The 71,842-nt window shown below is 36.9% G+C and overlaps 3 protein-coding genes and 1 non-coding gene across 4 annotated transcripts; 2 read left to right on the top strand and 2 right to left on the bottom strand.

Annotated features, from left to right (window-relative positions):
- The first annotated feature begins 5,261 nt into the window (after window positions 1-5,261).
- Window positions 5,262-9,946, top strand: LOC145776161 (carbohydrate sulfotransferase 11-like). Its single transcript, XM_082587562.1, has 3 exons — window positions 5,262-5,363; window positions 7,200-7,394; window positions 9,370-9,946. Exons 1-3 carry the CDS (start codon window positions 5,262-5,264, stop codon window positions 9,886-9,888), a joined length of 816 nt encoding a protein of 271 aa, XP_082443688.1. The 3' UTR covers window positions 9,889-9,946.
- A 13,534-nt stretch (window positions 9,947-23,480) lies between these two features.
- On the bottom strand, window positions 23,481-45,736 carry LOC145775916 (uncharacterized). Its single transcript, XM_082587322.1, has 16 exons — window positions 45,499-45,736; window positions 44,021-44,151; window positions 43,179-43,362; window positions 42,504-42,695; window positions 37,291-37,408; window positions 36,677-36,783; window positions 36,352-36,491; window positions 31,663-31,798; window positions 31,238-31,449; window positions 29,875-30,032; window positions 28,987-29,099; window positions 27,212-27,350; window positions 26,360-26,485; window positions 25,157-25,352; window positions 24,956-25,070; window positions 23,481-23,857 (listed from the first exon to the last, which is right to left on the bottom strand). Exons 1-16 carry the CDS (start codon window positions 45,569-45,571, stop codon window positions 23,661-23,663), a joined length of 2,337 nt encoding a protein of 778 aa, XP_082443448.1. The 5' UTR covers window positions 45,572-45,736; the 3' UTR covers window positions 23,481-23,660.
- LOC145776455 (U12 minor spliceosomal RNA) lies at window positions 28,383-28,532 on the bottom strand. Its single transcript, XR_014290245.1, has one exon. It is a non-coding gene; the product is annotated as a U12 minor spliceosomal RNA (small nuclear RNA).
- A 10,462-nt stretch (window positions 45,737-56,198) lies between the features above and the next one.
- LOC145775306 (5'-AMP-activated protein kinase catalytic subunit alpha-2-like) lies at window positions 56,199-64,624 on the top strand. Its single transcript, XM_082586573.1, has 10 exons — window positions 56,199-56,595; window positions 57,303-57,485; window positions 58,138-58,328; window positions 58,599-58,733; window positions 59,126-59,233; window positions 59,411-59,546; window positions 60,472-60,590; window positions 61,035-61,148; window positions 62,706-62,859; window positions 63,193-64,624. The coding sequence occupies exons 1-10, from the start codon at window positions 56,490-56,492 to the stop codon at window positions 63,333-63,335; spliced, it is 1,389 nt and encodes a 462-aa protein (XP_082442699.1). The 5' UTR covers window positions 56,199-56,489; the 3' UTR covers window positions 63,336-64,624.
- The last annotated feature ends 7,218 nt before the right edge of the window (window positions 64,625-71,842 follow it).

The following is a 71,842-nucleotide window of genomic DNA, read 5'->3' as shown; positions in this document are numbered from 1 at the left end:
TTCAAACAATCTCAGAAGAAATTGCTGACAATTGGACACCCCCTGCAATAGCAAATATACATTGGGATGGTAAGCTGATGGATGCATCAGATGGAGTAACAAAAGTTGAAAGATTACCTGTTCTTTTATCTGGTGTTGGAGGTACAAAACTGTTGGGTGTACCAGCCATTCCTCATAAGTCCTCCGATTCTGCAGGTACCCTCATTGCCAACGCATCTCTAAATCTGGTCAAAATATAGGACTGTCGCAACAGTTGTCTGGAATGGTATTTGATATCACTAGTTATAACACCGGAGCTCAAACGGCGGCATGCGTGGCCTTGCAAAATGCCATTTCAAAGCCTTTACTTTGGTTCGCATGTTGTCATCATGTAGGTGAAATAATTTTGAGCCGTGTTTGGGATATTCTACTAATTGAAGTATCGAAAAGCCCTGAAATATCTCTATTCAATAGATTCAAGAAATTCTTTCCTGCTAATCTTTCCTCAACCATAGCTCTCGAGTATATTAATATTCCAAAAATTTAGCTACAAGACGAGAAGAAATTATCAACCTGTGTTACAATTATCTGCAACAGCCATGCAGTAGGGGGGACTACAAAGAGTTGGTCATGTTAACCTTGCTCTATCTTGGAGATACCTCAACAAAAGCAAAATTTAAATCTTTCAATAGACCTGGTGCCTTACACAAGGCACGCTGGATGTCAAAACTGTTATATTCAGTCAAAATGGACTTGCTCGGATCCAGTATTAGCAACAACTTAAAAGGTATGTTTGTGAGAGGGAAACATAATACTTCAAATCGTTAATTACCAACCGGTGTGTTAAGAAAGGTTCCATCCTAAAGGTATGAAAACTAGTCTATTATGCTGTAACAAATTTTAAGTCCTACTTTTGCTTATACAACTGCTATGCATAGTCAACAACTTCACATAATTAAAATTTGTTTTTATGAAAAATTTTTGGCAAGATCAATTGGAGAAGCTTCAACGTTTTGTGAAATTTGTTGTGTTTTGCTACATTCCATGGTGGCTTACTGCTCCTATACCATCCAGTGCTCCTAAAAACGATCTACTACTCCTTCATTCATTCCTAGAATACAAAAGCATGAATAAAGTAATCGCAAATGAAGCTCTTCGACGATTTGGGAAGCACATGTGGTATCTGATCGAAGAACTTGTCCCATTGACCTTCTTCAGCATCAATATTATAGATTCTACCAAGCAAACAATGGCCAATAAATTGCTTTCTAAAGAAAATGATGGTGTGTGTAAGAACAGATTTGGTTCTGGATTTGGAAAACCGAAGTTTCCACATTTAACGAAGGACACTTTTTCAGATTTAGAATTATACATTGGCGTGGGTTCTTGGGTATTTTTCAATGTTATAAGAATTGATACATCGTTTTTAAAACAACCTGTTAAAACATGGAACAGCAACCAAGCCTACACAAATGCAAAACATGTTGTGGACAACATCAGAGTAGTCAATGATGCAGCAGAGCGAGGTGTTAAACTGGCATAAGACTTCCATGGAGCTGCACAAAAAGAGGATAGCTACCAAAACATACTACAAGTCGTGGAAAATTCCAGAAAACTTCTACTTAATCAAAGAAATCAGAACACTAAATCTTCATCGTGGTTTCTGTGCCTATAAATTGTTCAACCAGAATTGTTTTTTCAGCTTGCATACTAATTTGTGTTTTATTGTTTGACTGTACTTTAACCATATTTAAAACTTATTAACTTTCAAAAAAGTGTCTTGTATTATATTAAAGACTTCTGTAGTGTCATCTAGTGTCCTAAATGTGCATAACAAACAGCAAAAATGGATTCTCCGCCCTCGAAAATGGGGTCTAGATACCAATTTTATCTTTTTTGGATAAGAACTTCAGCAGATATCCTGAATTCAATTTTCGCCACTAGATGTCGTACTGCAGTGTTCTGACTAAAATAAAACATCAATTTACCCATTTTTCGACGACCCCTTGACTGATTTAAAAATTTTTTTTTTAATATGATGAGGAAATTGAAGGGCCATCTTTTAAAAGTAACCCCATGCGTGTAGCATAAACATAGCACCACCTAGTGGCAAAAACGTTGAAAAAATGACATCGGAGTGCAAAATTAAGGGCCGGGTGGGGGGGGGTCTAAACTTTGTTCAATCGGGGTGAAATTTTGTACAAGTCATTTTTTTAGCTAACCTCACATTTAATAAAACGTTAGGCTCATTTATCAAAAATTTTTGGCAAATGATGCACCCTAATATGCGTCATGCATGATTGCTTTAAGTCCTTAGCAAAGGGGTAGAATATAAGTTACTTTAAAGAGCCTACCACGAAACACAAGGTAGGCTAAGTTACAAACTTAAAGGGCAAGTTCTCACAAGAATTAAAAGTTTATGGGTACGTTTCCAATATTATACGTGTCGGTAGGACATTTACTGAAATGTTTTTACTCTAAGTGCTGCATTGAGCAATTTATTTGAAACTGTTGCACTTTTTTCCTGAAATAACTTTATATTTTTTGCTGGTGAAAGAACAAAAGTGTGATTGTCATGAAATCTTCACGTGATAGCAAAATTCTGATTTTACATTTGAGCTCAGCACAAATTGTTGACCACTGTTTAGTGTTATCAAATAGAAAAGTGCAAATAAAAGTATGAACTTGGATAAAACTGTAGCTTAAGCAATTTTAATTGGAGTTGAAAATGCATAAATTTCGATGCTCTTATTTAGCCTACAGTATGATGTATACTGGTATGTATGTATAACCTGACCAATGAATATTTATGCACTTTATGTTTCAGTATGAAAGATTACACAAGCCTGACGGTTCACACAGCACATTAATTTATAAAACCAACTTTTAGCTAACTATAGGAAATTATAATGAAGTCAAACTTTGTCCTTTTCTTTTGTGGAATAACAGTGGGATGCGTTTTTTCGTTTGTCAATGATATTGCATCGTTTGTCCTGCAGGTAGCTTATGTCTGCACTTACCATATGTGATTTATCCAGTAAGAAGCAGCTAGGTTCTAAACCTACCACAAACGTACTTATTGCTATGTGATGTTTTGTTTGTAACGTTATACCGTACTTCCTCATTTTACTGTGTACATTTGATTTATAGTTGCTAATGCTCTTGATGGCACACGAATAGCCTACTTTTGCTATCCCCACAGCTTCAATGCTGATGATGTGGCTTTGGAGCAAACTTGAATATATTTCATTTAACAAGTTCAAAGACATCCGTTACTGGGGATGCTCTAATCTTACGAAGGACTGTATTTTCAGGACCAATCACCAATCTTACCACAGAGTGCGGTGTCATATGAACCGAATTTCAATGCGCTTATGGAGGCTATTCAAAAAGAGAGGTTGTACAATATAAAAAAAACATGTCGTCATCCGATCCGAGCAGAAAAGCACGTACTCTTTGAGAATTATGCGCTTCCAGCCCACAACTTTTATACAAAAACTTATAATGTAAGTGACAAATATAGGCCTATGATGAGAAATATTGTAACTATTGTGAGTAGGGTGAACCCACTAACAGGGCGACAGCCAGAGGCCAAACACTTCCAATACTCAGTGGCAAAAACAAATTAAAAATACACATTTAACTTTTAAGGCATCATTATACTGCATTGGAATTAGGGCTATTTTTTAACGTCACAGAATGTGTATTTCTGAGTTTCATTTGTTAATGTTTTATATTTTTGTGTTGTTACTCCACTGTCCAGATTATATTTACATCATAAAAAGCCGTTAAAAGTTATCATAGGATAGCTTACATTTGCTCCTGCAGAATTGTCTAGTGACAACGAAACTTGCAAAAAAGAGGTTAGTGTCCCTTATGTAGAAGTCCATTTTGAACCCCAACTATAGCTCCTCAAAACCCGCAAGAGCATATCATGCTTACGATTTAGAAATGGAATTGTAATTTGGACCAAATATTGTAAAATTACAATTACACTTATACAGCAACAAAAGACTCAATTGCAGTTACAATTACATGAAAATGTGTAATTAATTACATTCAGTTAAGCCTACATAATTTTAATTGATCTAACTCGGGCAAGCACACGTTTAAAATATGAAAACATAACGCATTGCCTTACAATAGATTTTCATTGATGTTAGCCTCCTGAAGGTAATCACATTGGATAGAAAATAGAATGGAGAAATATGAGTAGACTGATTGCTTCAAGCAATTTTCATGATTTATTTTCCAAGAAAAAAAAACAAACGTAAGGTAAATGTTAAAACTAAAATTACTTTGAGGAGGGAGAAGGAACAATTGTTGTAACTCCAAAATCCTCGTCTTTTGTATGCCACTGTGCATAAACAAAGTAAAATGGCCTGATAAATATTATTAAGCCTATGTATGATAGATAGATAGATGTTCATTGGCTGCTGCGAAAAAGATGTACGATAAATCAAAACACAATGTATACAGTAAAACTGTTGAAAAGATTGCAATTAAAGAAAGAAAATAAATATAGCATCACAGCAGCGGGGGGGGGGGGGGGGGGGGGGGGCTGCAAAGTGAGCATTCAAGCTCTTCAAGTGAAGCAGCCACCCCTAAACTCATCAATGATAATTTTAATATTATAATCGGTTAATTGAGACAAATAAATAAAAATAAATAATTAACAGTGAAGTGCTGTCCAAGATGACAACAAATTAAAAATTTGGGTAGGCCAACGTAGCCTATGCTACAATTACAAGTCTGATAAGTAGCCTATTTTTAGCATTTGCCTAATATGTGTCAATAATTTTCTTTTTGTACATTCTTTTAAAAGTTGCGAAGGAGGATTTGCGTATTTCAATTGGTATATTATTCCAAATTTTTGCGCCAGAGTATTTTATAGAGCGTTGTAGTTTAGTGGTTGTGTATCGATAATAATTGTAATCTAGGTTGGTCGAGTAGCCTAGTAGCCTATATAAGGTTGTAAATTTCGTTGCATTTTTTAAAGCAGTTTTGAAAAGAGCTGGGTAATGAGTAAAACTAAACTGGTATATGAATTTAGCAATTTCAAAGTTGTACAGATCTTTTAATTTTAAGATATTGAGTTGTTTATAAAAGGGTGTGACATGGTCAGCCCATGTTCCTTTCGCAACAGCATTGACTGCCTTGTTTTGCAAAACACCAAGCTTTCCTATATGTGTTTTGTATGATGACCCCCAAATTGTCGGTCCATATATTAGTTGATGCACGAGAGAATAGTACAACTGAAGCATAGCTTTGGTTGATGAACAATGTTTCAATTTAGAGAGTTTGCCAACACGTTTGGAGAGTTTGGAAGATACAGAATCAACTTGAGTAACAATAGAAAGATTCTTGTCAATGCAGATACCAAGGTACGGTATTTAGCAGTGCCAACTTTGTTTAGTTGGGAGTTGCCGTAAAATACTTCAACATTAAATTATATTTGGTTAGTCTTGGGTGTAATTCTTAAAAATTTAGACTTGGAAGCATTTATCGTGAGTGAATTAGCAGTGATCCAACGTTTGATTCTTTTCAGTTCAAGATTAATTGAACTTTGAAAACTTAATAAATTAATTATCCGCTGACAAGACAAGTGTCGTCAGCAAATAATCTAGGAACACAAGAAACACAGTTAGATATGTCATTTGTGTATAGCAAAAAGAGAAGTGGTCCTAATATGTGTTGTAAATTTACGTTTATTTTACGTTTGTTTCTACGTTATGGTTTCTCTGCTCGGCGCGCTTTACGTTGATTGTTTTCTCTGTTCGCGCCTCTAGGCTCACTCAATCTCTGCAAGCCCGTTTTCGTAAGAGCTTTTGTTGCAGTGTTCAGTTAATGGGACTTTTGTTGCTTTGAGTTCTGATCGTGTGAGACTGACATACTTGTTCGTTTTATATATATGGCTTGTGTTTTGCAGATGTACTTCGTTTCTTAGTTCATTAAAAAAAAGAAATGGTCGTTTCAATATGGACCCTTGAGGGACACCAAATTCTATTGTTTTTACTGTAGAATTTTCTTGTCCAACACACACAAATTGTTTACGGTTTTTCAAGTAGGAAGTAAGTAAAACATTGGCAACTCCTCGAATGCCATAATGATCGAGTTTTTACAAGAGTTTTCATGATGAACTGTGTCAAAGGCTTTTTTAAGATCTAGTAAAAACAAGTTAAGTCAATTCTTTGTTCTGCGTTTGCTCATATGAAGAAATAATAATGTCTAGAGCAGCATGACTTGTTGAATATACAGTAATTGGCACCAAAGCCATATTAAGTAGGCGTTAAGATCGAATGCTTATTTATAAACGATGTCAATCGTTTGAGAATTAACTTTTCTAGAATCTTTGAAAAGCATGACAGAAGAGAAATTGGTCTATAATTATTTGTTTCAAGTTTGCTTCCAGATTTGTAAATTGGAATGACTTTAGAAATTTTGAGAACATCTAGAAATATGCCATTTGAAAATGAATGATCGAAAAGGGTGGATTGAGGCAAGGCTATGATACTGGGAGATTCGAAGAAAATAAGGCGAGATACCATCACTACCTGCTGATTTATTTAATTTTGAAAGGTGTATTTCTTCTGTTATTTCGTACACGTCTGGTGCTTCAAGGAAAATAGAAGAGGAAATACGGTTCTTGATACCAGCATCAGAGCCGAAGGCTATAACCACTTGGCCATTGATCTGGTCTAAATGACGAATAATGATAATAGGAATGTTATGGCTGTATTTCTTCAATTTTTTGTCGCTCTACAGCAGCAGCTAAGGTCTTTTAACAACAGGGCTCATTTTCTAATTTAGATCAGGTTTACGATGTCATCACAGTATTACCCGACTTATTCTCACTGCGTTATGAAAGAAAGAACACAATCGGTACCGTTTTTAAGGTCTTTGGTTCGACCCTACCTGAAATCGATATCAGATTTACTGGTACCAGAGCTGAAGGCTACAACCACTCGGCCACTGAGCTGGTGAAATGACGAGTGGTTATGAAGTCAGTGTGTCATTGTTTGCTAACGTTCGTTTCTTCGGATTGAGGCTGCTGTCTTGACTACTGTCTGTTGAGTTTGTGTGTTGTCATGCTTGTAAGGCGTAATTACTGTACGTTTTGTCGAATCAGTTGATTAATACTGTAGATTGGGTGTAGTCCTTCCAAGCTCTCCTTGGAAATTAAAATGCTTCAAGCTTGTTATATTAATTTTGTTTTTCAGTTTTCTGTATGCTTTGTGCAAAAATGCGGCTACTCCAGTTGGTTTAAGGCGTTCTTAACTATGGAAAACCTCATCTCCGTGGATGCTGTGGTGAATAAATCGTTCGACAAAGAAGCAGCCATGGAGTTAGCAAGCAAAAACACCTCTTTACATCCAACACAATTAGACATAGCAAAGTGGTCAAAGTCATTCAAGGTAGGCTTGCGATAGCCTATAATATAAGCTATGGTAGGCTACGTATTATAATGTTTTGTTTATAAGCTATTTTTTATCAAAAACATATAGCCTAGTTCAGAGGTTTTTAACCAAGAGTACATACCCCCCCCCCCCACCGGGATATGAAGTACTGAAGGGTCTTCAAGAAACTGCGTCAGACTAAATGCTACTTAGGCATATCTATGAAGAAACAAATTGCCAATAAATCCTAATCCATTATGACTAGTTACTGTTTACAAATGTTGTGAACTTCATAACCAAATGATTCATAATTTTAGTAATGCATGCATTAAACACATATGTAACTACAAATGGAAAAATTACCACGCTGAATTATGTAATAAGTGATAAGGCGTTCAAGTCTAGTGTAAGTTTACGGCAATGATGAGATCTTAGGGTCAAAACAGTGACAACCTGTTTGCAATTTATACAAGAAATGTAAAAGTACTCCCAACTATTGCCGCACTTAAAGCTTTGGTTTTCAAAGCGCTCTGCATGCTGCCACATAATGTTATTGTTTCTAAGATTCTTTGATTAATAGTTTAAGTGTTCACACAAATAGAGTCACTCAAGAGCGATGTAGGCAAAGGCATTTAAATGTTTGAACTGAATTGAAATTATATACTCACAAAGTGTGAATGCTGTCGATTTCTCGTTCTCTCAAACAACCGTCAGGAGAACAGTCGCGCTGTTGTCAATACGAACAAAACATTGAATTATATCAGTATAAGAAACGCAGTCAAACGGAAAGTTTTACTCAATTTATTTTACAACTTTTTTATATCGCAATAAGGTGTTAAAAAGTTCATGGTGAAATTGGGATGAAATGATGGAAGACTGTCTTCCTTCCCATCATCAAAATCTTTTATTCCTTTCTATTTCCATTCTTGAAATTTTCTGTCTTCAAAACCAGAATCTGCGTCCCATTCTATTCCATTCCATCTCACATTCCATTCCATTCCCTGCTAAAAACACATGATTACTATACCACTAGTTAGGTCAATGAAATGTGATTGAGCGTGTAAAGCGAGCGAGAAAGTTTGAAAAAACGGAAAAAGATTAGATGTTTATTTCGATTTTGAAGGCACATGACCAAGTGCCCCTAGATCCGCTTCTGTTTGTACGATCAGTTTGAACAACAGCACTGCAAGAAATAAAATTGAAATGAGCCTAGCCCCAAAAGAGAACATTAGAAAAGCCATAGAATCTTGCCTACATCAGCAAAATGCCAAAACAAAGAAGCAAAAGTGATTCATCGATTAAACTGAACAAATAAAGCCAAATATTTGCCCGACCAACACAGAATTGCCCCGGGTCGGCAGAAAACAACCACTAATCTATAAAATTATCACATTCCGCCTACATTATTCTTTATAGACACATACTCGACTCAATAGCGGTCCGTTATCTTGACTGCCTAAAAGATTAGCGATCTAGAAGTTGCATGCTTGAAAAAATAAGAAATAGTCTCAACCACTGTTTTTGGTTGGCTTGCAATTAATGCCAGATTTGTTTGGCTTCAACATTTACTTATAAAAATGATTTAAATGATGTTTTATGTTGGTTACAATCGAATCCTAATGATTTGTTTCAAAGATGAAAAGTTCTTATCAAAAATTAAACCAGGTCTACTGTGCTTTTATACGGTGAGATGGCGTAGCGGATAAGGCGCTCGCTGTCCACACAATCATGCAATCCTAGTTCGACTCTCGGCTTCAGCTGGTAGTTAAAAAAAGCTCTCACCCCTACCCAGGTGTAATAAATTGGGTGAACGTAGTTGCTGAAGAGAAGGTTGCCAAAAAAATGGACTAGCCATCTTACTCTCGGGAGTGCCAAAGGCTATATGAAAGCTTTATATTTTTATCCCCCGATGCTTAAATCAAGTATGGAACTCACCTTTAACCTGCTATGATTAAGATTTAGAAAATTGATTAAAAGCTACTTTATTTTGTAGATAATGCTTGTGCGGCAACCATTTGATCGTCTTGTTTCTGCATACTACGATAAAATGTTGACCACTTCGGAAGGATTTACATATTACTACGAACCGATGTCAAGAAGCATTAATCGACAATACAAATCAAAGCGACACAAGGCTGAAGATAAAAGAAGACAAGACGATGGAACTGCGACGTTTGAAGATTTTGTCAATTTCCTTTTGTATAATAGAACTGACTTCACTGAGGATTTTCATTGGCAAATGTTTAACCACACTTGTGAACCATGCCGCTTCAACTACGATTATATCGCCAAGTTTGAAACACTTCATGATGATATGAAATATTTAAAAGACAAGTTCGGCATATCAAACTATCATAGAAGAACATTTTTTCCTCCAAGTTCTTATAAAACTGATCAAGAAAAAACAAAACAAGAATTTGAAAAAATTCCTTCACATTTGACAAAAAAGTTGTACAAAAAATATGCTTATGATTTTGAATTATTTGGATACGAACGCCCAACATGGGTATAGCAGAATTGTTTTAACCTTTCACTAATCATAATAAATACATGTCGATGCCCTATTTAATCAAGAGGTGAATAAAGTTTTACATAATAAGCATTAATTTACTGTTTCGTTTTCAGCTGCGACTCTACGAAAACTACTGGCTGAAGAGCCACTTCAAAAAGCATAAATTAACCCTACGGCTCGTGAGCTCACATTGCCAGCAAGCCAAAATAGATAACTCTTTGTTTATTTCGTAATAGCCTAGCCTATCGGTACTTTCCTTCTAAACATAACTTACTGTTTCTCTATTCTTTGCAAGCACATTTCAGAAGCAGGCTTAATTGAAATGATTGCAATTTTTTTTATAAAATCATCGTAAAATTGTACTGTAGTGTAAATCTTCATTTGTCGTTGTGTAAATCTTCAAAACCAGGGTTGTGAAGTCGGAGGGATTTTGGCGTGTCCGAGTCGTTGAAAAGATGTCAACCCGACTCCGCCTTGATACAAAATGATAAACAATAAATTGTTTACTTAGCCTACAATCTTTTTTCAAAATTTGTTTTTTTGTTCTCTGTAATGCGCTCTAAAGGTTCACCAGAAAATAGAAGTGTTTGTTTTTGTGAATATTACTTCAATCAATTTAAAAAAAAAATGAAATAGGCTACAACAAAATTTTAAAAAATCTGACCACCCTCAAAAATTTGATCACACTGTATTTAAAAAAAAAAAGAAATAGGCTACGACAAAATTTTAAAAAATCTGACAACCCTCAAAAATTTGATAACACTGTAGTCGGAGTCGACCAGTTATAAACCCAAAAGTTCGAATCGTATAATTTGGCCCGACTCCACCGCCTTGGTTAGAATTACTGTATCAGTCCTGGTAGGCTTCTCATATGATAACTTGACGGCTTACAACAGAATTGCGAGAATTCGACCTGGAATGAAAAAAGGGTTTATAATGGTTGTTGTAGGACTAGATGTACTGTGACATATGTACCATATTTTTAACTTACAAATTCAAATTATTAGAACATTTGACCGAAACCTATGAAAACTGCAATTTGCAAATGCACTTCAACTGTGCAAATTCAAAACCTAAATTCTGCTCTCACGGAATTTAGCCCACCACATCCGTATTTCTGAATCGACATATCTGTGTAACCGTTGCGCTATCATAATTTCCATAGCCCAGTTGCTGAACTTCAAAAAATAGTCAAACCCGGAAAAAACAATATTAAGCTGAAACTTTGCCAGGTGGTTCTATTGATGATGTGAAGTCACCAAAAAAGTCCCATGATTTGGGAATAGTGAGTTTTGGCCATTTTTCCATAATGGCAGCAGCTCCCATAGGTTAAAAATTCGAAATCTCCTAAAATTGATGTTTTTATACCTCATTAGAAAGATAATTTTATGCTGAATCACTTTCACAAATGAACTGTGGTCCAAAAGTGCCCACTTTTGATGTTCTAAAGTAGTTGAAAACAACCAAAGCATAGCATTTCTTGATGTGAAGGTCACCAGACAAACCAACGGTACATTAGCCACAGAGAGTTACAAAAAACCGACACACACCAACAGGTACATGCAATACACATCACATCACCCACTTCAACACAAATTATCTATTCCCAAAACACTTTACAAGTTACAACCGCGCCAACAACTTGGTCACCTCTGCAAAGAACAAGAAAAACGAAAACAAACAAATTTATAACACTTTAAAACTTAATGGATTTCCCAAGAAAATGGCAGAACGGCACACTCATTTCTCGACCAAACGTCAGGTCAAACAAAGCAACAGCAAAACTTATATAACAGTTTCACCACCATTCCATACATACAGGGAGTTTTTGAGTCGATAAGACGAGCATTGAATCGTGCCGGAGTTAAAGTCGCTATGAAACCATTTCGAACCATCGGCAATATTTTATCACTACCAAAAGACCCTACCCCTTTTCACAATAAATGTGGTGTTGTTTATGAAATTCCTTGTAATGATTGTGACGCAGTTTATATTGGCCAAACTGAACGTAGTATAAATTCCCGGGTCAAAGAACATCGCAGAGCTATCAAAAATATGGAACATGAAAAGTCAGCCCTTTGTTCACTTTGCTAGAAGAGGATCACAAAATTAACGGGCTGAAACAAAAAATTTGAAAAATGAAAGTAATTATTATCAACGCACCACCTCAAAAGGTTGCTTTATCAACATCACATCCAAACATTGCAATGTACTCAACCGGAACGACGGAAACCTTTAACCAAACCTTATAAATCATTATGGTCTCGACATGCAGGCTTCAAGCCTACTTAAACACAGTTGGAAACGTTATTGCAATCTAATTTTATCTCGAATTTTCTAGTGGTCTTCAGTGCTTTGAATTTATGTTTATTGTTGGAAGTTTTTTATGTAATTTAACGTCGAAAGTAATCACACATCATTAGCCAATCTTTAAAACATTGTGTTCTATTTTTCTTGCCTTTAATCGCACTTTTTTTTCTGATAGTCGTCACTGCTTCGAATTTTTATGTTTATTGTTGGAAGTGTTTTTACGTAATTTAACGTGGAAAGTAACCGCTCACACATCATTGGCCAATTTTTTAAAATATTGCGTGTTTTATTTTTTCTTGCCTTAAATCGCACTGCAGTATATAACCTGGTGAAATTTTATTTTGTATGTTATTCGCTCTGAGGATGCGCATTGTTATGGTGCGCGAAACGTCAGTGAAGCAATACACCATCTTGTTTGTTGTTAATTTTACTTTCAATTTCATCAGATGAACGTTGCAACTAGTGCTAGAAACGATAATTGTCCTGATAAACACCCAAACTTTTCAGTATTTAGTTTGAAGAAAGATGGTCAGCAAGTAACTAGCTGTGATGGTGATGCTGACACTGAAATTGTGGAAACAGCGATCAATCTTTCTGCAAGCAGGCGAAATCCTATTGTTGTAGCCGACGACACAGACATCATTGTTATATTACTCTATCATTGGAGAGAAGATTTTCAGGATGTTGTATTTTTCCAAAAAAGGACTCAGAAGGGAAGAGCATGAAAACTGTTTCGCCACCACTGAAGACAATTAGAGAGCATCTTCCATTTAGCCTATTCATGCAAGGTCCGGCTGTGATACTGTTTCGGCTTCATTTGGAAAAGGAAAAGTAAAATTTCTCAACCTTGTGAAAAAATCTGGTGAACTGAAATATTTATTCACAGAAATGAGCGATGTTTGGGCAGACCAAGCTGAAATTGCAATGTTAGCAGAACCAATCTTTGTAGCAATGTAAGGTGGAAAGATATTTGACACCTTAACGAAACTCGGGTTAGTTTTAAAAGTATTGGCTAAGTCAGTTAGGGTACTGTATGCATGTATATTTCTCACTGAAGATCACTCTATATTACCCACACAAGTACAGAAAATTAACGACCCACATGTATTAACAGATCAGCAATTTAGCACGAATAGCTCAATTGGTTAGCGCGTCACTTCTGGAACGAAGAAGCTTCAAGATCAAGCGGCGCTGGTTCGACTCTGGGGGTGTGCGTTTGAGCAAAGCACGTTAAGGACTGCTCTCCATTCAGCGGCATCTAATGGATGGAATAGTTCCCCGGCAACAAGACTTCAACAATCGGAAACTTCACTCTGTCAATCTCGGTGACCGGGCCTGCGTCAGTGATTCAAAGCCTCTACAAGTATGCGAAACTGCCAGGATTAAGCTCTGCAAGAAGCTTTCCCAGTCCGAGGATAAAGATTCAATCATGGCTTACTATATTACAGGCCTTCCAGACGCGCAGTGCCAGCTAAAAACTGGAGGCGAGTGTTTTAAAATCACATTTAACGTGTAATTGGTACAGACCAATCATTTTACCGTTTTGCAATCATTTTTACATTTCTGACTGTCAAACCTACTACATCTGCACAGAATAAATGTTGCTAGATATTGAAATAACATAAAATAACTGATTTTGCTATAGGTTGTGTAATGCTCAGAAAGCATGTAAAATTGCGATTTAACCAAATGTCAACAAAAGAAACTTAAAGTTTCAACTTGAAAATGTATACCGGTATATGCATTACACTCAATTCAACAATATTCATAAACAAATATGCAGTTATGTGCTGTGAGCTTTGAATTTTCAATTGAGTTTTACATTGCCAATTAATAAATTGTAACTTCTGCCAATATACGAAAGCCACATGCTAGCACAGTGATTCTCAACCTTTTTTCTTTTGTGGCCTATTTTTACCAAGCAGAAATTTCTGTGACCCACTATCCTGTTCAGTGTTCACACTGTTGTAGTAGCTTAAAATCAAGGTTCGTATATGGTGCAATACAAGGCATTGATTGCAACACGCCACCGAATCTATAATTAGAACAAAAATTGCCACTCTGTAGTAAAAAACAGCAGCATCATTCATTGTTACTACTATCAAAACTACTAAACTAACGCAAAAGTTTAAAATTAACTACAGTGTATCTGGCATTTTTTAAATAGGTCTGCGGCCCATCTCAAAATGTTTCCATGGACCGCTGAGATTGCAATATTAATTCTTCCTTAGTTTCTAGCAAAATTAACTTTTTTGCACAATCAATTCAATTTATTTTTCTTTGTCAGAATGCAAAAGAAATGATTTTGTGAAAAAGAAATACAGTAACATACACCAACAAAAGGAAAAGGTGGCAAAACCTTAATGGTTTAAGACGTGCATGAAAGGATCTAATATTGCGGTATATCATATGCATCAATAAATATAGTTAAGCACGGCCACCAAACCTGATTAAGCACGGCCACCAAACCTGATCACCAATCAAAAGTTTTAATGCAATGGCACAAGTTATCAAAGCTTTTAATGTTTTGTGCCTCTGCATACATGTATGGCATACTGGTCTGGCTGGACATTTTGTGCCTCATTTGATGCTTTGACAGTGCTTCTAGGCTTAAGTATAGAATTTCTTGTTGGAAGCAAACTTGGTTTGATATCACTAAACACAGATGGTGGCTCAGATGGTTTATCCTTGCCATAGCACTTAACTGTTGCATAATTTTTCGGCCAATGCCGTTCGCAGATAACTGTATTGGGGCTGTCTGGCACGTTATCCCACGGTATAATAGATATCCACAACTTTTTTTCTTTGGTATTTCGTGGTAAAGAGAAATGTTAATTATTGATTCTATTTTTGTTAAGGCTCTCACTTCTAAGGAGGTTTTCAATCGAATGAATAAAGTCCAGTCTGATTCAGCATATTTTCATATGTATTTTTATATCAAGGGTGAGACTATTTACATCCAAATAAGTCAATTCCAGATAGTTAAGTAGCTACACAGGCTACACAGACTAGTTCGATAAAAACATATCTACCTTATGAGACCTTATTCAAATACAACAACACATTAATTAAAATACACATAATGAACTATCAACCCAAAGAAATCAAGCTAAATGATTATTATTTATTCTAAAATCCATAGTTCACTGTCAATTCTAAGTTCGTTTTAACCACGATGTAATGCTGGCACGCTAGAGCCTAAAATCTGGTATCCGGTCATTAATAAATAAAATAAGTACGTTGTTCGAATATTTCACAGGAATGTTTTTTGCTTTTTGTCCTTGTCGTAGTTTCCATTACATTGAGTCACACAACATTTGCGTCCCATTCAGTATTTACTAATTTAAGATAATACTGTAAGTTTGATTACAAGTTTGATTAATATTATTTATGGCTGCATCAAAAAAGAAGTAAACATATTATTTTTGTGTTGTTGCACACAATATATTGTCTATGTACTGTAGGCTACTGGTAAAAAGTAATTTTTCCAAAATTTTGCAACAAAACCAATACCGGTAAATCACTTTCTGGCCAAGATATACATATACCTATGTGACAGATGAAAAACTATAATAACTACACTTCGGCAAACCTGAACTTTAGCATTGAAAATTATTCCAGTCGAAAGATAACAACTACAACCATATGGCCACTCCATACCCTTGCGCAGGTTAAACTATGCCAACTTTGACAGAAATAATTTCCAATACTAAACTGCCTTAAGGCCAGGCTTCTTGGATCACAATCAAATTAGCTCCCTCGTCAGTAGTCTGATTAAAACATCTCTCGGCTTTGATTTTTCAACTACTTATTCTTTCACACATTGCTGGACAACATTGTACTTGCAACATTGTACTTACTGTTCAAAGATGGCCAGTGCAGTATTACTCAATATCTTAGGTTAGCACTCACTGCCATGCAAGAATACTATAGCCTATGTGGATACTTTTCAAAAATTCACTCCACATCCATACATTTTGCATCATTCTGACTTTGCAAAATGGGAGAACTGTTCTACTATAAAATGCATCATGCACCTTTTTTCAAGCTAAAGTAGCCGTCTGAGTGAAATCATTTCGTTTGAATTCTTCAATAAAATACAAAACTTCTAGACTAGACTTTTATCTATAAAGCTACACAGGCTGCAAGATCTGAACTAGCAAAACTAAAAATGGCTAGTGCTAGTGTAGGTGTACTGCATAACTAGTACTGGTGTACTGTACAGCATACCCTAGTTGGAGTTACTGTTCTAGTACCGGTAGTACTAATAGTTAATATGAAAGCACCAACAAATGTTTGTGCAAATGCAGAAAAGAAATAAGCTTCCTCAAAAACAATATAAAAACATCCTAGGTTATAGCAATAACATGAGCTCTCTGCCTCTTCCAACAAGATTGTAGCACTTTCAAACAGGCACAAATGTTTGGACCTAACATTCAAGGTTGCCATTCTTTATACATAAAAGAAAAGCTCGCCTCCAGTTTTTAGCTGGCACTGCGCGTCTGGAAGGCCTGTAATATAGTAAGCCATGGATTCAATCAATCAATCTCAAAAACATTGCATTTGTGCATAAGAGTGTAACACTTTAGCTAAATTAACGCAGAAGAGAGGCAATTCAAGATAATTTCTTTGGTCTTTTAAACATCTCTGTAATATGTTATTATTTCATATAGCCTACCTTCCATTATTAATTTTACATTAGACATAGAAAGTACTGTATATGAAGATGGCAACCAAAGGTGTGTTTGAACCAGAATACCAACAAGCAGAGAAGCTTATTACCATGCTCTTCGTGCACATCATTAAGTAACCATATGGAAATTGTTAAGCAATAAAAAGTCTATAATTAAAAAATGACGCTAGAAATTCTGCCACTGCAATTGACTAGAATGCAACCGCCAACCAATCAGAACATGTTATAAGAGGCTACCGTCCAATTGTGACCACTCAGCCATAGAGTTAATGCTTGTTTTGAACTCTATTTGATAATTACAGAAGAAAAAGGGCAACAGCAGTGGTGGGAATCGAACCCGCGTCAACGAAATAACTACTTTCTAACCCTAACCCCTAAGCCAACCAGCTGACAGAAAATCCATCACTTGATTTGCTTTGTATCATCATCTTTTCGCTCTTTTTCTACTTGTTAAATTGGCTACCGTCTAGTCCAGGGGTCGGCAACACCTGAGATGATTTTTCATGGAACGCCAAATGATTTGACGCGCACGATATAGCACCTTAAGAAAGTGCAACCATTGCATCACTAAGATTATTATTACATCACTAACACTAGCGCTAACTGAATGGTTGCACACATTTCCAGTTCGATCTGCACCAGTGGTGCCACCCTAGGTGCCACTCCGGTAAGGTTCTCTTGAGGTTTGTTGAATGTCTAGTCGAGATAAGGGTCTTTTTGGCAGGGAAAGGCAAGGTCTACCCTGAGTTGGAGGATAAAAAGTGGCTTGTAAAACTAATGTTTCTTGCAGATGTCACCACCCACCTTAGCGAACTTAATCTTCGTTTGCAAGGTTCACAACAAACGGTGATGGATCTTTTTGAGGCATGGAAAGGTTTAACATAATCCATTAAACTTGAACATAAACTATAAGCTACAATTGTTTTCGGCCATACACACGTTAGCCCTTATCAAGTAGCCTAACAAAAAAATAACTGCTGATCATATCTACAATGAAAATGAATAACTGATCTAAACACTGAAGTTGAAAAATGAAACGGCAGAGCATAAGAGAAAGGCACATCACATGGCGTTTAAATTACGCGAGGCAACGACGCATCATATGACGCATCAAGAAAAGACGTTCAGTAAATAAGAAGCGCCTGAGGCAAACTACTGTGTATTGAGGCGAGGATTGTATGATTTTATTAGCAAAGCTTCATGGATTTTAGTGTCGAACTCGGTGGAACATTTACGCATAATTCTAAACGACTCCAAGGATGGTTTGTTATTTGAACATGTTTGGCAATCGAATGTGATCTTTCTCAATTTTAATGCTGTATGTCCTTCTACCTACAAATCTGGATTAATTAAATGCCCGTTCAGACGAGCACAAAATATTTGCTCTAATTTTGATAATTTTAATATTGAAGTCAATCGTTTACGGTCTTATTTTATTGCGAACAACTAGGCTACCCCATATGGTTTTTCAATAAGGTGCTGAGGGGGTTTTTGCATTCACGTTCTACGCACTCTCAAGCGGACGAACGTGAATGGAAAAACTTTCTTACAGTTCCCTTTGTGGGTAAAGCATCGAGACGCTTTGTCAGTAGCCTAATATGTCAAGTTTTATCAAAATGAAGTTCAACGTGGATATTGTTCCAAAGTTGGCTAATATTTTCAGCTTAAATCTGGGCTCCCTCCTACTTGTGTTCAAATGTCGTGTAGGCCTACAAGTTCACTTGTTCGCATGACGCGAATTGTACATACATCGGTATGTCTACGCAGCATTTGGCCACGAGAGTGAGGGAGCACTTAGATTTAACTAATTTGAACAAGCAAAGTGCCATTAAAGATCACATATTCGATTGCCAAACATGTTCAAATCACAAACCATCCTTAGAGTCGTTTAGAATTATGCGTAAATGTTCCACCGAGTTCGACACTAAAATCCACGAAGCTTTGCTAATAAAATCATACAATCCTCGCCTCAATAGGCTACACAGTTGTTTGCCTCAGGCGCTTCTTATTTACTCAACGTCTTTTCTTGATGCGTCATGATGCGTCTTTGCCTCGCGTAATTTAAACGCCATGTGATGTGCCTTTCTCTTATGCTCTGCCGTTTCATTTTGCATTTCATTTTTCAATTTCAGTGTTTAGATCAGTTATTCATTTTCATTGTAGATATGATCAGCAGTTATTTTTTTGTTTGGCTACTTGATAAGGGCTAACGTGTGTATGGCCGAAAACGTTTGTAGCTTATAGTTTATGTTCAATTTTAATGGATTATGTTAAATGCCGTGTGGTTGCTTGGTTGTATATGTCTGTGGTTGAAGAAAGTGACCTCATTACCAAAGTTGTATGGAAAGGTTTTGTAGCTAAATTGGATATCTACACAAGGGACATCCAAACTGCAACTTTTCGCTACTTTAAATACCTGAAGGTTTTCTCATTGGATTACCAAGTCAACATAGTTGAAATTGGTGTGCAGCCTACATGAGGGATCATCATCTAACGTCTCAATTTTGCAATAGATTTCAAAATTTTCAACATTTTGGTTCAGTATTTTAATTTCTCATCAAGTCCGAGACCAGCGAAGACTTGAACTTATCTGCATTTGAATGGTTGGATATCGAAGACTTCCAGATTCAGCTGATCGATTTCAAAGCATCCTTATTGTGGACATCAAAATTCGTCAAATTGCGGAAATCGCTGAAAACGATTGAAAACAAACAAACAAGCATTTTGACGTGCTGGGAATCTTTGCAGGAGAAATTCAGCTGTCTCAAGAAGATGTCAATAGCTTTGCTATCTGCATTTGGCTCCACTTATTTGTGTGAACAAATATTTTCGCACATGAATTTTATTCTCAGTCCACATCGCAGCCGACTTACGGAAGATCATTCGGAAGCATGTATTCTACTTAAAGTGTCCAAATATAATCCTAATACTACAGAGCTAAGCAAGAAAAAGCAAGGACAAGGATTTCATTAAAAAGTGATGCATTCATCAACGACATTTCTTCCGATGCAATTCGACAACGCCTGTTAGAAAACCAAGAGCTCAGTCTAGCTGACGCATATACTCAAGCAAGCACCCTTGATCTAGCGGCAAGAGACACTCGGCTATTTCCTGCTTCAACAGACCAACTACAGGTATCCGCCGTCTCCTCGAGCTCAAATATCCATAGCGACCAAGTTGTTGAAGGTAAGAACAAAAACAATTCTACTATCAGCGCTGTAAACAACGTCGCAAGATATTGTTTCTTTTGTGGGTATTCCTATCATGGGAGGAAGAGATGTCCTGCCCGAAATGCAGCTTGTTATCATTGTAATAAAGTTGGGCATTTCGCTAAAGTTTGCAAAAATAAGTTTTTTCGAGGAAAAGTTAGCCCACCGCTTGCGTTAATTCAGACTATATGTGCGCAAATCACCCCGCACCGCGCTGTTTGTCTCATGCTACAATGAAATCCTTCGTTAATGGCCTCGAGCTGTCGTCACTCATCGACTCTGGTAGTTCTGTTAGTTTTATCAACCGAGACACTGCTTAGCTACAAGCTAAAAACTTAAAATTGAACGCTGCGACTCCAAAGTCTCTATGGCAACCCACAACTCAAAAGAAAAAATCGTAGGTTACACTTTCATCGATATCACTGTCTGCGGGAAATTCTACAGCAGTGTAAAAGTTGGCGTTTTACAAAACTTGTGCTGCGACATCTTATTGGGAGCAGACTTCCAAAGAAGTCATCGTCGAGTAATTTTTAAATACCAAGGAGGTGAACCCGATTTTGTAGTTAATCGGCAAAACGACCGTTGCTCGGTGATCGCTACAATAACCGAAGAGGCGTCTCTTTTCAAAAACTTGACGAAGGACTGTAAGCCGATAGCTGTTAAATCAAGACGGTATAACGAGTCGGACAGAAAGTTCATAGACTCAGAAATTGAAAAACTCGCTTCCAAAAGTATTATCCGTCCCAGCAATTCGCCTTGGCGGGCCCAAGTTCTGGTCGTTAACAACAAAGAAACAAATAAGAAGAGGCTATGTGTCGATTATTCACAAACAATAAATTTGTTCACAAATTTGTACGCATATCCGCTGCCACGCATAGACGATCTAGTTCATCGGTTGTCTGTTCATAAGTTTGTCTCAACATTCTTCCAGGCTTGTCTGGGAAATTTTTTAACGCTCTGAAGGTTTTATTTCAGTAGGGATTGGTGAAGGTTAATAAGTAGGTTGCATAAGTAGGTTGTATATGAAGTAAAGACTTACAAAGAGGAACCAAGAAAACGGTAACGTATATTTTATATTTAGGCTAGGCCTACTCATATTCAAACGTCCACTTTTCGAAATGCAACTAGCAAACTTCTCCTATTTGTCCGCCAAAGAACAAGACATCCGTCTGACCCAGTCACGGTAGTAGAGAACCAAACAATCTTATCTTAAACACTCGAAGACTCAACCACTTTCTCAGCAGAAAGCGCCACTACATCTTTTATAGGTACACTCGCTAATTCGCCTGAAACCGCTGCTAAACATCCCACCACTTCACTAAGCGCCCAACCATATAACTCGACCGAAATCATCAAGACGAACACTGACAAAGCGACAACCCACTCATCGGAATCATGCCCTGGAGCTCACAATCTTCCACCGATTCCGCAGACCGCGATTCAATCTTCGAACGCCCGCTCAACAATCAACATACGCATTATTCAATTTTTAGGCAAAGAGCAAATCACAGTGCACCATATCTTTAACGATGAAGAAGCACATTCCTACTCTAAACTGCGGAAAAACATTGATCAACCATTACAAACAAACTACTGCGTCAAAACCAGGGCTTTGGGGCCGGAGACGTGCGTTTTCAACGGCACTGGAGCTGGAGCTCTACGTAAAATTCAAGTGGAGCAGGAGCCAGCTGTTTGAAAAATAGCACCGGCTCCGATGTATTTCATAAGATGCTACTACTATTGGCTGAATTCACATAATTTAACAGCACCCCTTCACAAAATTAAGAAATTATTTTCGTAATCAGACATCGAATATGTTTTGAAACGCAGTTCCGCATGACATTTTGATGAAAGTAGGCCTTCCTTAAATTTCATACAGTTGTGCCATTCTTTAGCAACAGTTGACTGCAGGCAATTTTAAGCTTGAGAAATAAATTGATATGTCGTCATTATTATGAAAGCACTTTTCTGAGCCTGGAGCCGGAACAGTGGTACCAATAAGCTCCGGAGCAAGAGCTGGAGCAACTTAACAGTTACGCCTGCTTCAAAGCCCTGGTCAAAACTATAATTACTATACTGACCTATCTACAATTAGACCATTAAAAACTGTCTTTATACTCTCCTAGGCGAGATGAAAACGCTCGTCGGGGTTTGTGTACCGTCGGATCCATACGATTCGTTTGAAATGTCTCACCACGCATACATTGTCCAAAAACAACACCAATGGGTAATCATACTTTGTTGATGCACTTCCATTCCGAATCGTTTCAAACATACCGCATAGAAGTTAAGGATCTGAGAATTAGTTTTCATCAACAGGCAAAGTGTCAATAAAGAATGCTAACGCATTAACTAGCAAGAAACTGGGCTTGATCCACACTCGCCTGTTACAGGAAGCGTTTGGCACAATCACCGAATTTCTTCAAAAACAAACCAACAAGATTCACTTTCTGAAATGCCAAATTCAATCCCTCTTTACCACCTTGTATCATTTTATACCAATACTCATGGGAATCTCTTTCCGCCCTTTTAGATGAAACATACGCCGCTATTACCCAGGGAGATTTAATCACAAAAATTTCGTGCACTAAACTACACTATTCTTCTCAGCTTGCGATATGGCAATTATTACTCTCAACGCTCCCTAATGCAATTTTCAAACAATGGCTTCAAGGAGACGAGACGGAAATGCTTACCTTGAAGTCCACCTTCTAGAAAAATACATCTGTGAAAAGATCTTTACCCTCTGCATCGGCGAGGAATTTTAGCTTTACGTAAAGTATTCACTAACACACATTCACAAAAAAAACTAAATTGCTTCAAGCCCATCTTGCACTGTTAACTCAACCTGTTGATTTCCCAGACTTTCTTGAAATCAAAGCTCTATACAACCAGTTAAACTGCGGCTTCGAAGGTTTTAACCAATCCTGATCGCTATCAATGCTTCCCTCATTTTTCCTAACGGAAAAACAAAAACCTACATAGGCTACATGTGGTTATCCTGTAGGCTACTTCATATTTGCAGGTTGCACATTTTAAGCACTACCGCAGCAAATGCTGAAAAGCGACCCATTTTTATTGCCACTCTAGCAAGTCAAGATGAAACCAGTCTATAATTAAGTAATACCGAAAGATGAAATTTTAAAATCCCTTGCACCCGTAAAAACTTTCTGCCTGCACCAATACAAGTATAGCCTAAGCTAATGACGTTTAGCGATGCAAGTGCATCTTACATACATTATCGGACTAGGAAAATATCAATTCAATTAAAAAAATGTTGATAATTGTTTAATTGAGTAGCCTAGCATCGAAAACAGCTTACCATTGGTAAGCCTACCACAAGCTATGAATCATTGGGCTAAAGAGCAAAAGTGAAGTATATTTTCTTGAGGTGTCCTTTCATTTATTTTTATCACAGAAAAGACAATGTTTCATGTCATTTTGCACAATCTACAGTAAAATAAGTGCTGTTTCGGATCTTTATTTATGCTACATGTGCTGAAAATACATTCAATGGAATAATTATGACGGTTGAAAATATTTAAGTGTCATCAATTGTTTTATGAACTGCAACGGGTCAGCATCCGTTTTACTGCGTAGTTTACAAGAACATATACGGCTACGCTTCCAATGCCGACCAGGATCATTGAAGTCAATCCACATGGAACTTCTTTGTCTTCTGAAATCGAAGACCTGAACCGATGATATGTGGTCCTTGTGCCGAAATTTTGCGTCAATACGTTGCTAATAATTCCATCTGCAACGTACAAAATGTTACGATTGATTTTTTGATCTCATTTTAACACATAAGGTGTAGAATATAAGGGTCTAAATCTTATAGTAACGAAAGCTGCTGTTGTTTTGTAAAAACAAACTACTTGTGTTAGGGAGGGGATTTTGGAACTGGCAAAGTTTCGCTGTGAGAAACAGGTGCAATGGGTGGTGGTAGACCCATGCTTTCATAAATCAGTGATCTTTTACCTTTGGCCTATGTGATATTTAACAATATTTATCATACAGAAGTAATAGTTGGCACGATGGTTTGTGACTCTCTCAAAACTCTTTAAACTACAAATGACAAAGCTCTTTTAGAACCCTTTACCAACATTTAAGATTAGATTTACAGCTGCCACAAAGTACATAGAGAGCCCAGGCCTTGTCCTAGTCTCCAATGGGCATCCCAAAATACCATTTATATGCTGCCCTGTAGACTTACTTGCCTTCATCATTTATTTTGTGTGAAATGTGCTTTCCACCAACATTATAGCCTATTCACAAACATAATAAAAACAATCAAGCCAATTTTTGCATTCTATATTGGGAAAAAATGCAATAGCGTCGTTATGGTAGTCTGTATCCAGGGGTTCTAAAAGTCTTATTTCCGACTCCTTTCAGCTAATCAAATTTTTTTGAAACTTTTACTTCAAACTGTGTTAAAGAAATCTTTATTTACACAACGATAATGTTAAGAGAGTATTCAATGCCATTTTATTGTGAAGTAGGCTAGTTTTCAACGGGTTGGCTGAGCGCAGTACCCGTTTATGCAAATTGGCCTAGTGACAGTCAACGATCGATGGTACTGTACAAAAAACTAATCGTATTTTTGGAATCAGCTCCTCGAAGTCATACAAAACAATAAAAATATAAAGCTAAACAAAAATTTTGCGAAATTTTGTTACATAGTGTAACCTTTTTGATAAGAAATATTTTGAATTCGATAAACAAAACTTGATTTAAATGTGCCGAGTTTGAGAATGATTAGGCATTTATCCAGATACTTATGCATTTATCCACCGCATACCCAGTAACCGAGAAACATTAAGTAGCCAAAAAACTATTGCTCAATTCAACTTACCATTGTCAGACTTGGTTTGCATCATTTTTATTCTCTTAGACACAATAAAGTGATTTAAACCTTTGCCTTTCTTTCTGTTAGTTTGAAGCTGAGTGGAAGCTGTAGCTAAAGTACTCTAAAAAAGAAAATAAGTTCAAAATATATTTTTACGATCATTGGAATCCAATAAAACCACGACAAAAAAGCGGTATTGTACTTTACCGGGATAACGTTGCTTTTAGAAGCTCTCTTGTTTCGAATGGGGCTGGAGTTGTTAGTTGCAGACAAAGAATCAATTAAATCCTGAAGAACTACTGACGCTTTCTCAGCATTATCAATTCTACGAGAAGATGACTCTGTTGCACCGTTGTCGCATGATGGCAAACACACCTCAAATCCAGTGTCACACACAAATACTCTAAAAAGTAAAATAGAACATTAAACAGATCAAATCAACAACAAACTAATTGAATTGGAAATGGCGTAAAAAGAGAGAAAGAAAGTTTTCTTCGAAAGTGACTTTGCAGGTAAATGGGAAGAGGAGAAGTGGACTTTTGAAAAGAACATGGAAAGAGCAGGTGAAAATTGGGACAGAAGAAGGGTTATGCGATGGATAGAACGAGATGGAGAAGTTCATAATTGACATAATTGATAACGATTTGGAGCGCGATACGGAGAACAGGAAACAATACTTTGAAAAAATGTATTGCAAACAAAAATTGTATTGTTCATTGATTTTTATCAACCCGAAGTCGGCGGTTTTTTCAACGAATCCGACTCCGGATACACCCAAATTTCATCGACTCCACGACTCAGTTTCCGCAGCCTTGATTTCTTCGTTTGTTAAGTCTTAACCAACTGAGCTATCGTAGCCTCACTCTATTTTGACTTTGCTGTGGTGTGTTGTATCAAAAGCCTAGCCTAAGTGTCCTAGACTGTGAACCAACTATTCGAGCTTGCCAGGTGAGCTGGGAAAAATCAAGCTTACTAGTCCAGACTTGACTTAAAATGGTTTTCATGGGAAGCAATGAGCTTCTTGTCAATGAAATTTGAATAACTCATGTTTTCGTGGTGGCACAGGTTTGTGGTGTAGCAATGGCTTATTGGCTGGGTGGCCGAATGGTGAGAACGTCTACTCGAAAGGACGACATCGCTCCAGAGCACGCGACTGTGTCTCGGCAAAGACACTTAATGGCATGCCAAAAGAAAGAGAACAGCTGACTCGAAGACTAATATGTCCCTTCGCTGCTTCCTGTTAAATTGAATCTGTGATCATAGTTATCGCAATAGGAGAAAAATAAAACCTTATTATTATCTTATTTTTAATATCTAAACAAAAACGAAACAAATGCTCAACACTGCCACTAGCTCCATTCCAATACAACAGATACAACAGCTTAGCGTACTTTTTCAAGTTAATCTTACTTGCAAACAATAAATATATCATTTGTGTCGGATAATGTTGTCCATTCAAAAACACGAAAGCCCCATCTCCCTGTTGATGAAACGCCATTTTCTAAAACAGTGGTAAATCCAGGGTTTGTGGAGCAACTGTTAAAATATAGATAAGTAGAAGAATAAATGTTTAACTTGCTGTACACTTAGCTTACAGTCTCAATTTTCTTACAAGCAAAGTTTAGACTTGTTTTGATGGATTAAACGGAATCTTTAACCTCCGCTGAGAAACCTTTTAAATATTCTGTGTAGGCTTGTTCAGGGGGTTTCTCATACTTGCAGAGCCTTTGAGTCGCTGACGCAGGCTTGGTCACCGAGATTGATGGAATGAAGTTTCCCCTTGTTACTAAAGTGTTGTTTTCTTTGAACTATTGTATCCACCAAGTACCGTTGATTGGAGGTGGGAAAGCTGTCCTTGAAGTACTTTGCTCGAGCGCTCACTCCGAAGGTAAAATCACAGCTGGTTGAATTTGCCGTTTGTTTTTGCACAAAGTCGGGCGCTCAACTAATTGAGCTGTCGTGGCGGACTTGTCAATAAAAACTTACACATTCATTAAAAATAGCCCATAGACTGACAGAATGTTTAAGTAGAAACAATTTTCTGACTTTGTGAGCAAACACGGGAAATATAACTTACACGAGGGAAACACTGTCCTAAGTCCAAACCGAGTGATCAGGACAGGCAAAAGAATGTCATTATCTTGCGTGCAAAACTCGAGAAGTATACTTCAATGTTTTCTATCAAACCACTTATTGTGTTCATGAAAGAATGGTCAGCTACTTTTAGCCTACTAACTATTGTCAAATTTGTAATGAACTAACCCATTTCGAATAAAGTCGTAAATTGGTTTCTTTGTCGCCGAAGTATCGGTAGCATAACAATGTTCAAGGACAAGAGCTTCATTTTCAGGATTGGTGATTGAAATTGTTCTCAAGTCAACAGAGACGTACAGAACTTCACCTGTGACAAAACAATAACCAGAGTGAACCTAGCTTTTGCCTACAAAAGGGTCTGCATATAATTTGTGTTGCATCAAATAATTGCTTGGCCTTGTTTTGATAATAAAAAATTTCTGATTTCTTCAACGAGAAAGGACAAAGTTGGTGCAAAGAGCGGGTAAAGCATTCTATTGTCTAAATTTGAAATGTTTTTTTTTTTTTTATCACACGTTAGAGTATTTTAACAGCCAAAGTACCACACTGAGGAGTTGTGTATATAAATAAATATATGGCTAGGACTATAGGTTACAATAAATACTATAAAAAGTGCTCAATGCCAAGCAGAGCGAACTATATCAAATATAGTTACTACTCTCTATTCTATTTGAATAAGGACCTTCTGATGATCCTTCTTTTAGGATGAAACAGGCTGTAGATGTTTTAGAGAGTAATAACCATATTTGATGGCTAGGACTAGATATATGAAAAGATCTATATGACTAGCCGAAAACGTTCGCTTATTGTTTTTATAACGTTAAATGTAGTGTTGTTGCTTAGTTATGTATGTTTGTGGTTTAAAAAAGTAACCTCTCTACCCAAATTGTATATATAAATGAATTAACGAGTTATTTCTGTTAAGTGTATTTTTCATTTGTCGTTCTCTTTTAGTAATAGGTTGTCTTTTTGTGGAAGTATTCTTACCTAGTGCATTTCAACTGTTGACAAGTAGGCTTGGTGACTTTGCAAATTAAAGATATTGATGTCTAAACACTAATTTTTTTTATTGATGTAGGCTACGTTTTTAAATTCTTGGTTTTGCCGTCTTTTCCTTTTGTTAGTGCCAAATTTGTGTATTCACTTTGTTTTTCTGTACATGTTAGCAATGCCTACGAACCATCGATTTTCATAATAAAAGCAATACAGAGAGTTAGTTCTTACATGAACTGCAGACAGCTAAGTAGGCTTATCGATTTTCATAATAAAAGTAATACAGAGTGTTAGTTCCCACCCAGCTAAGTAGGCTTATCGATTTTCATGATAAAAGTAATACAGAGGGTTAGTTCCCACACGAACTGCAGACAGCTAAGTAGGCTTCCACAGTAGGAGGACCTTTAACCCTGCAAAAATCAGGAGCAAGGCTAAACCTTGCTGGTCCGCGCGTCACCACGGACCGTTATTTTCCTTACTCAGTAGTTTACGGCACGAAAGCAACATGGCGACGTTTGTTTAAATAATAAAATTATATTTTTTTATTTGTGGTGCGCAAACAATTACTTTTCTTGCTCGCAGTTTGTGAACTCAGCTTACTTGAGTTGTTTTTTCGATGACAATTTCAAACGATGTAAAACGCAAATTATAAAACACTTGAATTTCATCTCCTCAGAAACATAACGTTTGACATTGACATTTGACAATAAGTCTGCAATGCTTTCATCTACTTCATTAAATAAGCTAGTACTTTTTCTTTTGTGGCTGGTGTACAGAGGTATATTTTTAAAAACACAGCCTGACCCTGGTATCAATAAAAAGAGCCGGTCCAAACTTTGCAAAATTGCACTATTTTTGAACAACAGAAATTAAAAACATGGAAACAAAGAAGTACAACCTTGTGAAACTAATCGATTAACACAAGTAGGCTAAGTTATGCTTGGACTTACCTTCAGCTACTGTTGGAGATTCTATAAAGAGAGAACTAGATAAATAATCTTGGTTTCTGTACAGTCGCATGTCGACATGAAATGTACTTCTTTCAGTTTGGAAAGCAAGTGTTCTGCAATAAATGCAAGGACTTTTGTAGGCTGTGCTATTGATTCTACATTAACATTGGTACTGCTATTTAGCATTCCTCAAATGTTGGCATTTGCACAACAATTTAACCTTTTTAATTTATTAAGAATTGATTTAATAAATAAATTTAACTTTAATATAACTTTAACTTTAATTCTACAGTAGACCTACTATAACTTGGTTATAATGTATTTCTCATTGCATGCCCCGTATCACTAGATCAAGCACCACAGTGACCACTGGTCACGCTAACAAATTTCACAATAACTTCATCAACTTCTGCACCAGTTGTTTTATAAGCAGTGGCAAAGCAAGAAGTTTATGTTAGAAGAAAACCATGCTTGAAATGGGCCCACTGTTGCAATGATGCATATGCTGTATTCTTGATAGAAAATTTAAAAATCCAAAAAGTGCATCTTCAGTTACTACTGTATTGCATTTAAATAAGCTATGCAATACAAAGTACTAACTTGATTGCCGCCTATGATACAATACAAATTTGTCTTTAGCAAGTCTGTCGTCTAAGGAAATTCAATAACTGGTGTCATATTGTCTGTCCCATGTAATTGCTTTACGGCTACATCAGTTTTATAACTTTTGTTTTATGTTCTCATCAATTCAATCACAAAATTTAGAGCTTTCTGTTTCAGTCATCCTCTTTCACAATTTTAGGTATAGTTCAAAACCTATAGACTCAACTGATAAAATTTTATGTGATGATACTAAAGCAAATAAACAAAAAAAAATGTATGAGTTACCTGACAGTAGGTTGTATCCCAAAGCCAAGTCCAGCGGTCATGTTCAATTTTTTGTCGTAGACGCATGTCAAGTCAAGCAGAACGACAGTGGAACTTGCTGATTGGTCTGATAGTCTCCACAATACTTTGTTTTGTATCGTGTATTCATCACCAGTAATCTGGTTTTAAAACGTAGATATTAATAAATTGTGGTATACTTTTTTTGTGTTTAAAACAGTTATATATTCTTAAAGTCACGGTCCATATCAATGGGGATCTAAACGTCTAAAAATATTAATAGCGGTTCTTCGAAGAGCCTATATCTCGTGATATCACGTGGTAGAGATGTATATAAAGGCCATTGTTGGACATGCCCTTTGTAGCGCCGTCACCCAAGTCAGCAAAAGTTACTTTTTATATGACGTTGAAACAATGCGAACAAACAACTTTGTTATCTGAAACGTAATGTTCTGTTTTCTACCTACATCACTCTCTGTCAAGCTAAATTTTTGAAACAGATGAACTTGACCCATCTCGTGACAGTCATTAGAGGTGCTTAAAACGAAGCCCAATACAAAAGATATGATAATATACAACAGTCGATTTTCTACACACTAAAATCTCAAATAGCATAGTAAAATTATTAGGTCAAAGTACAGTCAATGCTAAAAAAGTAAGTCAAAATAAAAATCGTTCTGGTCACTGGTATGGCATGTTAGTCATGGTATAAATGAATTATCTGAAGTGTTCTATTTTTGTTACAAAGTGTCGCTGAACGCACTTATAGAACATTTAATTAACATAATGTAATAACTGTTTTCCGTGCAAACGAAACATGGCCCAGGTGTTGTCTACCATTTACGTACTTCGTATATTTTTGTTAGAATTGACATATACTGTGTTTTGATAAACTATATCTGACGTAGCAGAAAAGCTGAAATCAAAATAATCTGAATTTGCTTCTTGAAAAATCTCTGATTTTTGTATTGCAACGTAACATTAAAGCAAAGCATATAGGTGCTTTCAAAAGCCCATAGTTTTTTTTAATTGATTTTTTTCTAATATGTTAAAGTTCCAGTCAACACATGTAAATTTTTCAATGCGTTATATTCTCATGTATTTGTTTCTACAGTACTGGCTTCGTAGCTACACACATCCTTAATTTTCAGGCAATAGATTTGTTTACTGTGATCTAATAATCGTGCGAAGTAAAATCCGTGATTTTTACATTAATTAATTTTTCTAAGAGGAATAATTATATAATGTGTATTCTTGGGATATTAATTTATTCTATGGCAAGCAGGACATAACTTCGAAATAAAAGATAAGGCCCTTCTTTTCGATTAGGCTATCATGATATTAAAATCATTCTATCATTGTTTACATTCACAACAGATCCACAGCTTTTGTCAATAGGTGGTGGTATGGAAAGGATATATTCGGTTCTATCGTTGTTCAATTCGGCAAAGCATTGTGGTGACTCTGATTCTTGGAAATGGATGTATCTCACATCATCAATTAATCCTTCATCAGGTATTACCCTTCGGTCAAACGAAACTGAGATCGAATCGTTTCCACAAACCAAGTTCGGTTTTCCTGAAATAAAAACGAAACTTTCATCTTCAATATAGCCTACACATTTATCACAAAAAAGCTAAACTACAAAAAAGGCAGAAATCTGCAACTTTTTTATTACTTATTCATTAAATTTGTGTAGTAAAAAATAAATTCAACACAAGTGCACCTTGATTTCGCAAGTGACTGCCTCTACAGTGCCTTAGAAACCTGACTATCTTTACATCTACCTACCGTAATCGCAGTGTTTTCCCATAAAATCAGATGGACATTCACAAATGTACGCTCTCGCAACACTGTCAGCTGGGACGCATACACCGCGGTTATGGCAAGGATTGATGGTGCATGGACAAGAACCAAGTGAGCATATCTAATTAAATCAATACGTGAAATAAAAGAGTTCTAATCAGTTTCTTTATTTTTAGTTAGGTTTTAATTTATACAATGGTTTTCAACCTTATTCGTAGTCAGGATCTCCGAGAGGGGGGGGGGAGTCGGGCTACTTTCCCCCTAACATAACATTGTAAAGGAAAAACGAGTAGTTTTTCGTTTTGTCACTTTTGAGGAGAGCCCATTTTTACTACTAAAATAAAAATTTACCAACTTAAAAATAAACAAATTTTTGAATGAAATGCGTAATTACAACTTTAAAAGTATTTTTCGATCATTGTTATGTTGTTCTAACTTGGAAACTAGTGCTGCTTTGGCTAAGCGTGTATTATGTTTGCTTGACCAACTGCACCTTGACATGAAAAACTGCGTTTGCCAGGCATATGATAATGGATCCAACATATTTGGAAAAGTGTCCAAGCAAGATTGAAGAAAGTATACCCTTCTTGCTTATTTTCTGCTTATGGATGTCATTGCTTAAATGCACTAGAGTTGAAGTTCATGGCTTATGTCATTTTGAATTGTAGCCAAGCCAGATAGGAAATTCTAATGAAAGGTATACCATTTCCAAGCAGCCTACTTGAGCAGTTTCAAACCTGTGCTTCTCTGCATTATGTAGATCACAGTCCTAAGCGAGATTCACCCTACTAACCTATTTATGCAGCGATAAAGAACTGTTCAATGTTTTGGCCCAAGAGGAGGCTCACACGACGACAAATGGACAATAAGCTGGAAGTTAAAGAAAGATGTAATCAAAGTTACAGAAAGCTGGAAAGTAGGCTACTCCCAAGTTTAAGTTGTTATAGGAACTATGAATTAAAAAAAAAAAATTCTGGGAACGGAACGCTCCAACAACTCCGCTTCACCAGCTCAATCTTACAAACGAAATTTATTCTACTGTAGCCTACGCTATGTTGCAAAGGATTCGCTAGCTGTTGGTAAGTTAGTTTATTAACAAATGTATCAACAAACTCAAAGATATCGATAAGTTTGAAGTCCTATGGAAATATCATTGTATGTCTGAAGTATAGTTGCAGGCATGTGGAACAAATTTAAACAAGTTGTACAACAATGACATTTTGGATAAGTTGGTAGGCTACTTTTGAAAGAAAGCTACCCAGCAAACTTGAGCTGCAAACCGGAACGCATCACCCCATGATATCTCCTCAAGGAAATCATTGATTGCAACTTTCGAAACACTTTTCTAAATATTTTTGTTGCTTTGAAAACTTGTTACGGCAACCGGTAGGCTACCTCCAACGATTGCGAGTTGAAAACGTGATTTTAGCGCACAGAAATTTGTACGAATTGTTTACGTTCCATCACGACTCAAAATCGAGTGAACAGTTTATGCATGTTGTGCATCAAATTAGACCTTGCAAATCTTTAAATGTTTGATGCTGTGATCCACTTTGCATTGCAAAATGTTTGGAATAAATTGAATGCTTTGTTGAGATATTTTCATTGCCCGCATGGCAGCATTGTGTGTTTGCAATTTTTCCTTTATTTACTGTAGGCAGGGCCGGATTTAGCTGACGGGGGGCCCGGGGCACTTTTAGATCGGGGGGCCCCGTGCAAAAAATTTTTTCAAGCCTACGGCGCGTAAAAACCATCTCTACGTCTACACTCTACAGTAGCATCAGTCCAGTACTGCACAGCATTTTGCAGAAACTTTAAAGGTCAAAAGGAATAAAATAACACAAAATCACATTTTTTCCACATGGGGGGCCCTTCAAAAGTCGGGGGCCCGGGGCAACTGCCCCCTCTGCCCCCCCCCCCCCCCTAAATCCGGGCTTGACTGTAGGTTATACTAAAATTACCACCTCTATAGCAATTTCGATTGACAACATGACTGAAACCAACGCAGACGCAGTGACGCAGACTTGTCATGGGAGGAGACGTTATCACCGACCCAAAAGCGGCTCTTGCAGAATTCCACACAATAACCAGACAAGAATTCATCAGCAACAAGTATTCGTCGGCAGCAGTGGCCGAGTGGTTAGCGCGTTGGGCTCGCAGTCGAGAGCCTGCATGTTCGACTCCAACTACCCGCACTTGCTGTTGTTTCTCTAGGCAAGAAACTTTACGATAATTGCCTCTACCCAGTGATCGATTTCGAGTAATGGGTAGTACTAGATTTAAGTCATAAGTAGAGTAGACAACCGGAAACAGACATTGCCGTCGTCTGCAGCGTGGGTCAGGTGTACGTCGGAAGACGTACACCTGACCGTCGGAAGACGTACACCTGGTCACACCTGGCACGTCAGACCTGGTACGTCGTAGTCACACCTGGTACGTCGGAAGACGTACACCTGGTCACGTGGATGCACGCTATACACGCTATACACCTGAATGCATAGCGCTCAAGTCCGCTTTCCCACAATGCAGGATAAAGATATGAAAAACAAACAAACACTGCCTTAACACTAGAGAGTTTGAACAAACTATACTGCATTCTTTGGATATGGTGCATTTTTCTTGGAAGAGTCTTTATTTGGGGCCGGAAAATCGTTTTGGTACGGGACCTAAATTCTCCTCTCAACGGCCGTGGCCAAAAGGCACCATATATGAGGTGTATATACCATATAACTTTACTGCAATTCTTTCAAGAGAAAATATTGAGCAACATTGGCAATTTTGCTGCAAGTGCAGTCGAGTGATTTTTGTTGATTTTCATAATTATTGAAAGACGTTTTGTGATATAGATTTCGTCAACCTAATAAAATAACTGCCTAAGTCATTTTCTTGCAAAATGAGATATTTATACGAAAATGATCCCAAACACAGAGCAGTTGTTTTGTCTACGTCACTTGTTCAGATTGTTCACTACAGAGTATACAACATGCTCAGTAATTAAACTGCCTAAGTCATGACATGGACATAGGCCATTTAATTTCTTGCCTAATTAAGTCATTCGATTTTTGACTTAGGCAAAATGACTTAGGCAGTTTTTTTTATTAGGCTGTCGGTATATAAACTACATTGTTTAAAATCGAAACTTTCAAGGAATTCAATTTCACGATGAGAAAAGTAGCCAAGTTCGACTTAAGACACATGATGCAACGCATGATACATATTCGTTACTTGTATTTTTGCTGAAAAATGTTTTTTTGGGGCCCACATATAGTATTGTTTCTCGACCAGTCATGATTTCTCTCGGAGGCCCTGTTCGTAGTCACAAGTCTTTTTTAATGAAATACCAAACCTATTGCCGTTCAAACGTCTACGAGTGACCCTGAATAACAGTTTTGCACAAACATGTTTAAATCTACTGAATAAATTTCACTACTTTCTCTTGAAATTAATGCATTTACGTATCGTTTCAAAATTTAGAAATCAACCTTTGCGTAGCCCAAATTTTGAAAAACACTTGTGCAATACAAGCACGGTTAAAGTAACCGAAACTTAGATGATATAAAATAGTGTTTGAGCGAAGAATAATATTGCTGTTAAAACGATCGCGAATCTAAAAATGATTGGTGAACTGCAACCAAGTGGGAAATGTCTAATATATCTAAATATTTTGACTTGAAGATCGACGTCAGAAATCTGCGTACAATTTAGATACGAAAGCTGCTTTAAATCAAAAGCAAAATAAAAGACGAAAACTCTGGTCAAACTTCAACCTCTTGCGTGCCGTAAAAGGATACTGTCAAAACAAAAATAATCGCGATAAGCTTAGCCAAATAGACAAGTCTAGCTGAACGTGTTCGCTTTGCATATGGCAATGCTTCTTATACCAGGTGTGGCAAAAAATGATAACATGTCTAATTAAATTTAAAAAATATAATAAAAGCTATGGCCAGATCATATTGCTCTTTAAGCAAATAATTCAATGTTATTTAACCCTGAATGTTCAATGTTGTTTTAACTCTCATGTGATACTTGATATTGGTTCTCACGATAGATATGTGATCACGACATGATCGCATTATTTTGGGCCAACTCCAATGAAAATTACTTTGTGTAATGCATTTTTGGGTGTCAGTTTTAAAAAGGATAGTATTCGTTTATTTTTTCGTTTGAAACGTAACAATACTTTGACAAAGTGTCACATTGGTTGGTTTTGATGTGTAGCCTACCTAATTTTGCAATTGTACTTTTCATAGTTCTTTGCAAAGTCGAAGTTTGAAGTTACAGTTTTTACCCCACCCGACATAAAATACAATTTATTTTATCTTTGGATGTCCAGCTGTTTTACAGCTAACAAAAAATATTGGTAATCCTACTCAAAATTGTCTTGAAAATTCAACACTTTTGGTGACAGCTTGGCTGGTTTTTAATCTTTATCCTCGGACTGACAAAGCCTTGATTGGTTATTACTGGTAGTTTCGCATACTTGTAGAGGCTCTTGAAGCAGGGCCGGTTACCGAGATTGACAGAGTGAAGTTTTCCGATTGTTGAAGTGTCGCTGCCGGGGAAGTATTTCATCTATTTAGTGTTGAAAATAGTGAATAAAGTTACACTGCAACAAAAGCTTTTTGCAATTTTCCATGAGTTAAGAGTGGAGTTTAGAGATCTAATTTCGTTTACCTCGGTTTCTCTGTCTGATCCTATACAAGCAGCAGACGAGGGGATGCTGCCTGTACAAATCCGGCTTCTAAATCTTGTTCCATTTTCACACGATTTCGAACAAATGGTCCAGGGGCTCCACACACTCCAACCAATCAAGCCTGAATAGAAACGCGAAAGTTTATTAATCAAAGGTGATGATGATGTCTATTATTATCTATGTTCAAAATTAAATTTTCATATTTGAACCATGTTGTAAAGAATGTGACTGCACTTGGACTTAGCAGTGGGTTCTCAGGTTATGTTTAAAAATACAGTGCACAACTTCCCAATTAGATTGATTTACCTGATGAACCGATGAAACGTTTTGGCTGAAAGCACCTTGGACCTCCAACCATAGCAAAGACAGTGTCGTTGGCATAACAGCAGTCATATTGTTCCGTGCATCGTTCTCTAAAGAATTTTGTGTCCGTTAAACCCATCGCTCACCACTTTGATGACAATTAAAGTTTAATTGTCTAAAAATGGAAACGTTTTTCTCTATATCTGAAATGGAGTTAAATGGTTGCATCTTGGACGAGAAGACTAGAGATTGACTGCTTTCAAGTGACCTCTCTCTGGAGTCCACGGATGTATCGCCAATTTCTAAAGTTTAGTTACAAAACCTCGTCCAGAAACGGTTAAACAAATGTGATGTATGTAAATCTTAACAAAACTGAGCACAACAGATCGGACCTGGTTACTATATCATTGATGCCATTTCACAACTAATTGGTGAAAATTAAATTATTATTCTTTGTTATTATTAATAGTGCAACTTAATTAGAACCGACTGGATTAAAAGATGCATAGAATCTTGTGTGCTCTTGCAGCTCTCGCTTATCAAGTGTAGCAGCACGTACACATTCTGCGATATTGATGTCTGTGTCTATATTACGCGATGCAGTGGAGATAGAGTACCGTGTTATTGTGTTGGGATCACCGCCGCATGCTGCTTTTTCTTCTTGCTCAGTTCGTATGCATGTGGAAAAAATAGGAGTAGACCCCGCAATTTGAAAACCTTCTGTTCCAAATACACCTGACCGACAAATAATAGCTTATGGTTAAAATTGGTTTCTTTGAAAGAGGTAGGATGGACATTGCTTTTCACGTTTCACTTATGTTTTGTGATAGTCTTTGCAACAAGGCGTAGGCTATATTTTACTGTATAAGCATATCGACATCAATACTCTCATATTTTCTTACACTAAATATTCCGAGCTCGGTCAACTTTGCATCACTTACAAAACCATGATTTAATCCAGAGGTGACGAACCTGCGGCCCGTCAAAGAATTTTGTGCGGCCCGCAAAACAATTTCACAATCGCTCATGCATTAAAGAAAAAATATATCTCAAAGCTGTTTTATGCCTTCACTGGTACACCTTTCTTTTGCCTGTGCGAACAGTTCTTTTCTAAAATGCACTTTACAAAAAGCCGTTACAGGTCGAGGCTGGCAGATGAAAATCTTAGTATGCAGTTGAGAGTTGCCACATCGTCTGTTCGACCTAATATTGAACGCTTAGTCAAGCAAAAAACTTTCCAAAAATTCCACTAAGCAAAAAAATTCAATGCTTCAACGTTATTTTTTAATACTTTTTGTTTCAATGCTGCATTAGATAGCTTCAGCTGTATGATTCGCATGGGCTTTTGTTTGTTGTTTGAAAAAGAAATTGTTTCGGAGCATAATGATCGAAACATTTAGTCAACTTGAGCAAAAAGGATAAAGCCAAAAAAGAAGAAATCATACTCATATGAAAGCAAACGCTTCGAAAATTAAACTGTCTTTATTATCAGTGCAAGTAGGGGAGACTCAGGTAAGTTGGCCCAATGGGCAAGTTGGCCCACTCTAAATAACTTTTTAAGTAAGTTACAATAGTTATTGTAACGTATCATAAACACACCGAGAAAATGCTGTTGAAACTACCTTATCACCAGCTTGGGAGGCTCTAGCAAGCAGTAGCCTATAAACTTGTGAGCTCGATTTTAGTATGAAAAATTGTGATTTTTAAAATTTTTGGATTTTAGAATTTTTTACATGTCGTGTGAGTTTTTTCTTACTATATAAGAAAGGTTTTTATTTAGTGAGTGCAACGCTAGGGTAGTTATTAAGGCTCACTTTGACAGTGAAGCCGTTGTTAGAAGCTCGATAGTTTGACATAAATTTTAGTTTTTACAATATGGCTGCCATGCAGGAAAGTTGGCCCATTTCGTGGGTGGGTACGTTGGCCACCATGGCCAACTTGCCTTCATGAGGTATTATATAGAATGAATGATAATGGACGAATTAATACAATGACTTATTTTTTCAAGATTGAAGCATCAAGTATCCAAAGTATGCTAAGTAAATCACCCCTGATTTAATCAAACTTACTCAACCTCATCGCATTGCGGACGTTGTTAACGAATCAGCAGTCAAGCAATTATCAAAATGAATCTTTGAATGCGAATTGCACGTGATTGCAATTCAAAAGCCAGTAGGATACAGCGTGGACGTCGATGTTATGGCATCAGGACTGGAAGCCAAACGTTAAGTCTCATCTGCCACGGCAAACAGGATTGCTATATTGGTGGTTTTAACTCCAAATTTTAGAAACTTGACATTTTTTTAATACACTTTCCGACTAAAATATGGCACGGTCGCAACACCTTAGGCCAGGGGTGTCCAAACTTTTTCCAAGGCGGGCTAAATTTGATAGTGCGAAAGTGCCAGTGGGCCATTTGCGTAAAATAATTTGCAGCTATAGTGATATGCGATGTTATTTAACGTCATTTTCATACAATAAAGCACTATGCAGGTTTAAGTATTTTTTTATATAGGCTACATATCACGGAATGTGATAAGTTAGGCTATATAAGTTATCTGCTCTTTCACCAGAAATTAGCACATCCAGAAACTTTGTAAAACACAACTGTGTTACTGTGAAGGATAAAACTGACGTCTTGATTTCTATGCCTAGGTCAAGTCTGGTTCGAGGTTAGTGACAAACAGGCGTAAAATACCAACTAGTCGCTCGGCTTCGATATCAAGCGGTTCTTGTTTAAGTTCAACCTGATGTTTTGTGAATACTGTACCGTAGACCAGGGGTCACCAAATGGCGGCCCGCGGGCCGCATGCGGCCCGCCACGGTGTATCGCTGCGGCCCGCGGAAGGTATCAGCGTACAAGTGTAACCAAAACTACTTTTCTTGAGGAGTCAATGAGCATGAAGGTGAAAAATACTTTCCGGGAAGCATATTTTCGCTTTGCATACGATTCGACCGACCGACCATTCAGATTGTAGTTCTAGGTGGGGGTCGCTCAACGTTATTCCAATGCGATGTCCAGCCACACTGTCCCAGTGGTTGATTAAAACGTCTGTTTTCGAATTTTGAAATTGTCTGTGAGCATAGGGTTGCTTATTTTAAGTTTGTAAGTGTCATGTAAACACTAGTGTGCGTTTCACCGTCATTGTGTTTCACGAGCAGTGTTCCCTTTAAGCAAGTTTTTGTTAGCAAAATAGGCCGGTGTGCCAACTCAATTTATAATAAAGTGGCAAAATATTATATATAAATTTAAAGACATTTTCTGGTTGTATCAAGAAAATGAAATATCTTCTGACAGGTGTTGGTTATATTTTCATAAGACAACTTCTGGTTGTATTATGAAAATATTTAGTTTGGTAGCCTACTGCAAAATGTTGTTAATCAACAATTCTTGCCATGCTGATAAGCACCGCAAGTGACAGTTGTCTAATAATCGAGAAATACCGTTTTATAGACTCTCACGAAAAGATGAAAAACCAACTCATTGCCGTTTTAGAGGGAACACCGTTTATGAGTTGCGATAGAAACGTTTTTTTCCGTGATTTCTACAAGCGTTTGTTTCATGGTGCCTAGTTTCTTTCTCCCTGTTATTGGAGCCTATTTTTGGCTGGTATGTTAGCAGCATAGCAGGTCACTGTTGTTGCCTGTATTGCGACGTGTCAAACATTTCTTTGGTTACTGAAACTGTTAATTGCAAGATATCTTTTGCGAAGCGAAGTGACAACATCACTCTTGCTTGGCGATGAATATTCTAATGAAACCGTTCGCCTCGCTACAAGTGCGCAAAACAAGTGGTCTCGTTTATTAGACATTGTTAAAGAAGTCAAAAGTGTTGTTAATGGAGCTCGGCCTGGCAGTAGCGTTGTTCGACTAATTTTGTTGCTGCGGTATTCTAAGATAAATAGTAACAACATGTAACGCTGAATAACTTACTGGGTACGAAATGCGTTCATTTCTAGCATTAGAGTCAACCTACCTAAAATTTTATTAGTGCTGCCCGCCACAGCTCTCCTTAGTGCCAAAGTGGCCCGCATGCAAAAAAGGTTGGTGACCCCTGCCGTAGACTAATGCGTATCGATAAAACAGAGTTTTTTAAATTATGTACAACGCTGAAAACAAAACGCCACAAATATATCAAGATGCCAAATTCAAAGTAGCCTGCCAAACGCATTAAAAAACGCTCAAATGTCTAAAATTTGGCTTTAAAACCGCCAATACGACAATCCTGTTTACCGTGCAAAATGAGGCCTAGCGTTTGGCTTTGTCCAGATACTAATATAGCGACCTCCATCGCTACAGACGCAAAAGACAACATCCAGACGGTCAAGCTGGAGTAAAGTAGCCTATATTGATAAGTTTCAGTGGTGTCATGCAGTGCTGTATTCGTGGGGTATACGGCGGTATACGCAGTATACTCTCTGTATTTTCGAGCAACTATAGTAGGCCTATACCTTCTGGTTTTCCAAATAGAGTGCCTATGCTATCCTTAAGTTACTGATTCTTGACAACTACTAACTAACTACTTAACCCTTTGAGGACCAATGGTATACGGGTGTACAATATGGTACATGGGTGTACCCTGAACCTGTTCTGAGAGTTCTATTATTCAATCAATTCATTCAGAGCATTGTTAGCAGAATGCAAATGAGACTTTGTGCTAATGCCGACACTAACAATGGTCAGGTACTGGTTGATATTGCTAAGTTTGCAACCTGAAAAAATGATAGAAGGAAATTTGCGTCATGGAGAAGCAGAGGTGAGAAGAATTTGTAGACGCTTTGACATTGATGAAATACAGTCAATCCAAGGGTTAAGAGACTTTAGTGAAAAAGTTGAAATTGTGTCCAATAATTTGAAGCCTCTCTGGACAGCTATTTCAACTTTCCTTGTTCTACAGGAGAATGTGAACGTGGTTTCAGTTTATTGAACGATATTATCACAGGTTCAAGAGCATCGCTGGTTCGACTCTCGGGGTGTGCGCTTGAGCAAAGCACGTTAAGGACTGCTCTCCATTCAGCGGCATCTAATGGATGGAATAGTTCCCCGGCAACAAGACTTCAACAATCGGAAACTTCGCTCTGTCAATCTCGGTGACCGGGCCTGCGTCAGTGATTCAAAGCCTCTACAAGTATGCGAAACTGCCAGGATTAAGCTCTGCAAGAAGCTTTCCCAGTCCGAGGATAAAGATTCAATCAATCAATCAATCTTTGCTTATTGATAATGTCGGCTGTTCGATGTTTACTAAACTTAATTGCAATGGACCACCTGTAGCTCAATTTACTGCTAAAAAAATGTGTAAGATCCTGGCTGCCAAACCACCGATCAGCTAAGGATACTAAATCCCAAATTTGAAAAGATGATAAAGATGTAGATTCCTCTCGGCAGGATGTAACCAGGGAAACAGGGAAAACCAGTTCCGTGGCCGAGTGGTTTCGCCTTCGTTTCTGGTGCTGGTAGATGTGAGATCGATTCCGGGTTAGGTCAAATTAAAAAGACTTTTAAAAACGATACCGATTGTGTTTTTTCTTGTGTAACACAGTGAAAATAAGTTGGGTAATAATGTAATGACATCGTCGAGCTGATCTAAATTAAAAATGAGCCCTGTCGCTAAAAGGCCTTAGCTATTGCAGAGCAACAATAAATAAAACCATAATAATATTATCTTGAAGCAGGGCGAATGTAGCTTACGATACGTGATAGCATTTCATTGCTCAGACAGGATTAAGGCGAGATTACGAAGTCAACCAAAAGAATGAGAAAATAAAGCCTGCAAAACAGAGGCAGAAACAATCTTTTTACGACACACAAAATATTTGAAGATACGTCTTACCAAATACGTCAGATAAGGTTGACGGACATTTTCGTGCGAAGTTGCATACTCTTCGCTGATAAGTATTTCCTGAACAATTCGCTTCTGGAATCCTACACTGGCGAAATCTCAATTGTTCCCCTAACTCTCCGCATGACTGGCTGCAACGGCCCCAGGCTGACCAGTTGGTCCATTTGTTTTGCTGTTCATGAGCTGAAATTCATAACAAATTTATTTAGAATCACCTAAAACTAGGTAGCCTACAGTTTATTCAAAAAATGTAAGTTATATGATTGTTTTTTTACAGTCATAAAATATCAGTAGGGATAGATATTTAGATTATTTAGATATTTTATGTTTCTCAAACTTTTTCTTTGGCAGTTGGCTGAACTTACCAACTGGTCCTGGCATCCCCTCTTAGAATGACTGAAAAGTAATAATCACCTATAACTCAGAAAGTTGGTTGAAAGCCTGATAAACAACCATGGCTTCTTGCGTCAGTTCTATAATTACGTAATCCAAGTCATTCAGCATCTACGCACCCCCTGTGAACTGGTCTCACACCTCTTAGTGGCGCGTGCACCCTTGGTTAACAACCCCTGATTTAGCCCAATAACCAATACCATATGAAAAAGGGGTGTTCTTAAAGGTTGTTAAAGCCAAGTCAACCAATACCATATTTAATTTATTTCTCACACGCTGAAGTCTGGCATGTGGTCCTGTAGTATCTTCTCCGCCTAACGTGGTCAATAACCAGTCTAAAGCCGCAATCCGTATTGCAGTTCTTTAACCAAGCGAATCGTCCACGGACATAGTTGAGATTGCCGCTTGAGGCCAACGCGAATTCTCGGGAGTACTGGGAGGTTTGTAGGTTTATGCCCTGTATTAAACAATACAAGGCAAGTAGTGGTTAGCAATAGGCTACCAACACGTGACAGCTCCGGAAAAAAATCATTCCCAAGCACGAATAAAGCATAAACCAACCAAACTCGTACAATTCTAAAAAATGACATTTCACTTTTTTTTACAATTTTATTTAAATCTTAAATTTTTATGAAATAATCGCGACCGTGTCAAATTGTTTAACTTATTGGTCTTGTTCGGTTCGAAGCACTTCTTACGTTAGCGCTTTTACCTTTATTTAGACCTGTTATGTTTGGCATGTTTTTTTGCTGTAGGCCTAATGGTCAGAAATAAAAGCAACCAAAACTGAAATCAAAATTGAAAGAGTGCAGATAAAATGATACCAAGGTTTGAAGTTACATCTAATCGTCACAATTTCTGGTCATATTTACTCGTATCGATATGACTGTATAGCTAAAGCTTATGGCTTATAGCTGCATGGCTTATAGTACAAAGGATAGGGATCTGTAGGTCACCATCGTACAAAGTATGCTGCGAAAACATTATGTGCTTCAAAAAGTTTGATATACAAAATAAGGGAAAAATTGTTAAAGCCAGAAATACCAAATCAAGCACTGATGGTATTTTTAAGCGTTGTTATATCATATGTCTGAAAATATAAGTTGATTTCTTACTGCGCATTCGCTCCCCAATAAATTACAAGCATCTTTAGCTACGGAAAGGTCTTGAAATGCAATGGTTACGTTTCTATGAACAAGGTATCCAGGTAGAAGTCCTGAAACGTAGCGTCTGTAGTTGCAGTCGTCTGAATGAATAATAAAAAATGCTCTACTTTTGGTTTGTAAAAATTGCGCTAAACTGTGTAGTGTAATCTAAATTTAGCCAAATTTTCGAAGCAAAGAATAATTTGAAAAGAAAAACAAAGAACTTTTCAGCGTTACCTTTGTTTCCAGAGACAACTTTAAATGCCAATTCAAGAATACAATCGGCCTAATGCCTTTCCTGCGGTATTGGCTAGCTTGAAATTTAAGAAGAAGATTTTGATCTTTGTATCATTTAACAAAGTAGTCTATGTAACTTCATATAAAGTCACATCATAAAACGTTCTTTAGCAAATTCTGACAATGCCAAGACAACCTTGAAAGTGTCTTAAATTAGCTAAATCCTTGAAATTACAATTCGGAAATTATCCTATCCCAAATTGTAGATCAATTTCAAGTCCTCAAGAATTTCTCTTAATTTAATATGTTCGATGTCTTGTCATCACTGCGCTGGTGAAACAAAAAAGTCAAAACAGAATCTCCGTCTGCAGTTATTGTTCTTAATTTTATACAAACTTCACTTATCGGTGGCTTATGTTTGCTTTTTTAAAGTGACGGTATGTTAATTTGTGTCATTGTAAGATAAAAGATGCGTTTGTAAAATACAAAAAAGGATACTATTTGAGCCATAAGGTATTTCATTCGTTTGTTTGAGTTGTTTACGCAGTCTTTGACATCTCTTTCTGCTTTTACATAAACACAAACGCGTTCGAAGAAGTCGTAAAGTAGTTTACACAAATTTTTATTTCGTCAAGTCAACGTTTAAAAATATCTTGGTAACTCTAAATTTTTAAAAAGTAGCTAAAATGTGTCTTTCAAAAACTTTCGCAATGTCAAAATAGTTCTACATATCTCTGAAACAATAATTCAACAAATCAAAGTCATTATTTACAACTATTGCAGGTATAATAATATTCTTAATTTGCAAAGCAATAATAAACAATTTACTGCTGTCTGAAAAGACGTCAAAATTCAAACTATATAAAAACATCATAAAATGTATAACGTAACAGCATTCTACCTGTAACCTACACAACGTACCGTATGCGTTTTTATTTCCCAACTTGCTAATGACAAAATCTATTAACAGTTTTTCACACGCGCGCAATTGAACTTGTGGTTACTTTTCTACAATTTTTAAAGCTGCATATTTTGCATTAACTTTCAATTCCTGCTGGAAACGTTTTGCCTTTCAAAAAATTGCAAGGCAAAAAGTTTCAGCTGCAGTAAAATTACCCTTGTGTATATTATACGCTACTGATTTTTCAAAAATTACTCATTTGGCAACTAGCAATAATAGAAGCAAATAAGAAACATGCATGTTGTCTAACCTGCTGTTGTAGCAGCACTGAAAGAAAAAAACAAAGTCAGTAAATACAAGAGTCCGTTGAAATTTAAATCCATCGTAATCCGTTAATTCTTTGGTTGGTCTCTAGATTTTCCACAAGTTTTCACTGCTTTGCATCTGCACTTTAGACATTGCTCATTTGTATCGATGAATAATGAAATAAACTGAACCGTTTCTATTTTCCTTCAAATGGTTCCACTTTCTATTCTCTTTTCTTAGATATAAACTACAAAGTTGATTCTACCCCAATCTTTCGTCTGATTTAGAAGTTGAGCGCCACAGGTTATCTTTGAGAAGGTTGCTTGATCTTTAGAAAAGAGATAAAGGAAAAAAAGGAAAACACACAAGAGACTTCTCACGCACCGCCAGTGGACGTCAGGCGGAAAAGAGGCAAAAACGCCCTTTTATGACAGCAAACACATGTCAATCAATCTAACCCAACTACTTGAGAAGTGTTTTTACTACAAATTGTCTGTTACGCTGCTGTTGATTTATCAAACGAAAAATTGAAATTGGTTTCATTTGTCCAATCCTATTTCTTGAAACAATAAATTAACAAAAATACTTTGGCTACAAATAAAATCAGGATAGCAAAACGCTATTTTATTTTGTTTTGATAATAATGTAAACTACGCACAGTGACCATGGCAGATGTTAATTTATTTTCATTTTTTTTGCATCAAGGTTAGCCTACAACGAAGCTATTTTTATCAAAATCATTACAAGGTATTCTGTTCATTTTTTAAAAAACAACCCAATAAAATATGTTTTATGTCTATTTCATTACCAGACAGCAAATCAGTCGTTTTTTACATTGATTCAACATCTGCTGACGTTGAGTCAACGTAATAATGTGAAAACGACTGATTTGCTATCTGGGTTGTTCTCAATTGTTAGAGACTGCTCTGTTGTCCACTGTAATTTGACTTGTGTAATAACACCATTGCAACAAATTATTGTTTTATGACCGGATACTGCTTGTAGACAAAACGCTTCCTCAAAATTTTTAGTAACTTTTGATTGTGGAAACATGCTTTTCGCCTTTTGGCTTTGTAAGTGGCTTTCAATGTTGGCGCCAAATAGGCTATGAGAAAAACACTAATTGGATTAGCCTACTGACTTAAAAACAAAACAAAAAAACCTTGTGATCTTATAAGTTAGCCTATACCGTAGGCTACTTTAAAATCGAATATGTGGCAAGTAATCTTAATTTGTACTTAGCCTATTAGGCTACAGTCTGTGAATGTTTAGTATCTCATGACAGTAGCGGACCAGGGGGCACTTAAGCTAGTCATGTGCTAACCAAATCAAAAAATAAATCTTTTTCCGTTTTTGCTTATTTTTGTCACTCACTATACCTCATTTCTTCAACCTAAGCGGTGGCATTGGGCAAGCAAATATGCAAAATTTTAATGAAAGTCCACATAACGTTATACAAACCTTCGTCAAAATTAGTCAAAATTATTGAAATGTTTCTTTAATTGTAAAAACAAAACAACTTTGAAACTTGATTTCGATTAAACCAAACCTTGCAATTCTAACACGGAAATTCAGTTTTAATTTGATTATTTTGATCAAATGCAAAGTGCAAGCTACAGCTTAGACAAAGAAACATTATTAGACCTAAAAATGTACAAAAGGCGACCAAAATAAGATATAATTTGTCAACTATTTGCTTTATCAGACCTTTGGTGGACCATGGCCACCTAAAGATACGGCCTGATTTGTCACATTTTGCAGAAATTTCCAGGTTTTTCTAACTTTGGGCGAACGTTTAAATAATTTTTTTTTAAAGTTAGATTTTTACGCTTTCTTTATTCTTTTCCCCAGATGACACAATAGGTTTTAACACCCTCACATGTTGAAAAACAAAGAAAATTTGATTTTGTAAATTTTAGTCAGACTGTTAATTTTCAATAACAGTCTGATTTTGCGTTTTTCAACTTACTTTTTCTCATTTGCTACTGCTTTCCCAAGGCAACAAAAAAGTTTTATGTCATTAGGAAACCGCACAAAGTAAAAACATCTCAACAAATGTCAGTCAAGCACTAGCAGTAGCTGTAATCAAAATCTGCAAAATGTGACAAATCAGGCCGCATCTCCAGGTGGTCATGGGTGGACTTTATATAATCTCTACAGGACATTGCCAACACTATTTGATAGTTATATGTTATGTGCAAACTGCTTTAGTACTTTATAATTGCTTCATAGTTTTATAATGCACTGGTTTTTTATTAACAAACTTTTTTTCAAAAAAAAAAGCTTTGATTTTATAAACTAACAGGTTTTCGTTCATTTTCACGGTTGTCTCAATAAAGTAGGCTTACTACTGTAGGGTTTATCGCGATATATGTGGGTGACACAAAAATATTGTATGACAGATAATTTTGTCGATATCGTCTTGCACCTTTTAAAGAAGATCTTTTGCAACAAACGATGTTGTAAGAAAATTTAACCTATCTATAGTTGATTATTAAAAATTCTTAAGGAAATACCTGAAGCTATAAAAACAGCGACTTTTGATTTAGGCCTATGTTATCTGTTTTTGAACGTTCGATTTTGGATTTGATTGTTCTAGTTTGTGGTGAAATTGAGACTTTAAAATATTGACTTACACTTATCGTGAAGTATTATCTAAAATTATTACTTGCAAATGCGTTTTTCTTGACGCATTTGCAACATTTGCTATATATGAATGTGGCTGCAAGTAGCAGCGATTGTTTTTAAAGATCCCGACCATTCCAACTCCAACGAAGGGATAAACGAGTGGTTCTCAACCTTTTCGTTTAGGTTGACCTCTTTTGACGCCTTTGAAGCGGTTATTTTTGACCCCTAACAAAAATTTTAACTGAAATTTTTGTGTATCGTGTTTTTTTGTTTGTTTGTTTTTCATATCTTTATCCTGCATTTCGGGAAAGCGGACTTGAGCGCTATGCATCGTTGTACGCCTTCCGATGTACACCTGACCCACGTTGCAGCCGACAGCAATGTCTGTTTCCGGTTGTCTACCCTACTTATGACTTTAATTTGGTACTACCCATTACTCGAAATCGATCACTGGGTAGAGGCAATAATCGTAAAGTTTCTTGCCCAGAGAAACAACAGCAAGTGCGGGTGGCTGGATTCGAACAAGCAGGCTCTCGACTGCGAGCCCAACGCGCTAACCACTCGGCCACTGCTGCCGATCGTGTCTCTCAATAGAGCAAATGTAGGCCTACCATAAGTTTCGAATCGACACGGTTGGAGAATTTGCTGAACTCACAACGCACTTATGACGACTGATTGTCGAAGTTATGTTATGAACTATTGGCAGATAGGATCATTAATCAGTAATTAGGCCTACGGTAATATGTTAATTTATTACCGGTACATTTCTATAAGTTTTATCAAAAGTTAATAGAACTTTTGTGACCTTTAGAGTTTAGACTACAAGAATTGCTTCATTTTTTCAATTTTAATCAAATTTTCGTTGTAATCACAGTCATGGTAAAATTAGCCTAGGCCTAGGCTATAGCCTAAATAGCCTGTGCTAACTAATTAAATGCTGACTAACGTTTGCATGTTTAATTTAATATTTGATCAACAATCTGCTGCCATAAAACAATCCTTTTAAACATACATAGTAGCCTACCGGTATTGTAAAAAGATTTAACTTTTATACATTACGCTACATAAAATTTGTTTAGTTAGGAAACAAAACCTTTGATAATGCCCTTTGAAATTCAGAAAGAAACGCTACTTTAGAGCATGGCGATGCACAGATTGAAAATCACTGTAAATACACAAAGCACAAACAATTTTTAATTGTGATAATTTATCAATTTTGCTGAGAAATTTGGAAACTTTCAAGGATCCCCTGAAAATACTTCACAGACCCTTGGATCCTTAACAGTCCTTAACAAGTGCTCACCGTGAAAGTAGAACTAGCGTTGCTTGATCTTGCGATGACTTTGTGCCCAAAGTCGGGCGCGCCCTCAACTGAGCAATCCAGGTTGCAAAACGAGGTATTTGGAGATATTTTTATGAAAGCCCCGATAGCTCAGTTGGTTAGCGCGTGACTTTTGGAACAAAGAAGCTTCTTGATTAAGCGGTGCTGGTTCGACTTTCGGTGTGTGCGTTAAGGTCTGCTTTCCATTCAGCGGCATCTAATGGATGGAATAATTCCCGACAACAAGACTTCAACAATCCGTAACTTTAACCTGTCAATCTCGGTGACCGGGCCTGCATCAGCGATGCAAAGCCTCTACAAGTCTACAAGTATGGAAAACTGCCAGGATTAAGCTCTGCAAGAAGCTTTCTCAATCCGAGGATAAAGATTTAATCAAAGCTAATATTGTGACGTCAAACAATAATTTTGATCAGAAGGGGGCGGCAGAGCCAAAACCACCGAAGTGAAACGAAAGTTTTAGCTAGATTTTACTTGTTTACTTATCAATGTCATGAGTCAATCACAATATTTTCGAAGCAGATTTAACAGGCTTATTATTGTAAGAAATCATTTCAAATTGTTACGAGGATGAGTGTTTTGGTGTGTTGGTGCATGGATCACTGAATCACCATGGTTGGTGCCATTGTATGAAATGTCAGTACGGAAAGAAAAGTCAATTGTGAAATTTTTCAGAAAGAAGCAAGGCCTTGAGGAGTTGAGCTTTCCTTCTTCCGATTTGAAATGTATTTTTATTAAATACAACACCTCCATTCCTTCCAATGCTGTGGTGGAGAAAGTAACCAGAACTCGCATTTTGAAATGCTCGTGTTTTGAAAGTCTGCAAACTGTAACAATAAATTTCTCCTACGGTACTGTGGAACAGGGTTTTTAACTTTTTTGGCTGCGCCCCCCCCCCCCCCTGACCTCACTTGTTATTCTTTGTTCCCCTTTTCTCGTTTAAGTTTTAAGTCAAAGTTGAACTACATACATTTTGTATGTGTTGGATAAGTGGATCATAATCTACTTTTCTTTGCAGTATTGAGAAGAATGTAGCTGCTTTTTTGAAGCGAGCAGTTTAATTTGTTGCTTAGTACATCGCATGTATGGTTCCCAGTTTACGTTTTGTTCCGAGCTTGTATCTTTAAGTTACACTTGCAAGTGCAGAAATGCCACTTTCACACAAATTAACGTCACTAACAGCGATTGTTACCAAACAATGGATTGATTAATAACTGCAAGAATAAGCGCTGGATAGTGGAAACTATAGTTAAACTATCGGTAGGTCATCTTAGCCTACCTGTCAATAATCGTAACACAAGATAAGTTGTTCGGCTATGAACATTTCTGTTCATGACTAGTACAATGTAGTACATACCAGTGCAATAGCCTACGGTACCATCTTTGTGCCCCCCATCCCCTTGGACAATCTTCACACCCCCCAAGAGAGGTGTGCTCCCAGTTAAAGAACCACTGACCTTGAACGTATTTTTTATACCGACATTGAAATGGCAATGTAAACAAACAATATCATTCATTTTCAAGGTCATTTTGATGTCACAAAGTGCTTCCTGTGTCAGTTTAAGTTAAGACAAAAATAGCGGTAGCGCGTTAGTCGCTAATTTTATTGATTGTTAGCAGTAGTGTGTGCTACTTTAGTCCGTGTAGTGGATAGCGCACTGCCTTTAAAGCAGCACATGTCCACATCTGCTTGCAGTATAGTACATGTTGGTGACTAGCTGCTTAGTACTGCTTTTAATGCTCTATTTAATAGTTTCATGGAAGTTTTTATTTTGATACCATTTCTAATTTTATACGTACCGTACACTTAGAGTGTAGAATCGTGGGATGAAATGATCTTAGCTTAGCTATCGACAATGGATATCGACCCCCTTATACATCGGGATGTAAAATTATTTATGAGCCAGAAAAAGCTTCATTCGAGGGTTAAATAACAGAATGAGCCAAGTCACCCAAAAGTAGTTTTGAGAAAATGGCATTTTAAAATTTTAATTTTAAATTTAAAATGAGATATGAATTTTGAATTTTGCTATCTGGGGATATTCAACTCTCACTGATTAATGTTATCTTGCAACAGCTAAACAATCATTTTTGGGGTACTTGCGTTATTTTTTACAAGTGACAACGTTCAAGAGAAATTGCATTGGAATCGTAAATCGTAATACGGTACTACAGTTTTTAGTAATTTAAAATGAGCAGTCAGTTCTGAGAAACCTGTTCAGGCTAGAACTTTGCTCTTTTTGTCAGTAAAAATACAGGGCTTGAGAAACACTTTCCAGTATCTAACCACAAAAAATGCAAAAATGGACTTAGCTCGTTCTGTTATTTAGCCCTCGAATGTCGCAAGCTGTTGGATCTCAGCTCGAGCGTTAATGCCGACTGTTGTCTCTTGTCAAGATGTGCAATTATTTATGCTTTGAATTGGCATAAATAGGTAGATTCAAACATTGATGTCAGCAATGAGGATATTTCTCAGGCAACAGTAGTTGCAGATACAAGCACAAGAAAATAATGCAACATCTGCTGAATGCTTATAAATAGTCTGTAGTCAATTCTGCATGAGACTTGGCCTATTTTAATGATAGAGCAAAAGGCTGGGGGGATGCTATGGGTTTTAGTCATATAACATATGCAAAAAAATCTTTATAGATATTCATGTTCACTCAAAAGTGAAAATGTGCAAATTTACTCTATTAAATAGGAATAGGGTGGAGTGAAAAAAACTTTTTCTGTCATATTAATGAAGAGGGCTGTTAAAAGGGTGTCATAAGGTCTAATATTGACTTTAAAAATATTTTTTTTATGTGGCACCCAAAATCGAGCGTGCCACCCAGCCCCATGGGTCACACAAAGCTCAAAATCCATAAAAACAGCGTAACTTTTTTTTATAATGCTCCTAGAAAGCTGGGAGTAGGCTTAAAAGTTGCAGAACAGCTATGTTCCTATACGCTCTAAAAGAACATTCTGTTCTAAATGCATCTATTGGGCAGATATTCCAAAAAAACGGATTTTTTCCATTTTCGGGGGCAAATTCAGATGAAATAGCATTTATTTGATGCTTAAATACATTTTTTACTTCACTTTGTTCAATTATTTTGGGTGTTATTATGGAGTCTACATAATTAATTGGACAAATGGGAACCTTGGCTATTTTAATTCAATGGTTATGGTTGGTTACTTAGCTTGTTGGTAGGTAGACCTACTATACCATACCGCCCTTAGCATATTGTAGCGGAGAGTTACTTACACATTGAACAGGATATTTAGAAGAGCTCATATCTAGGTATTTAAATTAAAATAGAAAATGCACATCAAACCATAGCTAAGCCACAATTTGACTGACCTGCCACCATCCCCAGTCCACAATCGAACAATTATTCAATCTGCAGGAAGTTTAATTTGAAGCAACAGCAGCCAGCTTCGAGGAAATACATGCATATAAAACAATTGTAGTACAGTAAAACCATAAAAAAGTGTTACAAGAATAGTAGGTATTTAAATCATCATAATATTAGTCCATTAAGAAGCAAAATGTTTCTTGGTGTCGAAGTGTTTCATTAAACACCGAGGGTTATATTTTTGCCTGATCAATCCGTCACGTCTTTCATAGCCAGCAAATGAAGACGATGCCTCGGTAACAAGTTTAATGTGCCTTTCAACAGCTTTACTATGGATGTTGAAAACACAATGGGGTGGATCTTACTTCTTCAAGCTGAACATTATTCAAGTGTGTGATTGCCCGAGGATCAGAGATGTCAGCCACGTTTAAATTGACCGTTTTAAAATATTTCTTTGCTTTAAAGTTTAGCTTTGGCACCAAAAATTGTCGCACATCAACATGATCATTGCTTGATTTGTCTTCACCATCTGATTGATCAACAAATCCACCTTCAAAATCACCCATATCCATATTTTGAGTTGCCACTACATCATGTTTTTATGGCTTTGGATGGAACGACAAAAAGCCTGGATTCCTTTTCTGGAAAAATTGGAAAGGAGTTAAAATCTAGCCAATCAGATACACTTCCATTTAACTCCTTTCTAATTTTTCCAGAAAAGGAATGTGGCACGGTAGAAAAAGGGCAAAGAAAAACAAATTCATAATACTGCTAAAGGCACTGCTCTTAAAGGGTCTTAATGCACTGAAGCAAACATATAAAAGCACACAATTACCATATGAAGTTTTGCAAAAATGCTGCCTTTAATTTGTGCATCCAATTATCTATAGCATTACAGTAACTTGGACACAAAATGCATGACAACAGGTTCAGGCAAAATCAATCTGTTAGTGTTTTGTTGCTCAGTTCACCAACTTATGGCATGCATAACTTTTTTCATACATTTATCTTGTGCAGAACTTCCAGCCAGCATGGTTTGTTGCTTGTGTAGATCTTGTACAACTGTGTACATATGGCCTTTTTATTCTTCAGACTTGGTTACTTTACCGCAGTGATAATTTGTCACCATTCAAAACGCTCGCTCAGCTGCATCGTTTGTGACACGGAGGAAGCTGAGTTTCTGCTTGATAGAAGTAAAATTTTCATTTTGTACCCATAGCCTTGGAGGAAAGTGCAAAAAGTTGGAGAAGACCTCCAAGAGGGAAAATAAAGTAAATGAATCTGGACCAAACAAATCTTTTAGTTGCGTCTGTGGCTGTATTATATAATAGGCTTAAGTAACTCTTTGGATTGGGAGGTTGTTTGAGTTCGTTGATGCTGACTCCGTTGATACTTAACCATGATTTGCGCAGCAGATTTTTTTTCAGTTAGGGACACTTTTTGGCTAAAGTCAAAAAAGAAGTACTGCTAACTCTGTCATTCTTTGCAGCTGCTCATCACTACAGGTTACAGAAGCTTGGATTGGCACAGTTATCTGCTGTTTTTCTCTGCTCTTTTCTTTTTTCTGCTTAACTTAAGTGCTGATTTCGACTTTATTTGGTTTCTCAACAAAGCTATCTTCAGTGTGTATAATATATTATTTTTGTCATCCATCGAGCATGATGGTAGGTACCTGGAGCTTTCATTTTGAAGTATTTTCCATATAGCAAAACTCCCCCCCTGCAATTAAAAACAAGCCTCAGATTTCTCATGTAACCCCTTTATCTGAAGCATCTGACTGCTGTATCGAATTTAACATTAGAGGCTATTTGAATGAAGGTTATTTAACAACTGACAAGTGATAACTGTACTAAAAAGAAACTGGAAATGTATTAACTAGTAAGTCGAAATCAGCACTAAAGTCAAGTAGAAAAGGAAAAGAGCAGAGAAAGACAGCAGATAGGCCTAACTATGCCAATCCAAGCTTCTGTAACCTGTAGTGATGAGCAGCTGCAAAGAATGACAGAGTTAGCAGTATTTCTTTTTCGACTTAAAGCCATGGTTCACTGCTCCTTTGAACCTTGAGTCACCCAGCAATGATTTAATGTTGATGATGGATCGTAACATGGGCAAGTATCCTAAATTGTTAAAACCATTGACACAGTTGTTCCAGGCTAAGCTTGACAACCATCTTTGGTACGGTCTGGCAGAGAGACTTGTAGTCTTAAGCTTGTTTAGCCAAGAAGTTTCCCTAACTGAAAAAAAATCTGCTGCGCAAATCATGGTTAAGTATCAACGGAATCAGCATCAACAAACTCAAACAACCTCCCAATCCAAAGAGTTACTTAAGCCTATTATACTTACAGCCACAGACGCAACTAAAAGATTTGTTTGGTCCAGATTCATTTACTTTATTTTCCCTCTTGGAAGTCTCCCCCGACTTTTACACTTTCCTCCAAGGCTATGGGAACAAAATGAAAATTTTACTTCTATCAAGCAGAAACTCAGCTTCCTCCGTGTCACAAACGATGCAGCTGAGCAAGCGTTTTGAATGGTGACAAATTATCACTACAGTAAAGTAACCAAGTCTGAAGAAAAAAAAAGCCATATGTACACAGTTGTACAACATCTACACAAGCAACAAACCATGCTGGCTGGAAGTTATGCATGCCATACGGTAAGTTGGTGAACTGAGCAACAAAATACTAACAGATTGATTTTGCCTGAACTTGTTGTCATGCATTTTGTGTCCTACTGTAATGCTATGGATTATTGGATGCACAAATTAAAGGCAGCATTTTTGCAAAACTTCATATGGTAATTGTTTGCTTTTATATATTTGCTTCAGTGTACTAACAGCAATGCCTTTAGCAGCATTATGAATTTGTTTTTTTTTGCCTTTTTTCTGAAAAAACAAAACAATAAATTTCCAACTTTTTTAAGCATTTGTGCTGAAAAAGGGCTCTGATGTCATTTTGCTAGCCCATAGATGATTTTAGATTGCAGAAATGACTTCCCAAGACTTGATTTAGTGGGGATAGACACCAAAACCACTAGCCTGCGCCCACAAGAAAAAAATTATAGCCAATTTAAGAAATTTTGGCTCGGCAGCCACTAGAAAGCTCTTGGATAGGGGTCAAACGGGGTCAAAAAATGTTTTTTCAAATACCAAAAGATAGCCCAAACTGCAACTTTTGGCAGATGCACTAAGCTGAACCCAAAAATTCGTTTTTTTTTATCCACCCTAATCTAGATGGTACTTCCCGCGGACATCACATTCTATGACGGCGGACATGACCGCCGTGAATTTCGAGGCCTGTAGTGATATAAAAACCAATTCTTGATACAGTGTCACAAAAACACTCATGTGAACATAAAATATTATGTGAACATAAATATTGTTTTTCTTAGATGGCACATTTAAGTGATAGGCATAGTTCCGGTAGTCATGGCAATAGTGCAGTTGGGGGAATTAAGATTGGACATTATTTACTGGGAGAAACACTCGGTGTTGGAACATTCGGCAAAGTGAAAATTGCAACACATCAAATCACCGGTTATCAGGTGGCGGTGAAAATTCTCAACCGCAAAAAACTCAAGTCACTTGATGTTGTTGGAAAGCTTAAGCGTGAGATACAAAATTTGAAACTGTTTCGCCATCCTCATATCATCAAGCTGTATCAAGTGATATGTACACCCACTGACATTTTTATGGTGATGGAATATGTTTCTGGTGGTGAGCTCTTTGACTACATAGTCACTCATGGAAAACTCCATGAAAATGAAGCAAGAAAATTTTTTCAGCAAATTATATCAGGTACCATTATACAGTAACAGTATGTAGTGATAGTATCTCTGGGTCTAATCAATACATGATCTAGTTCAGTATTTATTACACCGGTAATAAAATTAAACAATAAATACTATTAATACCAAGCAAAAAGCCAAGCAGAGCGAATTAAATCAAATATAGTTATTACTTTAGCCTGTTTCACCCTAATGTATATATTGAATTGTAGCCTATATATATGTAATAATCTGATCAACAAAATGAGTATGTAATTATGTATACATATACCGTATGTGTTATAGATTATTATTTTCTGATGTGAGCACAATGCTCCGATGAGATGATGTAAATTCTGTGTACTTTTGTTTTGGTTGTGATTTAGTATCATTCCAATCTCTATTGCTTTGATTCCCACCATTTGTTATATATACCGGTAATACAGAAAAGTCAGGATTTATGACAATTGTTAGTATTTAACACTTTGCTTTTTTTTTTTTTTTAATTCAAATTTCAAACACAGCAGGTTTTAGCTATGCTTAAGTTTCATGATGTGACCTAACAAGAAAAGGTTTTGCTATTTGCTAGAAAAGTACCGTAAGCTGCACATACAAATTGCAATGGATGTGAAACTTAAAAAATGCAAGTTTATGCTCCATTAGCAAATAAATAAGTTTCAACTGTAAAAACTAGAAGTTGTAGTCAATTTTCTGAAATGATTTATTATGTTTGATTAGGTGTAGATTATTGCCATCGACACAAGGTAGTCCATAGAGATTTGAAGCCTGAAAATTTACTTTTGGATGCTCGCAATAATGTTCGTATTGCTGACTTTGGTTTGTCTAACATGATGTCTGATGGAGAGTTTTTGAAAACTAGTTGCGGTTCTCCAAACTATGCTGCACCTGAAGTTGTTTCAGGTATGTTGTCCATTGTCATGTATAATGGACAGTCGTTTAACTGTTGCTAGTATTTTTTGGCATTACTTATATATATATATATATATAAAACAATGAAAACTATTAATACTACAAAAAGTGCTCAATGCTAAGCAAAAAAGCAAAGCAGAGCGAATTAAATCAAAATAATAGTTATTACTATCTGAATTCTTAACAGCCTGTTTCACCTCAAACGGATCATCAGAAGGGTCTTATTCAAATAGAATCCATTTTTCAAATATTATTTATTATTATTCAAATAGATTCTATTTGAATAAGACCCTTCTGATGATCAGTTTGAGGTGAAACAGGCTGTTAAGAATTCAGATAGTAATAACTATATTTTGATTTATATTATATATTATATATATATATATAATTTTTATATACCGTTCATTTCTTAGAATCCAAGAATCATTGATGCTATGGCAAATCTAGTGTTTTTTGATTACCTACTGGTCAAATGTTTTGCAAAATTTGTAAAAAAAATACTTGTAAAATGTTTGTATTTATCATGTTTAAATAGTTTCTTTAACATTAATAGAAAAGGAGAACACTCTGCTAACAATTTAACTGATTACGGTAGTGTTAAAATATATAACTGTCTTGTACTAAGCATATATTTTACTTTCAGGAAAACTGTATGCTGGACCAGAAGTAGATGTATGGAGTTGTGGTGTGATCTTATATGCTTTGCTGTGTGGTACCTTACCTTTTGATGATGAGCACATTCCAACTCTCTTTAGGAAGATCAGTAGTGGGGTGTTTGATATTCCACAGTACTTAGATAGAAATGCTGCGAAACTCATTCAACACATGTTGAAGGTTAGAACTTCGTTTCTAGACATAAAAACTTGTACAAAGATTTAATTGCATTTGAAAATGGAAAGTTGATTGAGACTTCCATAGGCATCTAAAACTTTCCAACATGAATGCAAGTTACTTTCTCTATAACTCTAAACTCAAATGAACAGGTAGACAAGGGAAGCACAATGAATTAAATCTGTTACAACCATTCTAACAAGTTCAGTAACTTCATATACAGATGGTTTTTGCATTGTATCTCAAGTGACTGTTTCTGCGTCTATGCATTAGGTCAACCCAATGAAGAGAGCGACTATTCACGAAATACAACAATATGATTGGTTCATGGTCAACTTACCCAAATATCTCTTCCCCGATGATGGAAACATGAACAGTGACGTCATCAACGAAGAAGCATTGGCAGAGGTTTGTCATATTCAATAAATTTTACATACAAATTTATAATTCTTAAAGGTTTTGTAATTAGTTAATAACTCTTCTCTGGTGACAAAGATGGTGGTTGGAAAGAGAGAGTAGCTGGACTACTTATGTGCATTCCTACTACATGTTAAGCTTAACTAACTCACCCTTTATTCAGGATAAAATATCATATTTGTGTTGCTAACGTTTAAGCTCCACAGAAGAACGTCTAAAGATTGACCCTCAGAAAGGCCTCGGTACGACGTCCACCCAGGACTTTTTAAACATATGATAACACGTGTAAAGCCTGTTTGAGGATGTATACGCAATTACGCATAGGCTCCGCGGTGATTCGAGTAACATCAGACCGTGATCACGTTTATATGCTATTTTGTAAGGTTTGCCGAAAGTTTGGTGTAAAAGAGGAGGAAGTCACTCATGCTCTCATTCACCATTCTCACCACGATCCCCTCAACGTTGCTTATCATCTCATTATCGACAACAAGGTACGTAGAGAAATTTTTACATCTGGGCTAAAACGTGATCTCGCGCACATGAATATCGTCGATAGCTTTTTTACGTGACCGCGCGTTTTACCAGATTTATGAGCATTTATCACTTTCACACTGACGATACTATTTGTGCTTATTACATCGTATCCTATCCATGATTTTTACCACCAGATCATCTACAATCAAGCTCAAGACTTTTTCCTTGCATCCAGTCCTCCATCTTCCGGTCTATCCGGCTTTGGATTCTCTCAACCTCGATCACACCCAGAGAGGATTGCTCCCATGATGGACCTGTATGACGTCAAAGGTTTGTAAGCAGGGTTGAGAAAAACCCGGGTTTTTTGGGTTTTAATTAAAAAAGATGCAAAAAGGTAGATTCATGCTTATTTCACCTCAAAACTCAAATACTACTTTTTATCAATGAAGTGTCTCTCACTCACAGTACATGCTGGCATAACTAAATATAATAATGCACTAGGGCAGTTTAACTATGAGGCCTTCTTGCATAAATGAGTTTTAGTGTAGTACAAAGTGGCATTGCTTGATTTTTGTATACAGAAATATCCACTGTGTTTTCAATTTATCCTTGGAAATTTCCTTCACAATCATATCCTCAAGTCCTAATTTGAAGTTTGTTTTAAGTACCTTGTAGTACTTTGGTTCATTTTTTCAATTTTCTGATAAAAATTGGACAAATATGATGCTCTGGGTTTTTTGAAAAAACCCCACCCGGGTTTTTTTGGGTTGGGTAAAATACCGACAACCCTGTTTGTAAGCCAAGCGACTGTTTCGTAAAAAGCGTATTGGTGCTGTGTGCAATGTTTGGTATCCATGACTTTTAGGCTCAGACACGTAGGCACCGCACTGTTCGGTGTCCAAGTGGTAGGTATTTCCATACGCAGTTACTGAGCTTTGGGAATGAGAAGATAAGGTTCTCTAGGCCATCGGCAGTAACGAGAGTAAAGTGGCCAATTTCTTTCTCTCTGCCGCCTTTCCTTGACCAACTATGCTTTCTCAATTTATTTCACCCTGGATGGAGGAAAGCGGTGTTAATCAACAACTAGCTTAAGCAAGGTGCGGAACCAGGTTCGCATTATTAGAAAGCCAAGGCCTTACCCGCTGCGCCATCAGAACTCTCCTCGTATCCAAGTGTCTGAGCCTAATAGGACGAAGTCCTCCTGGTATTTGAACGATGTAGTATAATATGTATGAATTGAAAATATTCTTGCCAGATGTATCTTCTCCTGTTCCCAACATTATCAAGCAAGGCAAACGAATGACTCCAATGAAACGAGCAAAGTGGCATCTCGGTATCAGATCTCAAAGTCGTCCTCGAGATATCATGTTTGAGGTACCGCTGCTATGACAACTATTTGCTGTGAAGTTGTACATATTGTTCTCCATCATTGCCTATTTTTCGTTTGTGATTCACTTGAGGAGCTGTAACCGGCTATAGTGCACATTGGGCTGTGTTTGCTGCTTTATTTTCTGGGCTATTGTTAATTTATGTTCGTTTATGAGTCACTAAAAGGTATGACTTCATGGTCATTTTTCAAACTTATCGTTCGGTGAAAAGAATGCTCATTTTTTTACCTCGTTTTTTTTTCTGTTTTTTGTTTGCTTTTTTAGGTAGACTATTAATACATGATACTTTCTTTGACATGTTATCACAACCTCAAAGATGGCAAACGCCAGAACTCCTTGATCCCCGGAATAGCGAAACACAAGTGATCAAACAAAGAATAATTTTGGTAGAACAGTGTACATGAAAAAAAATCTTTTCAATCCAAACCAGGTGTTCAAAGCGATGAAGCGTCTCAGCTACGAGTGGAAGGTTGTATCTTCTTTCCATGTCAGAGTGAGACGTGTAAACCCAATCACCAAACACGTCAACAAAATGAGCCTTCAGGTAGCTGTAGTTGTACTTTGTTAAGCCGTGTTGTAATAATTTAGGAAGATTTTTTTGTTCAAAAATACCTCATGTCACAGCATTGAATTTGTTTTTAAACTGGTTCAATTGCAGAGAAATAGTGTCTAAAGTTGAATAAATTTGTAAAATGCTACTAGTAGTGTACCTTGATTAACTGAACATACGATTTGACTTTAATGCAATAGGATTTGAACATATAGGCAAATATATAGCACAACATATAGCACATATATGCAATAGGATCTGAACATACGATACTGGAGAGAAAGTTTGAGAAATGGAAAGAAGCATTTGAAGCCAAGGGTATGAAGGTGAATCTTGAAAAAACAAACGTGATGGTGAGTGGAGCAGAAGGAACAGTTGTTGAGAGCAAAGTAGATCCCTGTGGAATATGTGGCAAGAGAGTGATGAGAAATTCAATGCAATGCAAGGATTGTGGAAAGTGGGTACATGCAAGATGTGCTAATGTCAAGAGAGCCGCAACAAGATTGGCGAAGTGTTTTGTTTGTGGGAAATGCAGTAAAGGAAGGAATGAAGTGGAAAGCCATGATGATGAGTTCTGCCATGGCATCGAAACAGTGACAGACTTCTGTTATCTGGGTGATCGGATAAATGGAAGTGGTGGATGTGAAGCAGCGGTGACAACAAGGGCAAGATTGGGCTGGGCAAAGTTCAGGGAATGTGGGGAAATGTTGTATGGCAGAAAATTTTCACTAAGGATGAAAGGGAAAGTATATCGGAGCTGTGTGCGGCCTGCAATGCTATATGGTAGCGAGACATGGATATTGAGAGAGAGTGAACTGGCAATCCTGAGAAGAACGGAAAGGTCAATGGTGAGAGCAATGTGTGGGGTGAAAACGAGAAGGGAAAAAAGGACTGAAGAATTGTTGGATATGCTAGAGATGAGAGAGACTATAGACCAACTGGCAAGGGCAAATGGAGTAAGATGGTATGGACATGTGATAAGGAGGGAGGAAGGAAGTTTTCTTAGAAAGGCACTAGATCTAAAGGTGGATGGGAAGAGGAAACGCGGTCGTCCAAGAAGAACGTGGAAACAACAAGTGAAGGATGAATTTAAAAAAGTCGGACTGAAGGAGGAAGATGCAAGGGACAGAGTGAAATGGAGAAAAGGGATTAAAGCAATTGCTGCGCGGAAACAATCGGCCACCCCCACTAGTGGGGAACAAACCGACGATGGCAGGAATAATATACAGTAGCCTACCACTTTTAAAAAAGTCTTAGTTATGAAGCGACAGGGTTTCAAACCCATACCTACAGTAATTGCCTACGGATTCAGACGTGGACACTCTTAAGCCACCAAGCTGGTGGCTTTTCACGTTATCGAATGAAGAGGATTAACTTTTTGTCTGTCTATTTATTCTATTGTGTAACTGTTTTAATCATTTTTGTAACTAAAAAAAATATTTAGCATGCTCAGTTGTGTCAAGTGTCAATTTTATAATTGCCCACGTTCTGCTTCGAACTGATCCGTTATCACCGAGATTGGTAGTGACTGATCACAATGGTCATTTTCAGCTTTACCAAGTGGACTATAGAAGCTATCTCCTGGACTTCAGTAGTCTGTCAGAAGAACAAGCAGACCCTGCTGCCGGAGATCCGACAAACTCCGCCTTGAGCAAATCAATCCAGGAAGAATGGGAGCCTCCTGTTAGTAAAATGTCCGTGGAAGGTGAGGACGGGTTAGACTTGTGACATCCAAGTAAAATAATTGTGAAAATGTTGCTGGTAGCTATGTAGGAGTGGTTGAATTTTTCTTTAATTTGCACAGTTTATTCTGTAGTGATTTGTCAGTAAATAGTTTCTCCGTTAGAACCATGTTTTGTTGATACTGTTGGTTGTTGACAGTTACACTTGTCTGCCAAAAAGTCTACACGCTAAAGTAATACACAAAATGCACAGCAAAATACAGTTGCAGTTGATACGCAATAATACACGAATGTAGAGCTTGTTCAATTTTTTTCATTCTTCTATTCTCTGTGACGTCCTTTGTGTGCAACCACAGATCACACCATATGCTCCAAGAGTCTTCCGGCATCAGCCATTGAGTCCATAATGCGCTCCTCCAGCTCTGAGAATGTAGATGTCCACCATACCATGGAGTTCTTCGAAATGTGTTCCAGTCTCATCACTGCTTTAGCTCGGTAGATTTTATACCGGTGGTTTGCGATGTATTGCAGAAGATGTTGAACCCTTCTACCATCTGAAAGTTGACTATACAGTATACAGTATACACGGATTGTACAGATGTTTTGTGTGCGGCATTTTGTGCTGTTTTTTTTTTGTGATTTTTACTGCCGTTTCACAAACGTGATGGTGCGAAACTAAAAGAAAGAAACAAAATATGTGCGGAATGTAAGGCCATTAAACTAAAAGTCCACGTGGAAGGTGATTAACTACAATGTGCGCACCTGTAATTTGCCATTGGTTTATCTTGGCATTTTTGAGCCTATTTGTATCCATACCTTTAGTTACCCTTAGTACCGTATACCTTTAGTTATCTTAGCTGTGAGTTAACGGAAAAACAACGTTTGTTTCGTCAAGATGAGTTGTTCCGAACATGTTTGCTTTCCACAACAACTTTGTTACAATATTCTTCTGTACAAGATAGCTCGGATCGTTTCTAGGTGACTAGAACCGATTGAACACAGCGTTTGCTTCTTGTTGAATCATTCGATTTCTCTTGAGCATGTCAGAGTTTTTGGCCAGTTGACTACTTTCAGTCAGTTTTTTCAACTGTCTGACCACACTAAGCTTTATAAAGGCGACAAAAAGGTTGTGTTTAAATTGTTTTTTATACGATAGTTTATATGTGCCATGTGTACAAAATCACTTGCATCACAATTTTCGTTGTGGAGCTAATGTCATTTTCGTTGTAAGCGTATCCTATCTTTCGTGTCATCGATTCACCGGTGATCAACTTTTAATTCGTCATTTCTTGCATCTTAACGTAAATTTTTGCCTTTGATGATGCACGGATGCAAATGATGCACCAAGCGTTTATTATTGCTGATTGTAATGTATATGGTTGCTTATTGTGGTTTACTATTTAAAAATGATGATATTGCATAGGTCATATTGTTTATCAGCCTGTCCACGATTAGTTTCGAGGTTAGAATTTAGTTAAAATGCACAAGTTAGCCTACTTAGAATATGAATTTTTACGTGGAACTGACAGCACTGTTTTAAATGTGTTACTATTACGTTCGAAGCCAATTAGAGATCGGAAAGAATTCCTTAGAATTTTTTTAAATTTGCAAATTCCGACGCTGAAAGTTGAAAAATTGTGAAACTTCTAATTTTTTGGACCACAGACCGACTTGCGTCCACAGTTGATTAATATGAATTTCATATTTTCTCTGTTCTTGCTTTTTATTGTTATCTATCGTGTCTATCGTTTCTCTTTTGCATGTGCATATTAGAAAAACGTACGTTGATGACATGTGTGGTTTATTTGCAACAACCTATATGAACCAAGTTAATAGGCTTATAATAATCATGTTTTATTTTGCTCCCGTTACAACAACATGCATTATAATTTATTGGATTATGAAAACATCAATGTAGGCAATTTTACAGACTTGATGTTCTCAAATTCTTTTTACCCACTAATTAATAAACCTACTAGAATAACTGACAGTAGTGCAACAGTCTTAGATCAAATATGGTCCAATGTGCAAACAGGTAATGAAAGTCGGTGTGGAATTCTAATTAATGCAATCTCAGACCACTTCCCAGTTATGCATTGTACAAATATTGGAAAACCCTCAGTTACATGTCATCAATATACCAGATCATTTAATCTCTCAAACATACAAAATTTCTCAAATGCTCTGGAAAATATGGACATCACGTGTTGCCTAAATCAAACTGATGCTGATGAAGCTTATGAGTCATTCATAGGAGAATATACTAGTCAATTTAATAAGCATTTTCCTTTACAAAAAACACCTTTAAAAAAGAATAATTCTTGGTTTGATAGAGAACTACTACATCTATTACGAAGAAAAGAGCGTTTGTTTAAAAAGTACATAGCAAATAAAACTATTCACTCCAAAAAGAACTACACCTCTGCAAGAAACTTATACTTCCATACAGTTCAACAAAAAAAAAAAAGGGAATTTTATAAATCTAAATTTGAAAAGCAAAAGTTTAATATGAAAGCTACTTGACAAACAATCAACAATCTATTAGGTAAATCCCAGTCTAAGACTAACCATGGCATCAAAATAAATGATAGTACAGTCATTGACAGATTAACTATTGCAAAACACTTCAATGATCACTTTTCCTGTGCTGCCCATTCCCTTACAAAAAAAATTCCTAAATCAAATACAATATTTTCAACATATCTTGATTCTCCATGCTCTGAGACAATTTATATTTATCAAACTACTTTGAATGAAATTAACAATATTATTCATGCTATGCCAGCAAAAACTAGCAGTGGCATCGATGAAATACCATCCATAGTTGTAAAGTCAACCCCAAACAATATACTACATGCTTTAACTCATATATTTAACTTATCTTTAACGAGTGGAAAATTCATGAATTCATTTAAGTTGGGGAAGGTGATACCTATCTTTAAAAAGGGTAGTTGCAAAGATTCAAACAACTACAGACCAGTCAGCCTACTACCTGTTTTTTCAAAGCTATTAGAAAGAATCATGTACAACAGATTATACTTGTTTTTAATTAGACATAAATTTTTCTATAACAATCAATTTGGTTTCAGAAAAAATCATTCCACAAGCCATGCTGCTTCAATGCTAATAGAAAGTATCACCAGTATACTCAATGACAACCATCTTGCATTAGGAATCTTTCTTGATTTATCTAAAGCATTTGACACCATTGACCATAAAATATGGCTAGCTAAATTATACCATTTCGGAATAAGAGGCGTGGCCTATGACTGGTTCATGAGTTACCTGAGTAATAGAAAACAAAGAGTGGTTTTCAATGGCACATTATCTTCTAATGTTAACAACATATCTTTGGGTGTCCACAAGGGTCTATCTTAGGCCCTCTTCTATTCCTGATTTATGTAAATGACTTTCCTAACTGCCTTCAACACGGAACTGCAATTATGTTTGCAGATGATACCACCATTATATATAAAAATAAAACCGTTTCTACTGTATATGATATGGCAAATCAAGAGCTTGTATGCATTGATCAATGGCTATCAACAAATCGATTGTCTCCAAATGTCACCAAAACCAAACGTATATTATTTTCAAGTCAAGGAAGCAAGACACTATCATGCAACCCACCCTTAAATATTCGAAAAAACAACATAGAACAAGTTGCCTCAATAAAGTTTCTGGGAATAATTGTAAACGAGCATTTGTCATGGAAATAATTCTTGCTTCAAAAAATAAGATCAACACTCTGCGTGACAAAAAAAATTAAGCCTTTCCTAAACAAACAAGCACTTCTCTCCATTTACCATTCTCTAGTTGAGTACAGATATTATATTGTATCTCAACATGGTGTCATAAAAACAAAACTTCATTGCAAAAGCTGCAACGTACATGCAATAACTTTCTTCGTATTGTATTTGACATTGACCGCAGAGAAAGCATAAAAGGTGTAATGGAACTCAATAATTTAAAATTAATTAACCACATGAAAAATACAGAGATTGCAACTTTCATGTTTAAATATTCAAAAAACCTACTTCCCACAACATTTAATGATATAATTATGTGTAAACAATCAAATAGCCTAACAACAAGAAGTAATTCTCCTTATATTCCGATATATTGCAGAATTAACACTTGCAAACAATCAATACGGTACATGGGGCCAACAATTTGGAACAAGCTTCCCCTTACAATAAGAAATGAATGCAAAACTGTAAAAAGCTTTAAATCAAAAATGAACAAGCTAAATCTTCCTTGAAATAATCCTATCTAAATATAACATACACCAAACTTACTAATAGATATATTTTTTTTGCCCAGAAATGATAGGCCAATGTGTGTAGATTTATTAGCAAAATAGTAAGGTTGTAAGTAATCCTACTGGCCTTCTGGTTCTTGTGTTTTTTTGTCCACAGAAGTTCTACAGAGTCTGCAGAAGTTTTTCCATCCTCTTCGACCAATCACCATCTTTCGATGAAGCGGTGGCCATGTGTTCCAACCAGTTGTTTTATATCAATATCTTGGACTGGATCGTCATGCTATTGTCTGATTGTTTATCTATTTTTCTAACATGCCGAATTGGATTTTTTTTTCACTTTTGTTATGGTTTAACGTGTAAAACATACGGTAGCCTAACCCAAATTTATCATATTACTGTGACATGCCACTACTACATCCCAGCTGGCGATGCCTGTCGTTTTTGCATTAATTCAACGTTTGCTAACGTTGGATCAGTGTGGAGGTGACGAGTTTAGCTGACTGGGGTCTAAAATTATCGCTTTATCAACGCAAGTTTTATCAAAGCACGCTTGATATCTTCAAGATATAACTTCCCTGGGTATAATTGAATTTCCGCATGATGATGATGTTGTTTTTGCTAGTTTGTTTTATTTGTTTTTGTCATTGTTTTCCTGTCGTCAAGTTATAGCCTATCTATTTTGTGAGTCGTGCAAGGCCTATGGTGCGTTGCGCTTGAAATGGCTTTGCCCGTGGTAGGATTTCTTTGTGGGGTTTTCTTTGCCTGCCTTGCTCTTCTTTGCTATGAGCTAAACCAGTGGTTCCCAACCTGGGGTTCGCGGACCCCTTGGGGGTCCGTGAGAAAGCATTTGGGGGTCCGTGATTACCTTGATGAATTTTGGGAAAAAACTTTGTTCTATATGCACGGATGGAGCACCAGCTATGCTCGGGAACAAATCCGGATTTGCTGCTTTAGTAAAAAACTAAGCTCCTCGCGTGGTTGTTATCCATTGCTTCTTGCACAGGTACACCTTAGCAGTAAAAACTTTACCAGCAAGACTCAAAGAAATTCTGACGAATTGCGTGAAAGTCGTTAATTTCATCAAAAGCAAAGCTGTAAACCACCGTACTTAGCGCTCTGTCAAGAAGTAGGGTCAAATGACGGAGAACTTTTGTATCATTCTGAGGTACGTTGGTTATCTAGAGAAGTTTTAAAACGACTGCAGCAGCTAAAAAATGAGGTATCAACTCTTTTGAAAGCAAAAGGAAGTGCCCTTTCAAAATTATTCGAGAGTAAAAGTTTTCTATACGGCATGGCCTACTTAGCCGATATTTTCGGTCATATTAACAATGTTAATCGTGGCATTCAAGGACCAGGTGTGACAATAATTGATGCAGCTGAAAAACTGAAAGCGTTTTTAGCCAAGTTGCCGGTTGGAAACGCAGATTGGAAGCAGGTAATTACGCTAACTTTCCAATGTTAGAAGATCTTGATGGATGAAACTCAAAGAGAATGTACTCTTTTGATCTCTATGAGAGAAAAATTTTGCTCACACTTGAAACCCTGCAAATCTCATTTCAATGTTATTTTAATTTAGAACACCTGCCGAACGAAGTTGAAACATGGATTCGAAATTCTTTTCTTTTTGACTTGAACAACATTAGCGATGACGATCTCAGTAAAGATGACCTAATCGATTTGAGATCAAAAGAGTTATTACGCATTGAGTTTCATTCAAAAGCTGTGGAAGAATTTTGGTGCTCACAACTGCAAACCTACCCATTCTTGGCAAAGCAAGCGATTATTGTTTTGTTACCATTCAATATTCATAACCACTTAACCTTTGCGAGGCAGGATTCTCAGCTCTTGTTACAATAAAAACAACAGCGAAATCGCCTGGCCAGTGGACGTTGAAGATGACATGCGTGTTGCATTGTCAAAAACTCAACCACAGTTCAGTCGTTTAGTTCAGGAAAGGCAACAACAACCATCTCATTAAATTTGCTTACGTTGAAAAAGTTTCGGCATGGCACTTTGGGTCACCTTAATATTCAAATAGTGCTGACATTTCTTGAACAATCCATTCATTTGATTATTTGAGCAACTGTTTAAGCTGATAATTGCCGCAGGAGTCACAGCGGCAATGCAATATGACACCGTACAGTAGTTGAGTAGCATAATTGTTACAATAGTCAATAGTACTGTGATTGAACTGACTCGTGTGAAAATAAATTTCTTTGCAATAGTCAATAGTCGGTTAATTGAGTTTCAGGCAAAATTTAGGTAGGGATCCGCAGAATTAATAATTTGTCTAAAGGGGTCCGTGACAACAAAAAGGTTGGGAACCACTGAGCTAAACGCATCAAGACGTGTTCCCCTTACGACCATCAGCACTCTTGATAACGCACCATGGCCGATCTTCATAGCAACTGTCCATACAAATCTTAAATATATCAGCTAAAGCTATGTGGGCTAATAAAGCTATAGGCTAGCCTAAATATATGTTGTTTATTTGTTTGTTTGTTTTTTGTAACATTTTCTTTTTTTATTTTCCCTTTATATCTTAAATTTTTCTGAAGGTGTTGCAACCGTGCCAAATTTCTTTCAAATCAATAACTTACTTCGGTCTCAAGCACGTTTTAACGTTCGCGTTTTGTCGCTTCTACCCTTTTCTCGACCTTTGCTATGTTGACGTGTATTGTTTTGATATGATGGTCAGAAATAAAAACAACTGAACTACTTGCACTGTAATCACATATGCCATACAACAGGAAGCAGCGAAGTGACATAATATTATATTCTTAAATTCAACCTCCCATTATTTTGGCATGCTATTAAGTATCTTTGCCGAAACACAGCCGCGTGCTTTAGAGCGGTGTCGAACCCACGTCCTTTCGAACGTCCCGCGGACGTTCTCACCGCGAAGCCGCAGATAATTAAACAACAACAAAGATAAACAGGTAAAGGTACGGTACTCGAAAAGTGGAGATCGACAAGGGTTGCCAGGTCCGTGGTTTCACCACGTCATTGGGCTATTGTTGCCTATCACAGTAAAATGCGTTGGATATTTTTTAGATTTGCAAACTGTAAGAAATGTAGTAGCTAGTGGTTTATTGTTCTCTACGGCATAAAAAAGTAGGTTAAAACTGGAAATGATACAATAGCTACAACAAAACCCATAAACACCTTAGGCTACACCGCGTTACTGGCGCAAGTGTGGCAGTCACGCTAATATTTAGTCACCCTCCAAAACTTTAACTGGCCGAAAATTTTTATAACACATAGAATTAGGCTTACAATTTTGTTAAGGAAAATATTTTTATCCACAGGCTATGTCATGTTTAGGCTATATGTTATTATAAGCTTTAGCCTACCAACACTAATGTGGGCCGACGTTATTAAACGCCAACATATCTTGAAAACACCGCTGGAACTAAGTTAGGCTGAACAACGCTGATCTACAGGTTTGCAATATTTTGTTGAAGTTTTATTATAGACCATTTTTTGAAACACCACTTTGCTATAGCCTAGTGGTTTTTGTACATTGTATGATCAACAACTTTAGTATATGCGTCAAAAGCCGACGGATTTTGCATTTCATATGATAACGTGTTTTTTTTTATAAATTCTAAGTTCGAAGATTTTCATTGTATTATATCAGGGGTTCCCAACCTTTTTTTACATCGTGGCCCTGTTAAAAAATTCGAAAAATCATTGCCCCCCCTATTTTTTTCAATCTTTTGAAAAATTAAGAAACATCATTTTAATTAAAAAACTTGTTTATAGCCTACAGTAGGTCTACCGTAACCGGTAAGACCATTTCATGAAGATTTGGGCAAATGTAGGCCTACTAGTATTTTATTAAATTTTAAGTTATTTCTTTTGTTATATAGTGTTGTAGTGGACTTAGAAATGATAAATTAAAAACCTTATTATTTTTCAAATTTTTCCATGGCCCCCTTGAAAAAGGCTCATGGCTCACTATAGGGGGCCATGGCCCCCAGGTTGGGAACCCCTGAATTTCTAATGGATGGATTAGATTCTTAGATGATGATAGATTTTAATGGATGGAATAATTTCTCGACAACAACATTTCAACAACCAGAAACTTCACTCTGCCAATCTTGGTGACCGGGCCTGCGTCAGTGATTCAAAGCCTTCAAGTAGCCTAGCCCTAGGCAATGGTAAACTGCCAGGAAAGCTCTGCAAGAAGCTTTCCCAGTCCGAGGATAAAAATTCAATCAATCAATTTTAGCTTAGACCTACATTGCCTGAAATCTGAATTGAGACTTGGATTTGGAGTTTAGGTTGAAATCTGGAAGTGGATAAAAAAAAAGGTGAGTCCCATGCTTGATCCAAGCATCGGGGGATAAAAAGATAAAGTTGTAACGCTTCTAACGTGGGTTGAAAATGTGTAACGCTTCTAATTGAAGTTGGTTGAAAACGACTCTAGGTTGTTGAAATCAGAAAGTAGTCTACATTTTGTATTGGGGAACGTTCAAATATTACGTAACGCTTTTTTTCCGAATTTTTGACCCCCCCCCTCCCCCATGTAACGCCAACGTAATGCTTTTTTCAATCCCCCTCCCCATGTAACGCTTTTTCACTACGAATTCAGCACAAAAAACTACCATTCCGTACTCGAAAGCGTTACGTAACGTTTTGCTTGAACCCCTCCCCCCTCCCGATGTGACGCTAACGTAACGCTTTGCATAAACCCCTCCTCCTCCTCGAAGGCGTTACGTAATATTTGAACGTTCCCTTGC

This window comes from Aplidium turbinatum, chromosome 8 (genome assembly GCF_918807975.1).
Source record: "Aplidium turbinatum chromosome 8, kaAplTurb1.1, whole genome shotgun sequence".
In the NCBI taxonomy this organism is placed as follows: Eukaryota; Metazoa; Chordata; class Ascidiacea; order Aplousobranchia; family Polyclinidae; genus Aplidium; species Aplidium turbinatum.
This window is presented reverse-complemented; position numbering and strand designations above follow the sequence as displayed.

Coding starts and splice junctions, on each gene's coding strand:
- LOC145775306 (XM_082586573.1), top strand. CDS start 56,490: ATGGTGATGGAATATGTTTCTGGTGGTGAGCTCTTTGACTACATAGTC. Junction 56,596..57,302: donor TTTTCAGCAAATTATATCAG/GTACCATTATAC, acceptor ATGTTTGATTAG/GTGTAGATTATTGCCATCGA. Junction 62,860..63,192: donor TAGTAAAATGTCCGTGGAAG/GTGAGGACGGGT, acceptor GTGCAACCACAG/ATCACACCATATGCTCCAAG.
- LOC145775916 (XM_082587322.1), bottom strand. CDS start 45,571: ATGGATTTAAATTTCAACGGACTCTTGTATTTACTGACTTTGTTTTTT. Junction 43,363..44,020: donor TATTGGGGAGCGAATGCGCA/GTAAGAAATCAA, acceptor TGTTTAATACAG/GGCATAAACCTACAAACCTC. Junction 25,071..25,156: donor CTAAAAGCAACGTTATCCCG/GTAAAGTACAAT, acceptor TTTCTTTTTTAG/AGTACTTTAGCTACAGCTTC.
- LOC145776161 (XM_082587562.1), top strand. CDS start 5,262: ATGTTTCAATTTAGAGAGTTTGCCAACACGTTTGGAGAGTTTGGAAGA. Junction 5,364..7,199: donor TTGTCAATGCAGATACCAAG/GTACGGTATTTA, acceptor TTTGTTTTTCAG/TTTTCTGTATGCTTTGTGCA. Junction 7,395..9,369: donor AGTGGTCAAAGTCATTCAAG/GTAGGCTTGCGA, acceptor TTTATTTTGTAG/ATAATGCTTGTGCGGCAACC.